Below are 72,089 nucleotides of genomic sequence, written 5' to 3'. Positions count from 1 at the left end.
TTTGTTTAGAAACATAACTATATAGAAGAAATGGTTAATAGGTACAAACATATAGTTAGAATAAATAAAATATAATGTTTGATAGCACAATAGGCTGTTTTCTCTTTCTGAAACCATCCCATGGTTGGTTGATATATCTTCAGACACATCTTTGGCCATCTTATTTAAATTAATCTTGTATCCTTTTAATATCACACCCTTATCTGCTATTTTTAAAAAAGTTTATGTTGTAATAATTTGAGATTCACAAATTGCAATTCAGAAATGCAGAACAATGGGTTTATTTCATTTACATAATGGATGTTATAATACTCTTTAACACATTTACTTGACCATGAGGGTAGGTATAGGTAAAACTCTTTTCAATTAAAAAAAGCTAATTTATTTGCAAGGACATGAAAATGAGTCCACTTATATATAATATTTAAAGTAATCCTAGAATAGAGGTATTTTAGTGTAAATTAAATGTGGCAGACTAAAGACATTTTTTATTTCACCTCCTTTATTTAATACCTATGCAAAACAACACAAAGAATAAAAAACAGAAAAAAGATTCTACTTTTAAATCAAGACAACAGCTTTGCTCAAAAAGTATTGACAATATTTATTAAATATTAGGAAATATGGAAGAAAAATAGGATAGTTAAGAGCTGATATCTGACTCATTAGAGCTTGAAGAAAATTGATTATTATCCTAGAAGTAAATATCCCAATCCTGAAGTGCGTATCACTGACCCATTGATAAGAGTTACAAGGTTTAGGGGTATCTCAGGCTATGAGGGTTGTGAAGGATATAGCCATATAGAACTACATCTTCCATATAGCAGAATAAGCAGTAGATTTGAGCTGAAAGAAGAATCAAGTGAAAGTCACATTTGGTGCAATAAGACAATAAACATAAAAGGCAGACAGCTTGTAAAGAAAGAAACAAGACTCTCTATATACAGACCACATGAATGTCTATGTAGAAAACCCCAAGGAATCAACAGAAATAAATCTTCCCAGAAATAATGTCTTCAGCAAAATTACAGTATATAAGATCAATAATCCATAGTCAATTGTTTTTCTATATACTGGCAATAAACAATTAAAAATTGAATATTTTAAGTACAATTTACAATAGCTCTCAAAATATGAGTTACTTAAATAAAAGTTTAACACAATATGAGTTTCAATGTAATTCTTCTTTCAGAAAGATCAGCAAATTATGTCATTTTGCTTCTTATCATTTTTCAATAAATTATTGTGCTTTCATAAGAGTGTTCTTCTTGTAGCATCACTATCATCATAGTTATTCTCTGCTATGAAATAAATTTGCCTCAACATGGATAATCCATGAGTATTTCCACTTACAATCTCTTCCCAATATAGAATGGCACACATGCTTTTAGCCATCTTATGCTTTCTGCTTGGAATCCTATTATTCTCACTTACTTGGATTAATGTACATCTTTAAAGGCAGAAGTAATATATCCAAAGCATCCAACAAATGCTGCTTCAAAGGTATGTGCTAATACAAATAGACAAAGGCCAGAGCACTGGAGCAGAGTCCTAGAATATATGCTTTCCAGGCATTGATCATTTTGTTTATAAATGCTGGGAAATTTTCGAGTCTCAGAGGTTAACCTAGGGTATCTGGGTGGCAGGAGAAGGATGTTATATGAAGGCTTGGGGCAGTGGCTATTTGGAAAATATAACAATTCACTATGTTGACATTGGGTAGGGACTTGTGGGCATGTCCTGGCTGAAGAGGAGCCCTACTTGAAGGAGAAGCTGGCATTTTACCAACTCTGTAAAATCTACCCTCATCACCAAAGAAGAAAATGTTCTATCTTCCTTTCTCATGCACATAGCATTTGATTTTTCACATCTGCAGCATTTTATATACTGGCTCATATTAAAGCTCTTTTTTGTAATGAGACCTAATGCCACACCTAGGGTACATAATGACATAGGGGAAAAGAAACCCGTTGAGTGCAGGAATGAAGCTTCATGCATTTTTAAAACTTCCTGTGTTGTCAGAATGAATGGAATAGGTGAAAAATAAATGTTTTTTGACATTGCTATGATATTTATATATTGACTTAGTTTGTGAGAAACTTGATTTTCTCCTCTTAAATTTTATGTCTTGTTTCTTCAATAATTGAAACGGCGTTATTTATCCACCTTGAGTGTTATCCTCAGGTGGCTCATGGAATTATATCCTAGTGTCTAATACCTGAAAAACGTTGATATGCCTGTTACTCTTCCTATCAGATAAAATCAAGCAATCTGCTAGTTAACTCACCATGACATGAAGTATGAAGTCAAAATTCAAAGTACTGATAATATCAGTAACCTAGGAGGTCTGCCAACCACACTAATAGAAAGTGCTCTTCTCAAACTCACCTCCTTTTTGACAAAAAGAGACTTACCGTAATAATCATTTAAAATATGACAATCTATAAGTAATATATTAGAATGAGACAAAATAGCTCTTTCACTCAACACTACCTATGGAATACAACACAGTATGGGAGACTGCTGTTGTCATAAATGTACACTATGTTTGTATCCTCACTTCTTTAAAATTGTATTCCCAGAAAAGTAAACAGGCAAATATTTTTTGTTCTCTAATTCCACTCTTTATGTTTGTTCCCTTTACTACAAACTTTATGGATCTCTTCATCTAATTTAAATTATTACATGTAAAATGTTAGCATATGAAAATTTATATTCAGATCACCATAGGTGTTCAATGGACACTGGGGGAAATTTTCACAAATTTTGTATAACAGCAAGCAATATTATATTTAATTGTATTGTATGGTATATGTAAGTAAGGTATATATAGTGATATACACAGATCTTAATTGTACATTTTGATAGTTTGATAAATATGTACTTCTGTACTTCTCATTAACTAATACCAGTAATATGATGTACTACTTTTCCATCACCAATGAAAAAAATCCATATGTCCCATTTCAGTATATCCCCCCCATGCAGGCAATCATCTCTAATTTCTATCACAATATATTAGGGGTATCTGTTCTAGAATTCTCATATATATGTTATAATATTGTGTGCACTCTTGTGTATGGCTTTCCTTGTTCAACACAATGTTTTTGAAGCTAATTTATACAGTTAAATGAATCAGATATAGTTTTTAATTTTTATAGCTGAGCAGTATTTCATTGTATGAATATATCAAAACTTATTGTACACCTTTCTGGTGATAGACATTTGTACTGTTTTCAGGTTTTGGCATATAAATAAAGTTACTATGATATTTCTTGTACAAACTTTTTGGAACGTATGTATTCATATGTTGTATAGGTTTTCATTTTAATATGTATAAAAACACTTCAACAGTACCATGAAACAACTTAAAAATTGATATTTATAAAACATTCCATCTAGCAATAGAATAATGTATGCTCTTTTCTGTACAGCTTTATTGAGGTACAATTGATATACAAAGAGCTGTACATATTTAATGTGTACATTTGGTGAGTTTGGACATGTACAAACACCTGTGATATCATCACCACAATCGAGATAATAGATATTGGATTTGTTTGTATTTTGTGTGTTTGTGTTTAGATATGTGTAGGTTTAACACGGCACATGGATACATATGTAACAAACCTGCACATTGTGCACATGTACCCTAAAACCTAAAGTATAATAATAAAATAAAATAAAAATAAAAAATAAAAATAAAAAAAAAAAAGATATGTTTAGGTTTAAAATGTTAATATGAAATCTACTCTCTTAACTTTGAAGTATACAATATTATTAACTATACATAACATATTGTACAGCATACCTCTAGAACTCGATCATCTAGTGTAACTGAAGCATACACATTGAACAACTTCCTGTTTCTTTAATACCTAGCCCCTGGCAATCACCATTTTATTCTGTTTCTGTTAGTAGGAGCATTACAAATATATAAGTAGAATCACATAACATTTTTCTTTCTGTGATTGGCTTATTTCACTTAGCATAATGTCCTCCAGTTTCAACCATGTTGTAGCAAATGGCAGAACTTCCTATTCTTTCAAGGCCAAGTAATATTGCATTACATATATGTATATATATATATACCATATTTTATTTATCTATTTATTTGCCAGTGGACACTGGGCTGTTTCCAATTTTGGCTATTGGAAATAATGCTGCAATGAACATGAGAGTGCAGATATTGCTTCAAATTTCTGATCTTAATTATCTTGGATATACACACAGAAGTAATATCCCTTGATTATGTGATAGTTTTATTTTTTATTTTTAAAGCAACTTCCATACTGTTTTCCAGAAAGTTTGCATCAATTTACATTCCCACCAATGGGGAACAAGGGTTTCAGTTTCTCTGCATTCTCACCAACACCTGCTATCTTTTGATTTTTTAATAATAGACAGCTTGAGATGTGAAGTGTTCTCTTATTGTAGTTCTTATTTGCATTTCCTATATAATTAATAATGTTGAACATCTTTTCATACAGTTGTTCATGCTTTATATGTCTTCTTTAGTGTTCCCTTAGAACATTCATGAGGATGAAACATAGGCCACAGAATAATTCTCAATAACTTTAAAAAGACTGAAATCAGTGAAGTGGGTATCAAATGGATATAAATGAAAATAGTATATGATCTGAATGATTTTGTTCACTCAAAATATATACACTGAAATCCTAACTCCCTACTGGGAGGTAGGGCCTTTGCGAGGTAACTAGGTCATGTGGGCAGAGCTCTCATGAACGGAATTACTGTTCTTGAAGAGACTTCAGAAATCTTGTTTGCCCCTTCCACCATGCAAGGACACATGCAAGGAGGCACCATCTGTGAACCAGGAAGTAGTTTTTCATCAAACTCTGAATCTGCAGGTGCCTTGATCTTGCACTTCTCAATTTCAAGAAATATGAGAAATAAATTTCTGTTATTTATGAACCACTCAATGTATAACATTTTGTTATAACAATCTGAACGTACTAAGGCAAACAGCAAATAAAAATTCATGCTCTCGCCAATATTTAAATATTACAGCGACTACTTTTAAATATATATCATTTACAGAGAAATCACAATGGAAATAGAAAACATTTTAACTGAATGAACACAATATAACAAAATGTATTGGATTCCGCTAAACACATACATAAAGGGAAATTTTTAGCTTAAAATGTATATATCAGAAAAACACATATATTTAAACAAGAAAAATTTTCAATAAGTAATGTAAATGTCTCTACAAAAAAATAGAAAAGAGCAAACGAAACAAAGCAAACGGAAAGAAGAAAATAAGTTTGAGAACAGAAATCAACTAAATATAAAACAAAAACATAGATAAAAATCAACAAAATCAAATTTTTAAAAAGAACAAGAGATTTTATAAATTTTTAGCTACATTTATCAAGAAGAAAATATGCGAATTACCAAAGCCTAAAGTTGAAGAGAGGGACATCACAAGCACACCTACAGAAGTTTAAAGGATCATGAGGTAATATTATGAAGAACATTTTGTCAGCAAATTATACAACTAAAATAAAATGAATAAAGTCCAGGAAAGACACAAACCAGCGAAAATGATTCAAGAAATAAAGAATATGAGTAGATTTGGCCTGGTGCGGTGGCTCACGCCTGTAATCCCAGCACTTTGGGAGGCCGAGGCAGGTGGATCACTAGGTCAGGAGATGGAGACCATCCTGGCTAACAAGGTGAAACCCCATCTCTACTAAAAATACAAAAAAATTAGCCAGGCGTGGTGGCGGGCACCTGTGGTCCCAGCTACTCCGGACGCTGAGGCAGGAGAATGGCGTGAACCCAGAAGGCGGAGCTTGCAGTGAACCAAGATGGCGCTGGGAGGTGACAGCGTGCTGGCAGTCCTCACAGGCCTCGCCCTCAGCGCCTCCTCTGCCTGGGCTCCCACTTTGGCAGCACTTGAGGAGCCCTTCAGCCCACCGCTGCACTGTTGGAGCCCCTTTCTGGGCTGGCCAAGGCGGGAGCTGGCTCCCTCAGCTTGCAGAGAGGTGTGGAGGGAGAGGCGCCAGCGGGAACCGGGCTGCGCGCGGCGCTTGCGGGCCGGCTGGAGTTCCGGGTGGGCGTGGGCTTGGCGCCCCCCGCCCCCCACTCGGAGCAGCCGGCCGTCCCTGCCGGCCCCGGGCAATAAGGGGCTTAGCACCCAGGCCAGCGGCTGCGGAGAGTCTACTGGGTTCCCCAGCAGTGCCAGCCCACGGGCACTGGGCTCAATTTCTCACCGGACCTTAGCTGCCTTCCTTCCCGCGGGGCAGGCCTCGGGACCTGCAGCCTGCCAAGCCTGAGCAGCCCACCGCTGCACTGTGGGAGCCCCTTTCTCGGCTGGCCAAGGCGGGAGCCGGCTCCCTCAGCTTGCAGAGAGGTGTGGAGGGAGAGGAGCCAGCGGGAACCCGGCTGCGCGCGGCGCTTGCGGGCCGGCTGGAGTTCCGGGTGGGCGTGGGCTTGGCGGCCCCCCACTCGGAGCAGCCGGCCGTCCCTGCCGGCCCCGGGCAATGAGGGGCTTAGCACCCAGGCCAGCGGCTGCGGAGAGTCTACTGGGTTCCCTAGCAGTGCCAGCCCACTGGCACTGGGCTCGATTTCTCACTGGACCTTAGCTGCCTTCCTTCCCACAGGGCAGGCCTCGGGACCTGCAGCCCGCCAATCCTGAGCCTCCCACGCCCTCCATGGGCTCCTGTGTGGCAGAGCCTCCCGGACGAGCGCCACCCCCTGCTCCACGGTGCCCAGTCCCATCAACCACCCAAGGGCTGAGGAGTGTGAGCGCACGGCGCAGGACTGGCGGGCAGCTCCACCTGCAGCCCCGGTGCGGGATCCACTGGGTGAAGCCAGCTGGGCTTCTGAGTCTGGTGGAGATGTGGAGAACCTTTATGTCTAGCTCAGGGATTGTAAACACACCAATCAGCACCCTGTGTCTAGCTCGAGGTTTGTGGATGCACCAATCGACACTCTGTCTGGCTGCTCTGGTTGGGCCTTGGAGAACCATTGTGTCCATACTCTGTATCTAACTGATCTGATGGGGACGTGGAGGACTTTTATGTCTAGCTCAGGGATGGTAAACGCACCAATCAGTGCCCTGTCAAAACAGACCACTCAGCTCTACCAATCAGCAGGACGTGGGTGGGGCCAGATAAGAGAATAAAAGCAGGCTGCCCGAGCGAGCAGTGGCAACCTGCTCGGGTCCCCCTTGGATGCTGTGGAAGCTTTGTTCTTTTGCTCTTTGCAATAAATCTTGCTACTGCTCACTCTTTGGGCACACACTGCTTTTACGAGCTGTAACACTCACCGCGAAGGTCTGCAGCTTCACTCCCGAAGCCAGCGAGACAATGAGCCCACCGGGAGGAACGAACAACTCCAGATGTGCCGCCTTAAGAGCTGTAACACTCACTGCGAAGGTCTGCAGCTTCACTCCTGAGCCAGCGAGACCACGAACCCGCCAGAAGGAAGAAACTCCGAACACATGCGAACATCAGAAGGAGGAAACTCTGGACACACCGCCTTTAGAACTGTAACACTCAGGCCGGGCATGGTGGCTCACGCTTGTAATCCCAGCACTTTGGGAGGCTGAGGCGGGCGGATCACGAGGTCAGGAGATCGAGACCACGGTGAAACCCTGGCTCTACTAAAAATACAAAAAATTAGCCGGACGTGGTGGCTGGAGCCTGTAGTGCCAGCTACTCGCAGAGGCTGAGGCAGGAGAACGGCGTGAACCTGGGAGGCGGAGCTTGCAGTGAGCGGAGATTGCGCTGCTGCACTCCAGCCTGGGCGACAGAGCAAGACTCCGCCTCAAAAAAAATAACTGTAACACTCACCGCGAGGGTCCGCAGCTTCATTCTTGAAGTCATTGAGACCAAGAACCCACCAATTCCGGACACAGCGCCACTGCACTTCAGCCTGGGTGACAGAGCGAGACTCTGTCTCAAAAAAAAATGTGAGTAGACTTCTGTAAAGCAAGTTCATTGAATTTGTACTTAAAATAAATCCCCCTCATAGAAAAGCCAGTCCAAGATTATGTCACTGGTGAGCTCTATGAAATATTTAAAGAATGATAAATAACAATCGTACACAAACCCTTTCAGAAAAAAAAGGATGAGGGGACACTTCTCAATTTACAATAGAGGGTCAATATTAACTTGATAACAACGCCAATGAAATTATAGACTGATATTCTCATGAACATAGATGCATAATCCTTAACAAAGTACTAGCAAATGCAATCAAAAACACAAATATAAAAAATACATAGTCACAAGTAAGTGGGATATATTGCAGAAAAGCCAGATAGGATAACCATCCCCAAATCAGTTTATGTAATACATCACATTAATAGAATAAAGGACAAAAAAAATCATGATCTTAGTAAATGCAGAAAAAGCATCAAAGCAAATCTGACATCCACTCAGAATTTAAATTAGGAATTCAGATAAATGTCCTTAATATTATAAAGAACTGGTATGAAAACTCTGCCACTTATATTATGCTTATTGGTGAGAGACTGAATTATTTTTCTCTAAGCTCGTAACACAGCGAATATTTCCACAGTCACTAGTTATCTTCAAAATTATTTGGAATCAATGCAACTGCAGAAAAAGAAATGAGAGGCGTCTTGGATAATAAAGAATAAAGCAAAACTGTTGTTAATTTTAGATGGCATGTTCCTTTATGTAAAAAGTCCTGAAGAGTCTAAAAGAGCTACTAGAACTAATACATAAATTAAGCAGGGTCCAATAATTTGTGATCTATATAGAAATCAATTGTATTTTTAAGAACAATCCAAAAATAAAATTAAGAAAATAATTCAATTAAAACAACACCACAAAGAATAAAATACCTAGAAATATATTTGACAAAAGAAACACAAACTTGTACACTAAAATCCAAACATTACTGGGAAAAATTAAATAATACCTAGATATATAAAAAAGTTTTTATTAATGTGTAGGAAAATTCTATAATGTTAAGATGACAATTCTCCCAAAATTGATCTAATAGAATCAGTGAAATTCTTAACCAAAACTTAAAGGATTTTTAAAATAAAAATTAATAGCCATCACAAAAGTTTAGAAAAAGAACCAAGCTGGAGAAATTTCACTACTTGGCTTAAGATATACTTCAAAGCCTACTATAAAGTAACCATAATCCAGAGAATGTGACATTGTTGTAATGACAGACATATATAAATCAATGGAATAGAATAAAAAATCCAGAGATAAACCTTTATATTTTTCTTCAATTGATTTTTGACAAAGATATCCAAAAATTCAGTGATGAAAAAAATCAATTAAAAAGGTTTTGGAATAGTTGATAATCATGTGCAAAAACATAAACTTAGATCCTACCTTATAATATTTACAAAAATTTACTGGAAATGAATCATAACTCGAATATAGGAGCTAAAATTATAAAACTTACAAAAAATAAAGAAGAAGAACTTTGTGATCACAGGTTAGTTCAGGTTTGCATTATGATCTCTGAATACATTTAAACAACTGACAGTACTATGTAAATTTTTAGAGAATGATTAGTAGATCTAGCTAAATAACAAATGTTAGATATTAACATTTTTGAAAAATAACTAAACACAGAACACATAAATGACTATAGTTTTACGTTTATTTTTTCGCATAGGATTAATACTTGCTTTAACTGCTGGAGTACTGAGAAAGCTAAATTGGCAGAAGGAGAATCGCAGACAAGGTAGTTGAATATGCCATTCTAGTCAGTAACGATGAGCTTAATTGGACTGTAAAATTATTTGGCAGATGAAATGTTTTTATCCTTGTTGAAGTGTGGACAAAGGCTATATTTTATTCAACTGAATGAGATATGTGGTACTATATTTTAGTAATGTAGGCTTGTCTGCTATAAATTTAGCTTATTCTGTCTTTACCAAAGCACATTCTATTTTTTCTCCTGTACTATTATAAATTAGGATGTAATCAATTGATTAAAATAGAATAGTTTAAGTGGTATATTGTTTTCCTTTGTCAGGCTTTCTTTCTAGATTTATCTAGATTTTCTGTTTTCATCTGTGATGATAGTCACAGTTTAGGAAGTGAAAGTCATTTCAGCTAAGAGATATATGAAGGAAGTTAACATATATTTTAATTAAATAGTTTACATTGTGAAGTGCTTCATCAAAAATTTACTGTTGTAATTCTGGAGGCTACATTTTTGTCTCAAATGGTGACTGTCCCTGTTTAATCTCTGGAGTCCAATTAGAACCTACCTGTGTTGGCACTGCCTATTTTAACTAACAGAAGTCCAGCTCTAGAATTAGTACAAACACTGCTCTTTTGACTTAAATTTCTACAGTCTTATTATGCTCGAGGCACATGGTCCTCTTATCAACCATGATGTATATGTTATAATTGAAGTTTTACAGGTTAAAAAACTGAGGTTCAGACAAAGTACCATACAAGAACTAAATTTAATAGCCAGATAAGTGACCCAGCTGGGCCTATATCAAAGTCTTTCCACATCAAAATTTGAAACAATATGTAAGACTATCTTTTATGAATGGTTATTAAATCCAGATGCATTAGTATGTATAAAATAAACATTATTAAATTTCACCATAGAAATCCACATGCAGAGAAACATAGAGAGGCTACTTGATTCTGTCTCTATTCTTGCAGTTATTCCTAATATTCTAATATAGTCAGATTCCAATTCCCAAACCCGTCTCCAGATATTGGAGCTGCTTCTCAATTATTTTTCCCATCCCATTGGTTAATAAAAAACGCTGATATTTCCAATATTCATCTGTTAATTTTTCTAAAATTGTCCATTTTTTATTGGACAACTCATTCTTAATGCTTTCCAGAGTTTCTCTGAAGTTGCTCTGTTGCCTTAAAAGGAAAAGAATTGTAGATTACTTTATATCATGATGAAAGTTAATATTGATCAGAATGTTGCTTAAATCAACCTGTTCAGAAAGAACAGAAAGAGGTGACATTTGTTAAATTTGATCCTAAACATTACCTTAAATAGAAGAACAGAAAAAATAAATTAGCTTAATTTCCACATCTTATAAGCAATCTTAGAGAAAGAAAAAAGTTCTCTTTGTAGAACATTAAAATACAGTATACAGAATTATAATCTGACAATATTTATGAGTCACCTGATTCCTCTTCTGGCTCAGGGAAACCCTGAAATAAGTTGGATAAAAAGTTATAAATTATTTTAATAACAATTGCAGATGTCACCAAAAATTAAAGTCCAATATACACTGTAGTCATTATGCATTTTATTCTAACTTAGAATTATTTTACTGGCAGGATGTGCACTAGATTGCTTCAAAAGCCTTACATGCTTGAACCCAAAAGAATGGTTTAACAAATAACTTAAACTTGGAAACTAATTCAAACTTGATGTTTTAAAAATATCACTGATGGTTCTTTTGCTACTATGAAATTATGTTAGTTATGAGATATAATTCTCTAGCAGCCCAAATTTGGTTTTGGAATTAAAACTTGTGTGTTACGTGATTTACGATCCTAAATAATGAAAACTTCGCAACAACTTTGGAAAAAGGAGATGTTGGTGAGGGAAGGAATCTATGTGTCAGCATTTACGAATGGTACAAATGGCAACCAGAGATTTGGCAATTTTTACTTGCCAGAATAAGTGGTGGCAGTTAACCATCTGCTATTGATGGTTAAAAATTGGGCTTTAACCATTTTTAAAAAGAGTTATAAAGCATAGAAGATAAGATTTTTTGTCTGTATTTAATGGAAACATTTCATATTTTATTTAATCTACAGAAGAAATCATAAACTTAAAATGTAGTTAAGACAAAAATTAAAACATTAGATGAATGGTTTACTAACTTAGTTCAGAACACACTAAATGTGTAAGAAATTGCAAATGATCTAGATTCACTGTAACACAGGAAAGGAAATATAGCACATTATTTGTTGGAGACTAAATCTTTGCCTTCCTTCATCTTCCTTCTCTTCTAAAAAGGTATCATAAGTCATAAATATTTAAAATTATATATATATATAGCCAAATTCTCACGAATAAATTTTAACAAGTTTACAATGCCACCATACCACCTCCATATCCCCACCAATACTTGCTATAACTAATACCTAATTTGTGCCAATATCATAAATAAAATGTGATGTTGTTATATTGTTTTAGTTAATATTGCCTTCACATTTGTGTTGCAGGAATATAATTTATATTTTAACTTATGATCAAAAGCTTTAATTTATTACAAAACATGGAGTTTATACTTTCGATGTATTTGGAATATTTACTCATAATATCCATTATAGTCATAAAGCTCTAGTGATGCATTGTCAGTATGAAAATAGATCACAAGAATAATCTATTTGTATTCTTATGTTTAGTGAAATTTGGAAAAATTTTGGAGACTCGGATCTCAAGTTGAGATTCAAAGAAAAAAGAAAAAAGTTGTCTTTATTATGTTGAGGTTCAAAAACATGTCAAACATTTACTGGCCAATTGTATTTCTTCTTTTGGACACTGCATGTCCATCTCATTAGGAGATTTCTTAATGGTCATGTGCAGTTTAAATTTAAAAAATTTATTTTTAGTGTTTTATTTCACTTTATCAATATTAGCAATGCATTAAAGAAGAAAAAATGACAGAGAGCACAACTTACCTATATCAGAAATAGGTTTTGTTGGCTGGGCGCGGTGGCTCATGCCTGTAATCCCAGCACTTTGGGAGGCTGAGGTGGGCAGATCACGAGGTCAGGAAATTGAGACCATCCTGGCTAACACGGGGAAACCCCGTCTCTACTAAAAATACAAAATATTAGCCGGGCGTGGTGGCAGGCGCCTGTAGTCCCAGCTACTCGGAAGGCTGAGGCAGGAGAATGATTTGAATCCAGGAGGCGGAGCTTGCAGTGAGCCGAGATCAAGCCACTACACTCCAACCTGGGCGACACAGCGAGACTCCATCTCAAAAAAAAAAAAAAAAAAAAAAAATAGGTTTTGTTTGACAATAAATAAAATTTTTGTCCTGTAGTCACTGAAAATGTGTTTACTGACTATCAAATGCAAGAGCTTAACCCAAATGGACAAAGTTCTTCAAAACACAAATTTACCAAACTGTAACAAGATAAAATAGAAAATCTAAATAGTCAATAGCCTTTGGGATATAAACAGAGATGCATTGCCCAGGTCCACTTTCAAGAAATAATTTTTTATATTTTTTGCGACTGTTTAAAGTGCTGTCATCAGAGAACCTTTAGCTGTCAGCCCTCTAATTGTTTAACTTCACAGTCATCTCATTCAAGGTAGAGCCCATGCCTGGAAGGACCTCATTTAGAGATTAATTGTTGAGAGAGCGGAGATAGTGTGATATGGCTCTGCCATTCTGGCCAAACATGGGGCAATTCTAATAAAGTATTTTAATTCCAGCACTTTCTTTGAGTAGGCTGTAATCGAGGTCAGGCTTGCATCAATACTTGATTTATTCTTTACGCAACCCTGTTTTGTGTTTTTTTTTCCTGCTCCCTCCCAGAGGGATCGCTTCAAGAAACCTCACAAGCAAGCATCTTTCATACACATTAAGTCTTTTTCAAATGCTGCTTTCCAGAGAAGCCAAGTCATCACACCCCGTGTCTATTGAGAAAATTGCATTTATTATTGTTAATAAAAAACCTTTTCTATGATAAAAATTTCAGGTGCTATTGGTTTTACTTGCAAATTCTGTCATACAATTAAAAAAGAATTAACACCAATCTGATGTAAACTCTTTGAGAAACTAGAAGAAAATACTTCCTAACTTGTTTTATGAGGCCTTCATAATATCAAAAACTGACAAATTCTACCAAAAGATGAAAATTAGGCTAATATTCTTAATGAAAATAGATTCTGTAATAAAATATATATAAATCAAATCCATAAGATATTACATTATAACCAAGTTGTGTTTATGCTAGTAATGTGAGATATATTTGCCATTTGAAAATCAATAACATTCACTGTATTAATCAATGGAAAAAAATATGATTATCAAAATAGATGCCATAAAATCATTTCAGAAAATTTAACAACTATGAGGGACTTCTACTGCATAACTTCAAGAGTTATTATAGAACTACAATTTTCAAAACTGCGTAGCAGTAGCATAACAATAGACAATTACAAGAATGAAAGAGAAGAGCCCACACATAGGGTTACACTTCTACCGTGTTTGATATTTTAGCAATGAATTCAAAATAATCCTATGAGCAAAAAACTGTCTTTTCAAGTATAATATTGGAAAAATTGGACATTCATATGGGTTAAAAAATGAAATGTCCTACATCTCACACCACACAAAAAGTAATCAGAGATACATTATTGGTCTAGATTATTAAAGTTGAAGCTACAAAGCTTTTAGAAAAAAATGTTATATGTCTTTGTAACTTTAGTGAAGGCAATATTTTCTCAGATGAGTCAGAAAGCAATAACTGTAAAATTAAAAATGTTAGATTATACATAACCAAAGCTTAAAAATTCTTTATCAAAAGGCAGCATTAATAGTATTAATAGAGAAGCCAACATATTAGGAGAAATATTAGCAATATATAGATCTCCCAAGAGAATAGTATCTTGAATATAAATGTAATCACAACTCAGTAATAAAAGGCAAATCATCCAATAAATAAAGAAGTAAAGGAATTGAACAAATGCTGACAGGAAGTTATATAGATTGCCTATAAGCACATGAAAAGATGTTCGATAATATTATTCACCATGGAAATGCAGATTAAAACCACAGTGAAATTCCATTACACAAGACCTAGAATAGTTGATACTAAAAAGTAACAACATCAAATGTTGACAACTATGTGGAATAGTCCTGCCTAATAGTAGTTTCTATAATAATGAAAAGGTCTATATCTGTGGTGTCTAATAAAGTAGCCACTGGCTACCTGTGGCTATTGAGCACTTGCAATGTGTCTAGTGTGACTGCAGAACTACACTTTTAATATTATTTGATTAAAAGCAATTTAAATTTAAATAGCTTATATGTAAATAGTTGAACAACTAGAATTATACCTTATATATGAAAATCAGAAATTATTTAAATTAAATGACTCTACTGAGTTTCTGATCTTTTTAAATAAAATACCCCTAGATATGTATTCAATGTTAATACAAATGTAAGTTTACAAAAAGACCAAGACTTGAAACAGAATGCTTGTGACAACTTTATGCATAATAATCTCAAAGAACCAGAAAGAACTCAAATCCCTGCCAAATGGTAAATGGCTAAATGATTTTCATATATTTATACAATAAAGTAATATTCAGTAAGTAAAAGGAATGAGAAATGACCTACATGAATTTTAGAAACATTATGCTAGGTAAAGGAAGGCTTAAAGAAAATATTATATTTTGTATGATTGTATTTATATGAATTTCTAGAATAGACAAAACTAATCTATGATTGAAATATCAAAACAGCTATCTTTGGGAGTTTGCGGCAGAGATTTACTGAAAAAGGGTATAAGGGAATTCTCTGAGGTGAGAGTAAGTTTCTATATTCAGGTAGATTTTAGAGTTGCACAGATGTATGCACTTTACAGAATTTATCAAATTATACACTTAAGATTGATGCATTTTATTACACTTAAACTTTATCACGACACAAAAAAAATGATGCTAAACAATTATACACCACTAGTTAATATGTGCTAGAAGTTTACTGCTAACTGTAGTTTACTAGAAAAGCATATACAAAATTGACAAATGAATAAAAGAATAGACAGATGGATAGATATGTGACAAAATGAGAATAATGTAATGTTATAGATCTATGTGTAGGTACATGGGCATTTAATGTAAGAATTCTTAAATTTTTATGTAAATTTGAATATTTTCATAAAGAAAAAGTTATCTACATTACATACATATTATTTCACAATTGTATCCTGATAATATCACAATTCTTATTATTCCAAAAGCAAAAGAATCTTCTAATCTGTAAGATTATTTTTGAATTGAATTTTCTTTAAATATCATCCTAAAAAGTTATTTGAAGATATCAAGAACTTAGACTGTGATGTCTTCCACTTATCTTTAGTTGCATCTCTGGCAAGAAATACAAAATAAAAGGATACTTCTCACAATAGGCTAATGTGCTAACTAAATTGAAGCTGCAGGTGGTCCGTCAGACACTAAGACAAACATTATGGATTGTCAAAGAAAATGAAATTCTGGTGATCGTTTGACTACCCTGACTATTTCAATTTATGAAATATAAATTTATGCACTACCATAAATTTCAGCCATTTAACACATCTAAAGCAGGAAATTTTAAGAAAATAAATTCTAGATTTTTCTTGCTTGAAAGTTGTAGATTCCAACCATCAGTAGCTAAAAATATTATCCTTAGGGATAAAGGAGAATAGACTTTCAATCTTAGTTAATTTATATTAAAGTTTCTTTATGATAAAATAATGTATTGGGGAAAATAAGATCTATTGACAACCCAAACTAGCCAGGAATATTATTTTCAACAAATTATATTAAGATATTGAGTAGCATATAAATAAAAAGCAAATTGACAAAAACTTGGGACTCATTAAGAAAACAAATTGATCAAACTAAATTCACTTTATTCAAACAACTAAATTACCACTTCCAATGGATATTTTAACAGCTTTGATACTGTAGTGACTTGCATAGAAAATATAACTATAGTATATCATGTTAAGTGGGCTAGTGTGTCCTTCTGCAATACAGATAAAAGCACCATAAATCAGATACAGCATGCTTAATTTGTGAAAGGTCTCACAGAATCCCTACAATAAAATATTGCTATGTCATATTCTCAAAGTTCCCTAACTATTCATTTATGTGGCTGGAGTTTAAAAACTAAAAGCTTTTATCTTTTTTTTTCTCTCTTAGAGTGAAATCATTGGGTCATGATGCATAATGTAATGCAAGACATTTCCAAGCACAATAGGTTTAGACAGTAAATGCCAGAATCATGTTATACTAATTCTGCACAAAGCATAAATTATTAGTGGTGCAGCTCTAATTACACTAATTGAACATATATGAATGTACAGTGAATTATTTGCTAGAAAGACATATTTTCTAGATAAGAATAAACATAAATACAAATTGAAAGTTCAATTATGTTAATAATGTTGAAGCTCTGATGTAAAAATAAACTTATAAACAGACTGTAATTTTACTGGTTATGAATTCCTGGAAACTACATCACAAATTTGAGATGAACCATTAATCATTTTTCCTATGCATTTTAGAAACACTATGTAATAAACTTTATAAAAATTACACCAAATGTTTTATTATTTCCAGATAATTATCTACTTAAAAAGAATGATAATAAACAGATAATCTATTTGATTAAGAAATAAAAGAGATCTTCTGTGTAGTCAGTTATAAAATAAATGAATGTAAGATGTCAGAAAGAGACTCAGTTTTCTTCTTCCCTGAAAATTACTTCCTGTAAAGCTAAATTATAAGTTTTGCCAAATGCAATAAATACCATATCTCAAAATGGGATGACCTAAAGAATAAACACTTTGGACTACTGTAAACTCAAAAGGCATTGGCAGATTAGATTTTTTTTAAAAAAGGTGGTGCAACCTATTATGTAAATCCAATAGTTCTTTTGAAGGCACAGTAGAAACAGCACTTCCAGCTGGTGATAGAGCCTCCTCAGACCTCACTTGGTACCATGGGATAATATATGAAAGGAATAAAGATAAAAGAATCAGGAAAACATAAATAAGATGAAGAATGTTCAACCCTGTATCCCCCAAAAAGTTGCAACTAAGCAAATAAAAAGTTGTCTAAACATATTGTTATGAAATAAGTAACCCAATACGGAGAAACATTTCACTACTGATGAAAAGAGCTCAAAGTAACATAAGGAGTTGAAACAATAACTGACAGTGTTCACGCAAAGAAGTTAGAGAAAGGTAAATTATCACTAAAATGTTCCACACTGTAAGCAGCCTAGAGGGACTAAATAATGCTGAAAAAAATGACAGAGACAGAAAAGTTGATGAGTATTAAATTTAACATTAGAGCATCAATATTAAGTGTCTGATAAAGAGAATAAAAAAAGAAAAAGAAAAATTACAAAAAAAAATTTTAAAGAAACTTCCATTAAAAATGGATCAAAAAATTGAAAAGTTGCATGGTGTCTATGGATAAGTTGATAGAGATTTCTCAACAATAAGATCTGGCCCAGTTAAAATCCTGAAGACCAAAAAAATACAGAGTTCTTGGTCATCTAGGCAAAAGGTAAATAATTAAATCATCAGGCTGACCAAAAGCTTTTGTACAATTTTTCGCTAAGAGATCATAGAATCATGCCTGCAATGTCTTCAGGGGAAGGAAAGTGTGATCCAAGATGTTGTAACCTGCAAATATGCATTGGAGTATAAGGACCACAAAAAACATTTCAAATCAGCAAACATCCTTCTCAAAGTGGCATTTATATAAGTAAGAAATTAATAGAAAAATGGCGAGAGTATGACTATTTAAATATGGAACACTGTGTTAAGCTGTTGTCGAATTTTATAAACCATAGCAAATAAAAAATTCTGTAACAAAAATTATGGAATGAAAAGAGGTTTAAAAAAAGGTGGTAGGTAAAGTGTATCAATTTCTTTATTTTGAATGTTAAGAACAAATTTTTCTTAAAGCTGATAATTCAATTAATAAAGATGTTAGTATATTTAAAGGTTTAAAGGCATATCTTTTAATTGACAAATAATTGTATGTAATTTTGGGATACACTGCAATGGTTTGACACATATGTCATTGTGCAAAGAATAAATCAAGCTAATGATCATATCCATCACGTCACATATTTATCACATTTTTGTGGTGAGAATATTTAATGTTTATTCTTGTAGCAATTTTAAAATATACATTTTTTAACTATAGAGACCATGACATGCAATAGATTTTTACAACTTACTTCTTCAGTCTAACTACAAACTTGTACTCTTTCACCAGTACCTCCTGATTCCACATTGCCTTTCCCATTCCATCTTATCTCCACCAGTCTCTAGTCACTACGATTCTACTCTCTATTTCTACGCGTTTGACTTTTTTAGATTCCACATATAAGAGGGATAATGCAGTATTTGTCTTTCCATGTCTGGCTTATTTCACTTAGTGTAATGCCCTTTAGGTTTATCTACGTTGTCTCATACAACGGAATATTCTTCTTTTATAAGGCTAAGAAGTATTTCACTGTGTATATCTACCACATTTTCTTTATCAATTCATCCATTTATGGGCACATAGGTTGTTACCACATTTTGGCTGTTGTAAATAATGCTTCAATGAACATGGGAGGGTAAATATCTCTTTGACATAATGTGATGAAAAAGTAGACAAAGAATCTAAATAGATATTTCACAAATGAAAACATGCAAATGAACAACAGATACATAAAAAATGCTCAACATGGCTGGGCACAGTGGCTCACACCTGTAATCCCAGCAATTTGGGAGGCTAAGGCAGGCAGATCACTTGAGGTCAAAAGTTTGAGACCAGCCTGGTCAACATGATGAAACCCCATCTCTACTAAAAATACAAAAATTAGCCGTGATGGTGCATGTCTGTAATCCCAGATACTTGAGAGGCTGAGGCCTACGCTCCAGCCTGGGCAACAGAGCAAGACCCTTTGTCAAAAAAAAAAGAAAAGAAAAGAAAAAAATAAAGCTCAACATGATTAATCATCAGAGAAATGCAAATCAAAATCACAATGAGATATCATCTCACCTCATACCTGTTAGAATAGCTATTATCAAAAACATGGAAGATAACAAGTATCAACAAGGATGTGGAGAAAAGGGAACTCTCATACCCTGTTGGTGGGAAGATAAATCAGTACAATCACTATGTGAAGACTAAGAGATTCAATACAACTGAATTAATGTAAAATACAAATATAAGATTGGTCAATACATGCCTGTCATGTCAATTTATGTAAGATGATAAATATGCCTCTGCTAAGGTTTGAATATTTGTTCCTTCCCAAACTCATGTTAAAATTTAGCTGTCATTGTAATAGCATTAGAAGGCAGGAGCTTAAAGTAATTAGGCCATGAGCATTCAGCCCTCATGAATGAATTAACTTAACATTTGTACAGCATGAGGACTATAGTTAATAATATTGTATTATATACTGTAAATTTGCTAAGAGGGTTGATTACTGGCAATCTTATAAAACACAAAAAAGAAACGTAACTATGTAAGATAATAAATATGTTAATTTGCTTGACTGTAGTACTCCCATTACTATGTATCTGCATATCAAAACATGTTATATACCTTAAATATATACAATAAAAATTGTCAATTGATATCATTTACATTATTATTAACGCATATAAATTTCATAGTACCTTGTTGGTGTTTCTTAAATTGTATTTGTTATTTTAAAATTATTGTTATTGAGGCCGGGCGCATTGGCTCACACCTGTAATCCCAGCACTTTGGGAGGCCGAGGTGGGTGGATCACCTGAGGTTGGGAGTTCGAGAGCAGCCTGACCAGCATGGAGAAACCCTGTTTCTACTAAAAATACAAAATTAGCTGGGCATGGTGGTGCATGCCTATAATCCCAGCTACTCGGGAGGCTGAGGCAGGAGAATCGCTTGAACCTGGGAGGTGGAGGTTGTGGTGAGCCGAGATCGTGCCACTGCACTCCCGCCTGGGCAACAAGAGAGAAACTCCATCTCAAAATAAATAAATAAGTAAATAAATAAATAAATAAAATAAAATAATTGTTACTGAAGTAAATACCCAGACCATAAAATTTCAGCTGTTTCAAAGTTCTCAATGTCTGTAAGTGTATGTACACATGCATAGACAAAATAAAGCAAAACAAGCAAGGACAAAAACAGCCAAAATGCTACATTGCCTCTGACGGTACAGTTTTGAGTCATGTGTTATTTATGTTTACATATTTTCAGTTTTTCAAATTTTCTTCAGTGAACATATGGATACGTATTATCTTTTAATCAGAAAATGAAATTTTCAAAAATACAGTCAGGTAGTGTAATGGTCCAAAATTTTATACTTTTGGTAAGCAAATAAGTCAGCTTTTCACAAGCTATGTATGTATGTATATAACTGGAGCCCTCTGAGTCAGAAAGACAGTTTATCACTTAGAGCAAATGCAGCAACCAGAGTAGCATTGTAATGCTAGTTCCCTGAGGCCCAATTCCTGCAGTGTGAATGGATAATGAAAAACTAGTGGTAAACGCACACACTGTGGGGGTAGGTCACACAAATGGAACCCCATGTTTACTAGACTCTGATCTTATATAGGGACTACTGACAAATTTATCCAAACCTGTCAAACCTCCTTTCCAGAGAAAGAGCAATTGCTGAAATACAAGCAAATGTCTCTATGAGTGATATCTCTAAATGTCACTAGAAAAAGCTACCATATTTATCTGAAGTTACCTAGGAATGTAAATATATTTTCTCCAGAAGGACTCCCTGTCCCTATCATTCTAGGGCTATTCCAGAAAACATAGTTCCAGAGCCCATTGTCTTTTAATACTTGGACATGTACAAATGCCACATATTTTTGAAGAATTATTTTGCAATAATAGTCCAGTTTTTGAAATCTGTTGTTCCTTCCATTCTCATTGCTTTTAAAGAGACATTATTCTCTTGAAAATAGAGACATTATTTTCTTTTAAAAATGAATGGACAGATTTATAAATATAATTTTACTACTTTTGTTAGTTGTTTAACTGAAAGAAACTAATGGCAGAACAGCCCCTGAAAACTCTGCTCATGTCACATTGCCTATAATTGAGAGTGGATAATCACTCTGAGCATCCAAATATTTGGAAGAGGCTTAAGGTGATCCTCAGGCTTGGAAGTCTGCCCATCTCCATTATATTCCCAATTGCTAATCAATCTCAAGTAAGTGCTAGAGGCAAACACCACTAGTATTTCATTCTTCAGGTAATTGATATTACATTTCAGAATCTGTGCTGTGGCTGCCAAGTCTCTGTGAAATTATTAGAAATGACAAGAATCAAGAAGCAGGATCTTGGACTTTCTGTGTAACCAGAAATAGGCTTATATTTTGCTCTTGCCCCCACTTTTAGTCAACATTATTCAAATTTACTACTTGTTCACAATTTCTAACATTAGGCAAAGAGAAGCACTATATTTTTTTGTGGTGTAGTGCTTTAAATGGTAATATCCAACTGTAAAAGTAGGAAGAATTCTGAGAAAATATTGATACATACAATTTACAGATACGAGGTAATTTTGTAGCTATAGAAACACATATTATGCTTGTTATTTGTGAGACTGATATTTGCAATACGCACTAATTCTTAAATTTGCTTTCGATGCTTTCCATATCTAACACAACATGGATTATTCTTCCTAAGCCTTTGAGCATCTCATGGGCTTCTTGGACAGCCAGATCCAAAGGATAAGTCATTATGCCAAATTCTAAATCAGGGGTTTGAATATATTTTTTTTTCAGAAACGGAATAGAAATAAATATTTTAGCCTTTGTAGGCCAGACTGTTCCCATCACAATTAGTTAAATCTGCCATTGCAGTCTGTCAGCAGCCATATAAAATATTTAAATAAGTGATGGCTGTATTTATTTATATTATTTTCTAGGACTGCCTGGACAAATTTTGACATCTGGTAGCTATAAATAACAGAAATTTATTCTCTCAGAGTTTTGAAGGCCAGGAGGAGTCTGAAATCAAGGGGCTGGCAGGTCCCGCTGCCTTTGAAGGCTCTGGAGAAGGATTCTTCTCTGCTTCTTTCCTACCTTTTGGTGGTTTCCTGTGATTCTTGGCATTCTTTTGGCTTGTAGCCATGTCACCTCAGTCTCTGCCTCTATCTTCGCATTGCTTTTTTCCCTCTGTGTGTGTCTTCAAGTGTCTCTTCTTAAAACTACAGGAGTCATTTAATGTAAGACCCACTGTAATCCACTGTGACCTCATCTTATCTAATAACATCTGTAAAGACTTTGTTTCCAACTAAGGTCTCATTCATAGATATCAAGGACTGGGACTTCAACATATCATTTTTAGGGACAAAATTCAAGCCACATCACATAAACAAATTTGAATTCCTATAATTTCCGTATGTCATAAAATATGCTACATTTTGAAATTATTTTGAATGCTTAAAATGTAAAAACCATTCTTAATTTGCAGGCCATGGAAAAACAGACAGCAGCTCAGGATTGGCTTATGAGTCATAGTTTGCCAACCTCTGCTCCAGATCAAAGATGGTTATTACATTTCCTTCCTAGTATTTACTTTAAAAAGGAGAAACTGGAATAATTGTGGTCAGCGACCTAAAAGCCTAGACCCTATAAGGGTCTGAATAAGTCAGTCTAGTGTGAGGCCAAGAGTTATGGATGAGTTGAAAGTGCTCCAGGTGATTCTAATTATCAGATAAGTTTGGAATTCAATATCTCCATCTCAAACTTTATTGTGCATACAAATCTCCTGGGTTGGGTTTTAAATTCTCACATGCTCCTAAGTGATGCTAACTCATAAGGTCTGCACACCACATTTGGAATGACAAAGACTAGAAAAAAGGTCTTTAAATATTAAGGACCTGGTATCTAAAATGATGTATTCTACTCCACTGTATTATAAATATCTATTACAGCCAAGTAGATCAACCAACTTCCTATTTGTTTCTTACTATTTCTGTTCTATTTATCTGGTTATTAACAAAAAAATTGCTTCATCAATTCCACATGAACCTCTTGATGTTAGTATTCCTCAAAAGCGTGACATTTTCAGTCTGAGATCTGGACACTGCTTCAAATCTTAACAAACCCTTATGACATTTGTAGCCTTTGCCCTTTCTTTCATAACCTAGAAAATACTTTTGTAGAACTATATTGCTCTAATGTATTAGTTGATACTAAAAAATTATCACAAGTTTCTATGCTTGTAAAGGATATTATTTCTGAGCAATTCCAAATGGTGATGCTTTTAAATAAAATTGTTACATTCTTCTTTTAAATGTATCCAATAAAATAAATCTACCATGATTCGAGGTGTATAACAATTAAAATGAATTAACAAACTCTTACTTAACAATTGAAAAATTTTAAATGTTCATCTCTCTCATTGAAATGACTTCAATTTCTCATCTGTGGAATTGAATTTTATCTCAATTGTATGTTACCCATTAATGTCTTTAACTGATAGCTCAGCATTCTTCACTCCAAATAAAAGTGTATTAAACTATACTTTTAAAATTTCTTATAACTGAACTAAATAAAAGTGAGACCCCAAAAATCATACAAGGAATCAACAAAGTGTAAGTTTTTTTCTGTTAAAAGGATAAACAAGATTAATAGACCATTAGCCAGATTAATCAAGGAAACAGAGAAGATCCAAATAAGCACAATCAGAAATGACAAAGATGACATTATAACTGATATCACAGAAATACAAAAGAGTCTCAGAGATGTTCATACTATGAACATTTCTAGCCACACAAACTAGAAAATTTAGAGAAAATGGATAAATTCTTGGAAATACACAGTCTCCTAAGATTGAAACAGAAAGAAATTGAAATCCTAAACAGATAAATAATGAATTACAAAACTGAGTGAGGAATAAAAAAATCTACCAACCAAAAATAAGCCCTGGACCAGAAAGATTTACAGCTGAATTCTATCAGACATATACAACGAAAGCAGGTACCGATCTTACTAAAACTATTACAAAAAATTGAGCAGGAGGGATTCCACCATAACTCATTCTATGAAACTAGTTTCATCCTGGTACAAGATTGAGCAAGGACACAACAATAAAAGAAAACTACAGGCCAATATCCCAGATGAACGTAGATGCAAAAGTGTCAACCAAATACTATCAAATTGAAGCTATCAGCACGTCAAAAAGATAATTCATCATGATCAAGTGCACTATATTCTTAGGATGCAAGGATAGTTCAACATATGAAAATCAGTAAATGTGATTCATCACAAATAGAATTAAAAACAAAAACAGTATGACCTTCTCAATACATGTGGAAACAGAATTTAATAAAATTCAGCATCATTTCATGATAAAAAGAACCCTTAACAAACTAGGCATAGAACAAATATAGATAAAAATAATAAGAGCCATTTATGACAAATACACAGTAAACAACATACTGACTGGAAAAACGAAGCATTCCCACTAAACACAGGAACATGATAAAGATGTCCACTCTCACCACATGTACTGAACATAGTACTTGGTGTCCTAGGCAGAGCAGTCAGGCAACAGAAAGAAATAAAAAACATCCAAATAGGATAAGAAGAAGTTGAATTGTCTCTATTCACCGAAGACATAATTCTGTACTTAGAAAACCCTAAAGATTCCTCCAAAAGATAAGTAGACCTGATTAAAAACTTTGGTATTTTTAGGATATAAAATCAAGATACTAAAATCAACAGCATTTGTATAAATCAATAACATTCAAGCTGAAATGCAAATCAAGAATGCAATTCTATTTACTATACCCACAAAATATAAAATACATAGGAATACATTTAACCAAGAAATTGAAAGATCTCTATAAGGAGAAGTACAAAACACACTGATGAAAGAAAACATAGTAAACATAGATGACATGAACAAATGTAAAAACATCGCATGCTCATTAATTGAAAAGATCAATATTGTTAAAATGACCACAATGCCAAAAGCAACCTACAGATTCAACGATATTCCTATCAACATACCAAAGTCATTTTTCTGATGAGAAAAAACAATTCTAAAATTCATATAACACTGAAAAGTGCCCAAATAGCTAAAGCAATCCTAAATAAAAAGAACAAAACCAGAGTTATCCCATTACCTGACTTCAAACTATGCTATAAGGCTACAGTAACAAAACAGCATGGTACTTGTACAAAAACAGACACTTAGACCAATGGAACAGAACAGAGAATCAAGAAATAAAACCACACACTCCAACAACTGACGTTTTTTAAAGTCAACAAAGATACACGGGCAAAAGACATCCTATTTAATAATCAGTGGTGGGAAAACTGAATAGCCTTCTGCAGAAGAATAAAACTGTACCCCTACCTCTCACTGTATACAAAAAGTAACTCAAAATAGTTTAAGGACTTAAATGTAAGACCTCAAACGATAACAAACCTAAAAGAAAATCTAAGAAAAACTCTTCTGGGCATCAGCCTAGGAAAATAATATATGACTAAGACTTCATATGCAAATGTAAGAAAAACAAAAATTGAAAAATGGGAAAAATTAAACTAAAGAACTTCTGAACAGCAAAAGAAACAATCAACAGAATAAATAGACAACCTACAAAATGAGAGAAAATATTTGCAAATGATGCATGCGCTAAAGGACGAATATCAAGAATCTATAAGGAACTTAAACAAATCAACAAGAAAAAACAAATAACACCATTAAAAAGTGAGCAAAGGACAGACAGTTCTCAATAAAGACATACAAGTGGCCCACAAACATATAAAAAGATGCTCAACATCACTAATCAGAGAAATGCAAATTAAAACCACAATGAGACGCCATCTTACACCATCAGAATGGCTATGATTAAAATGTCAAAAAAAAAGATGTTGGTGAGGATGAGAAAAAAAGGGAAGACTTATACATTGTTGATGGAAATGTAAATTAGTTCAACCCTTATGAAAAACAGAATGGAAATTGCTTAAAGAACTAAAAATAGGGCCGGGCGCGGTGGCTCATGCTTGTAATCCCAGCACTTTGGGAGGCCGAGGTGGGCGGATCACGAGGTCAGGAGATGGAGACCACGATGAAACCCTGTCTCTACTAAAAATGCAAAAAATTAGCCGGGCGTGGTGACGGGCGCCTGTAGTCCCAGCTACTCGGAGAGACTGAGGCAGGAGAACGCCGTGAACCCGGGAGGCGGAGCTTGCAGTGAGTCGAGGTCGCACCACTGCACTCCAGCCTGGGCGACAGAGCGAGACTCCGTCTCAAAAAAAAAAAAAAAAAAAAAGAACTAAAAATAGGACTACCATTCAACCCAGTAATCCCAGTACTGGATATCACCTCGAAGGGAAATAAATTGTTTTATCATAAAGACATATGCATTCACATTTTATTACAGAACTACTCACATAGGAAAGTCATGGAATTAACTGAAATGTAGTAGTCAGGGTTCTCAAGAGGGACAGAACTAATAGAATATGTGTATATATGAAAGGGAGTTTGTTAAGGAGAATTGACTCACGTAATCATAAGATGAAGTCCCACTGCATAGGCCATCTGCAAGCTGAGGAGCAAGGAAGGCAGTAGTGGCTCAGTCTGAGTCCCAAAACAAAGTTAGGGAAGCCGACAGTGCAGCCTGTGGCCAAAGGCCTGAGAGGTCTGGCAAACCACTGGCGTAAGTCCAAGAGTCCAAAAGCCAAAGAACCTGGAGTCTGATGTTCAAGGGCAGGAAGCATCCAGAACGGAAGAAAAATGAAGGCCAGAAGACAGCCGGTCAGTTTCTTCTGCCTTCTTATGCCTGCTTTTTCAAGCTGTGCTGGCAGCCAATTAGATGGTGCCCACCCACACTGAAGGTGGGTCTTCCTCTCCCAGTCCAGTGACTCAAATGTTAATCTCCTCTGGCAACACCCAGAAACACCCAGATACACCCAGAAACGTACTTTGCATCCTTAAATCCAATCAATTGACGCTTAATATTAACCATCACACTAAGTGTCAATCAGTTGTGGATTGGATAAAGAAAATGTGGTACATGTGTACCATGGAATACTGTGCAGCCATGAAAGAGTGAAATCATGTCCTTTGCAGAAACATAGATGCAGCTGGAGGCCATTAGCCCAAGTTAATTAACATAAAAACAGAAAATCAAATACTGTGTGCTCTCACTTACAAGTGGAAATAAACAATAGGTACACATGGACATAAAGGTGGAAATAATAGACACTGGGGTCTCCCAAATGGGAAAGGTAAGGAGGGGGGAAAGATTGAGAACTACCTATTGAGTACTATGTTCACAATTTGAGTGATAGGTTCAATAGAAGCCCCAAATCCTGGTATTATGCAATATACCTGTGTAATAAACCTGCACATTAACTCCTTGAATCTAAAATGTAAAGAAAGAAAGAAAAAAAAATTTAACTATACAATTCTAAACCTTAAATTAGTTTCGAATTAGTTATATCCACTGAGCAACAGAGGTTTTACAAATATTCAAAAATTCTGTTTAAACACACAAATATAATATGTTGTAAATGTACCTCTTCAAGGTATGGAATAAGGTAGAAGGAAAGTATTACGAGGCCTGATGAAAGTAAACTTTGCTGACATTGATATTTGATGTATCCTTTTGTTTTCAGTACCTGAATTTGCGTTCATATCTGGAGAAATGTTTTTTTCAGAAACATTTCAAAAAAATCTGAATTTTTTTCATATCTGGAGAAATTATAGGAAACCAGGATTGATAAGTATGGTATTATATTTTAGGTGAGGAAATGTAATTGATGAAAGAAGAAATAAGAAAAGGAACATATTGATTTTTTGACATTAAGTACTTTTTTAAAAATGTGTACTACATCTAGTTTCAGCAACAACATGTAAAGAGCTGAAAAAGCATAATTCACAACTTTACAACAAGAAAAAGGTGAGAAAACTACAAATCAATTACTTTCCTTTGATCCGTCAAAGAACAGAGATTGCAGGACAAACCACCATCCCCAAATTTGGAAAGATAGACAAACCCAGAGGCACAAAAGGAGAAAATACAGGTGCTGTAAACTGGTAGGGACACTTAAATGGCAATTCTGATGTTTGCTGGAGGCTAAATGTGGACTAGTGTGAAACAGAGATGCTCCTGGGGACTGTAGATGTAGGGGAACACCCATGCATTCATGGACTCATCTCCAGGAATCTGACTTAACCGTGTTCTCACAGTAAAGATCGGAGATAGATGTCTTTGGGGGTCTTCCAGAGGAAGGGGAAGAGTACTCATTGTGAAACACACACATAGCCTTCTCCATAATGAAGGCCTATTATCTAGGGGCAAAGACAAGTGCCAGAACCTTCTTCTGGTTGAGAGAAGGGCATTTCTCTCTTATTCTGCTTCATTTAGTTTTCCTATCTTGTCTAAGGGGGATTAAATGTAGTCACCAGAAGTAAGGGCTTCAAGAAAATAACTGGGGTACATTATAGGAAAACATTAGACTGCTAGAGTAACAATTAATGAAGGTTATAAGTCCAAATCATAGGCCCACAAAAAGACTGAAATTAAATTGGGAAATCAAAGAACTCTCCCTTTATCCACACACCTTAGCATACCATTAACAGGGCTCGAAAATAATCCCAGTGAATTATAGCTGAAAGAGATGCAATATACAGACTTTTTCTGAAGAGGAATACTTAGAAAAGGCCAAAGGCAACAGGGAAGACACAAACAAGACACTAGAAAAAGTTGAAGCCTTTGATACCTTTAGGTACTGAAAACATTCACATAATTCAACTCCTAATCACGTTAACATAAATACACTAAATATCTATTTGTCTAGGTTCCTATTACCAAATACAAACATTTCAACAAAAAAATTACAAGCTATGCCAAAGGCAAGAAAAAAAACACAGCCTGGAGGGACAAAGCAAGTATTAGAATCAGACTGAGATAAAAGAAAGATGCTAGAATTGACAGGAAATTTTCTTTAAAAACTAAAATTAATATTTTAATTGCTTATTAAAAATGGATAATGTGCAAGAACAGATGGGTAAAGTGTAGAGAGGTTGAAATTCTAAGAAAAAATCAAAAGAAAGTGCTAGAAATAAAAAACAGCAATACAGAAATGAAGGATGCTTTATCTGGGCTCATGGGTAGACTCAATACAAATAAAGAAGGAACCAGTGAGGTAGAAGATAGTAAATAGAATATTCCCAAATTGAAATGCAAAGCAAAAAAGAAATAAAATAGCAGAAGTGAGAATCCAAGAACTGTAGAACAATATGAAAAGGTACAATAAGTGAAATTGTAAAAACAGAAAAAGAAAAGAAAAAACGAAGCACAATAAATAGTATTAATTGCTGAGCACTTTCCTAAAATAATGACAGACCACTAGCCTCAGAGCCAGGAGTTAGGAGAACAAACATCAGCAGGATAAATAATAGTAACGAAAAGAAAACACACCAATGAATATTATATCCAGACTATACAAAACCAAATAAAAAGTAAGTTTTGAGAGAAGAAAAGGAAAAGAAAGTCTTGCTTATGGGAAACAAGAATAAGAATTACAGTGAATATAATTCTTGTCAGAACACTTGCTAACATAGAGTGAAATATTTAAAGTATTAAAAGTAAAAAAAAAAAATACAATTCTATATCCAGTAAAAGTATACCTTAAAAGTAAAGGAGAAATACATATTATAGCATACATATGAAAATTGAGGAAATTCATTTCCAGCTGACCTGCCATGCAAGAAATGTTGAGAAGTTCTTTAGGAGGAAAGATCATAATGTAAGCCACAAACTTGAGTTTACATCAAGCAAGGAAGTGTATTGGAGAAAAATAAATAAAAGTAAAATAAAATTTTATTTTTTTAAATATATGCAAAATAAATGCTCAAAGCAATAATGGTAATTATGAATTAGTGATTGCAGCCCATGGAAAAGTGAAATTAATAACAGTAGTGTCACAAGCAAAAGGGGGGAGAAACTGAGAATACTGTTATGAACTACCTGCATTACACATGGAGATTTAAACTATTGTTTAAAGCTGTATTTAAATTGGTCAAAAATTCATGTTGCAACCTCTAGGGTAACCAATAAACTTTTTTTTTTTGAAATGCAGTCTCGCTCTGTCACCCACGCTGGAGTGCAGTGGCACCATCTGGGCTCAATGCAAGCTCCACCTCCCAGGTTCACACCATTCTCCTGCCTCAGCCTCCCAAGTAGCTGGGACTACAGGCGCCCACCACCACGCCTGGCTAATTTTTTGTATTTTTAGTAGAGACAGGGTTTCACCATTTTAGCCAGGATGGTCTCGATCTCCTGACCTCTTGATGTGCCCGCCTCGGCCTCCCAAAGTGCTGGGATTACAGGCGTGAGCCACCGCGCCTGGCCCTATTTTTAGTTCTTTAAGCAATTTCCATTCTGTTTTTCATAAGGGTTGAACTAATTTATATTTCCATCAACGATGTATAAGTCTTCCCTTTTTTTCTCATCCTCACCAACTTTTTTTTTTTAAGTACAATTAATATGCTAACACAAAATAAAATGCACTTATGTAAGTGCTCAATTATAATCAGAGAAACTAGAAAAATAGAGGAGTAGAAAAAAATAACAAATACAGCATCCCATAAATAGATAATAGTTACAACGTGGTAGATATTTATCCAAATATATCAATGAATATTTTAATTGTGAATGTCCTAAATGTACATATTAAAAGAAAGAGTTGTCCAAGTAGATTAAAGAACAAGACCCATTTTTGTGTTGTCCACAAGAAATCCACTTTAAATATTAAGACTCAGTTTAAAAGTATAAGGATGGAGATAGATATTCCATCCTAACTATAATAAAGAGGGGCATGACATAATAAGAAGTTAATTTTTAAGAATACATAATAATCCTAAATATGAATGCAAGTAATAAAGTATCAAAACCTATGAATCAAAAACTCATAGAACTGAGAGGAGAATTGGATAAATCTACTATTATGCTCGTAAACATTTACAATATCTTCAAGTGATTGAAACAAAGTCAGTAAGGATATAACGGATGTAAAGAGTTCCATTAAGCAAATTTATCTAATTGATGTTTATACTCTATCCAATGACAGCAGCATATATATTCTTCTCAGGATAGTATGGAACATTTGCCATTCTGTTTTCTGAAAGAGAAAATAGAAGCAAAAGAAACACTTCCTAACTCATTCCATGTGACCAGACTTACCCTAATAACAAAACCAGATAAAGACATTACATAAAAACTATGAATGTCTTTTATGAACATAGGTGCAAAAATTTTCAACACAGTATTAACATATCACAATCATTTCTGTTGGGAAGGCAAAATGTTATCTCTACTTCAAAGACAATTGGATGTTTTTACAAAACTATAGTCTCAGATACAACTCATCAGTAACACTCCTAGCTATTAATTCAGCTCATTTCCAAATGTAAGTCCATAAAAACCTGCAGAATGAATGGTTTCACTGGCTTTATTTGTAATCACCAAACCTAGAAGCGACAATGTGTCTTTTTTATTGTTGTTGTTATGGAAAATTTTAATCATATACAAAAGTCCAGTGAATCATACAATATGTCTCTGTATAGTCATCACTTCGCTGCAACAATCATTTCAACCTGCAACCAGCCACGTTTCACCCATACTTTTCCCACTCCACTCACACCCCCAACCCCACTCTCCACTCTTGCTTTCCCTAAACCTGGATTATTTGGAAGGAAATTTCAGTCGTCAGATCATTTTATCCCACAAGTATTTTAGTATGACATCTAAGTACTCTTAAAACAACAACAAAAAACCCTTAATAACTTTTATCATATCTAAAATATTACACCTTAAAATCCTTAATATCAAATTTCTAGTCCATGTTTGTTTCCAAAATTGTCTTAAAATCTTTGAAAATTTAGTTTGTTTCAGTCAGAATTCAAACAACATCCACACATTTCATTTGGTTGCTGTCTCCTAAGTCTCTTTTTTTTTTTTTTTTTTTTTTTTTTTTGAGACGGAGTCTCGCTCTGTCACCCAGGCTGGAGTGCAGTGGCGCAATCTCGGCTCACTGCAAGCTCCGCCTCCTGAGTTCACGCCATTCTCCTGCCTCAGCCTCTCCGAGTAGCTGGGACTACAGGCGCCCGCCACCACGCCCGGCTAATTTTTTTTTGTATTTTTAGTAGAGACGGGGTTTCACCGTGGTCTCGATCTCCTGACCTCGTGATCCGCCCGCCTCGGACTCCCAAAGTGCTGGGATTACAAGCGTGAGCCACCGCGCCCGGCCTCCTAAGTCTCTTTTAGTTCATAGATTTCTCGCCATTTTTTATTACTTGTAATTTGTTTACTGCAGAAACCAGAATGTTTATCCTACAGCATTTACAACATTCTAGACTCTGCTAAACCATTCTAAGAATTTTACATTCACTATCTCATTTAATATTCTCAGTAACTCTATGAGTAGGCACTACTATGATTCTCATCTTATAAATTAGAAAATTGAGGTTCAGAGAAATTAACTTTTGAACCAAGGACTGAAATCTAGATGTCAGACTCTGAAGCCCATGCTGTGCACAGCTTCTCATTTATATTGCCTTTTCTATATTGCCCCTCAAACCGAAGTGAGAGTGGGTTGGGAATTCTTAAATAGATTTGGATGTGTCTGTAAACGAGTTTTTCTTTAGGTCGTGGGAACTGAATAAGTACTCTTGGCCCTGTTAGAAGAACACTGTAAATACTGGCCCTGTTTAGTCTGGGCAAAAGAACTCAGCCTTATCCACTGATACTTTTCTCCCACAGCCAAGCCAAAATCAAAACCAAACAAAGAACAGTCATAGACCCTAAGCTAAAAGGAATGTGTGGATTTACTGAAGTGCAGCCCTAATCATGCCATTTCCATGCTCAAAATCCGGAATATGTCCCTACTGCCAATAGCAATAAACTGAATGTTTCAACCTGGCACTTAAGATCCACAGTTTGACTTTTCCAACCTTTTCTTCCACTATGTGCAGGCATACCACCCACACTGTAACACATTTAGACTGTGTGCTGTTTCCTAGCCTGTGGACACTTGATTCCCTCGTGCGGTTGCTCATGCACCTTTTCCTAGAGTCCCTTTCCCTTCCCAGCCTGAAGTAGTCTCTCGCTTTTTCAGTTCTTAAAGCCCTTTGTGTTCCTCTTAGGGACTACATAACTTTGCATTATTCTCTAGCTATTTGAAGTGGTGACTTCTGTTCCCCCTTTAAAGGCAAGGCCCATGGCTTACCCATCTTTCCACCCTTTCCTCATAATGTCTTCTTTGTTTGTAGTGAGTGCTTCCTATGGGTTGGTTGTATTAATTTCTACTACCAGTCCATGTTGTTTTAAGTTGTAGGAGAAAGAAGCATGGGAGCAAAAGCAGTTTGAAGGCCTTGGCAGGTTACAGCCTTTGGGGGAAGGTGGAGAATCTGGTGGCAGGGGCAGGGAGATGTTAGATGGAGCTCCTTCAACAACTCTCCCCACACATTTCCCCATCCCCATCTCTTCCGTAGTCATGCATAGTTTCCCGAACTTTAGTCCAGAACTAGCACACCAAAGGCTGCAACTGAATCTCTTCTGATTCACTGACAAGGCAACACAGGGTCTCAGCTGCATGTTTGAGAGCTGTGTTGGCAAGACCTCAGGACAGAGAGCCCTCTGTGTCTGGTGGTGGTTCTCAGATATCATCACATTCTGATCCACCTCTGCTAAAGGAATCACCATTCATACTGGTCTCATTAATTCTGATTCCGTTGATGAGATTAAATTAATCGTGTCTGCCAAGGTTCCTGTTTCCAATCTGGCTGGTGAGTCAATTGCTCAATTGCTTTTACTACCTAATATCATTTTAAACAAAGGAGATAAGACACGTGGCCGTGGGATGGGCTCCGGCGGTGAAAAGGCCGCTTGTTGGATTAATGTAATTTCTAAACAATGGCCCACCCACACCATACACATTCAAGGAAAAAAGTTTGCAGGCCTAGTAGATACTGGGGCTAAAGTTTCTGTTATTTCCTCTAGTTTATGGCCTTCCTCCTGGTTTAAACATCCCACTAACATGGGACTAGTAGGTGTTGGAAAAGCTGAGGAAGATTATGAGAGCACATTTATCTTGCCTTGCACTGGCCCTGATGGTCAAAAGGGTACAATTCAGCCCTATATCACCCTATATTAGTAAATATCAGCCCTATATCAGTAAATCTGGGAGAGATTTACTGGCACAATGGGAGGCTGAAATTAATATTCCACATAACTCTTATAGTGCTCCCAGTCAGCATATGATGGAAAACATTGGGGTTTGTTCCTGGGCTTGGTCTCGGTCCAAAACATGAAGGGATTACTAAACCCCTCCCAGTTACTGTAAAAGAAAACAGGGCTGGTTTGGGTTATCCTTTTTAGTGTAGGCCACTGCCACGCCTCCTGATCCTATCCCTTTACAATGGAAATCTGACACACCCATTAGGATTCAGCAGTGGCCGCTTTCTAAAGAAAAACTGGAGGCTTTAACTCAATTGGGTTCTGAACAGTTACAACTTGGAAATGTGGAACCTTCTCTTTCTCCCTGGAATTCTTCTGTGTTTCTAGTAAAAAAGAAATCAGGCAAGTGGCGGATGGTAACAGATTTAAGGGCCGTTAACGCTGTAATTAAACCTATGGAGGCCGTCCAACCTGGCATGCATGCCCCTGCTTTAATACCTAAAAATTGGCCTCTCACAATTATTGATCTTAAAGATTTTTTTTTCATATTGCTTTACATAAATCAGATTGGAAAAAATTTGCTTTTACTGTACCGTCTATCAATAATCAGGAGTCGGGCCGGGCGCCGTGGCTCACACCTGTAATCCCAGCACTTTGGGAGGCCGAGGCGGGCAGATCACAAGGTCAGGAGATCGGCCATCCTGGCTAACACGGTGAAACCCTGTCTCTACTAAAAATACAAAAAATTAGCTGGGCGTGGTGGCGGGCGCCTGTAGTCCCAGCTACTGGGGAGGCTGAGGCAGGAGAATGGCGTGAACCCAGGAGGTGGAGCTTGCAGTGAGCCGAGATCGGGCCACTGCACTCCAGCTTGGGTGACAGAGCGAGACTCTGTCTCAAAAAAAAAAAAAAAAAAAAAAAAATCAGGAGCCTGCAGCTCATTATCAATGGAAAGTACTTCCTCAGGGAATGCCAAATAGCCCTACAATCTGCCAGCTTTATGTTGGACGAGTGCTTTCACCAGTTCAAGCCCAATTTCCCCAGGCCTATATTCTTCATTATATTGATGATATTTTAATTGCTGCCCCCACTGATAAAGAATTAATTAACTTATCAAATTTTGAACCACCGTGTTACAGAGGCTGGATTACACATCGCTCAGGAAAAAATTCAACAGACCACTCCTGTTCAATATTTAGGAATGGTGGTCGATAAACAACGTATTCAACCTCAAAATGTTTAAATTAGGAGAGATTCTTTGAAAACTTTAATGACTTCCAAAAACTTTTGGGTAACATTAATTATTTAAGACCTACTTTAGGCATTCCAACCTATGCGCTATCTAATTTGTTTTCTACGCTGCGGGGAGATTCCAATCTCTGCAGTTCCAGGACTTTGACCCCTGAGGCTTCACTAGAACTGGAATTCATAGAGGAAATAATCCAGACCACCCAATTATCTAGAGTACAGCCATTTCAGCCTTTTCAGCTTCTGGTTTTCACTTCATTACACTCCCCTACTGGACTAATAGTTCAACCTAATGATTTAGTGGAGTGGTGTTTTCTTCCTCATTCTGTGCCAAAAACTTTGTCTGTTTATCTGGACCAAATAGCCATCTTAATTGGGTAGGCTTGGTGTAGAATACTTCAAATTTCCAGATTTGATCTGAATTTAATTGTAGTTCCTTTAAATCAGCTCCATGTTCAAGCCGCCTTTCAACATTCCATATTGGCTGATTTCATTGATGAAATTGGCTGATTTCATTGGCGTTATTGACAATCATTATCCAAAGAACAAATTGATTTTATAAAAATGACATCTTGGGTGGTCCCTCGATTAACCAAAGTTCAGCCCATTCCTGAGTGTTCACTTACAGTGTTCACTGATGGCTCCAGTAATGGCAATGCTGGTTATGTAGGTCCCACAGACAAGCTGATTTCTACCTCTTTTACCTCTGCTCAAAAGGCGGAGTTAATTGCTATGATTACTGCCTTACAGGGTTTCCCCAAACCTTTAAATATTTTCTCTGATTCTGCTTAGGTTGTACATGCCACTAAAAATACAGAAACTGCTACGATCAAGCATATTGATAATTCTGAATTGCCTTCTTTATTTTCAAGGTTACAACAGGCGGTTCACCAATGTAGACACCCTTTCTATATTACACATATTAAATCTTATACCACTTTACCAGAACCCACGTCTGTCGGTAACCATAAAGGTGACTCTTTGGTCTCTTTTGCAACCCAAGAAGCTCAGGAGTTCCATAATTTCACTCATGTCAGTGCTGCTGGATTAAAAGATAAATTTGCTCTTACCTAGAAACAGGCTAAGTTTATTGTTCACAGCTGCCCTCAGTGTCAGGTCTTCGTACTTCCAAATCAGGAACCTGACGTTAATCCCAGAGGCCTAACTCCCAATGCTTTATGGCAAATTGATGTGACTTATGTTAGCTCCTTTGGCAGACTGTCATATGTGCATGTTTCTGTAGATAACTTCTCAGGTTTTATCTGGGCTACTTGCCAAACAGGGGAAGGCGTGGCCCATGTTAAAAAAACAACTGTATTCCTGCTTTGCAGTTACAGGGCTTCCATATCAAATAAAGACAGAAAACGCCCCCGGATATGTTAGTAAGGCTTTTGATTTATTTACGCAACAGTGGGGAATTTCCCATATTACTGGAATCCCTTATAATCCTCAGGGACAGGCTGTGGTGGAACGGGCCAATCACACTTTAAAAACCCAATTGTCCAAACAGTCTGAACAACAAAACATAATTTAACTACCCCCCACTCCCAATTACAGTTGGCATGGTTTACTTTAAATTTTTTAAATGTTCCTAAAGATAATAATCTAACTGCAGCCGAATGCCATTATACAGGCAAAAAATTCTCCCTAAATGAAGGCAAGCCAGTGTTATGGAAAAACACCCAAACTAATACCTGGGAACCTGGCACAATTATAACATGGGGAAGAGATTCGGATCTTTGTTTCTAATACCATTATCCAATAACATCAGAGCTCTTTGGAGAAATGACTAAATCTAGGTTGGGGCGAGAAATCTACAATATGAATATGGAGCATCTTGTGGTACCAAGAAGTAAGGATATAGTCAAACAAATATTGATGAGGTTATGTCAACGGGGCATAAGAATCAAGTGAAAATGTTCCCAATGGCCAAAGCTGGGGAAAAATAAACAACAAAATAAATTGTCATTGGACAATAACCCAAAGTAAAAACAAATATACACAAGTTCATACTTAAGTAAATAAATTATTGAATAAATAAATACCTGTAAGGGGGATAGGCAAATTTTATCCTGCAAAATAATTCTGAATAAACTCTATAGATACTTTGTTGTCAAGGAGGCGGAGATAACTCCCACTCCTTAGGTGTTGGCTGAAAATAGTGACTTTTTTCTAAAGAATACATCATAAAAAATAGGAGAAAAGGAGTAACATTAAAGTAGTGAAACCTGACAAACACTACCTCAGCCAGGTTATCAAGGTCAACAGCAATCTTTGATATGATTTGATAAGGATGGTACTTAACCTCAGTTGTTTCCCTCCCCAAAACCCGTAACTACTCTCTAATCATGAGAAAACTATTAGGTAAATCTGGATAGATTTTTACAATATAGCTGAATAGTGCTTTTCAACACTCTCAAGATCATGAAAAACAAGACAATCCTGAGAAACTCTCAGCCAAGGAGTCTAAAAAGACATGAGGAGTAAATGTAATGTGATATCCCGCATGACATCTTGGAAAAGGATGTTTTTTTTAAAAAGACACTTTGCAAAGATGGTTATAACAAGGAGGATTTTAATTTTTAAGAAATTACCTTGCAAACATTTCCTTTCTACTTGGAAACCTTACTCAAACCTTTGTCTTCCACTGAAATATAGCTCAGTGTTCAGCTTTGTATATTGGCAGGGGCACACAAATTGAAGCCAAAAAATATAGTAATTATAATGTTTTCCCCTCTTGAATAGTGCATTCCCTGAAAATCAGCTTCCTCATTGTTATCAGAAAAATTGTCCAAATCCTAGAAATAGAGCAAATAGGTGAGCAGCATATTCTTTCAATATCACATGTGGTATGGAGCAAGATTTTCTAGGATTCTTGGTGTTTTTTTTTTTAGTAAAATTTATTAACTCTTGATTCAAAGTCCTAGATTTGGTAATGTTCTATGCTAATGTAGATTTTGTCCATTAGAGATGTAAATAGTTGCTTTTTGGTGGACATATAAATTTATGGTCCAAATGGGCATCAACCGGTTTTTGTTTTTTATCAAAGCTGGCAGTGGTATCACCTTATATATACCCAAGTTTCTAAAATGGTCTTTGAGTTGGTCATCACAACTTACTGCTTTCCTTATTAATTAATAAATTAAATAAAATATTTGACATGTTTATTTCCTATTACTATGAGACTCATGATGTTGTTTCTTGTTTATACTTTTGCACCTGTAAGAAGAGATGATAGAAAGAAACCTCAAAATTTAGTTTGAAGAACCAAGGGGATTGTATAGGGTCACTGAGCCAAATACTTGTAGAGATTAGGCAAATAATTTAAGTGAGTTCGTTTCTAAATGAGAAGTCTTCTCATATGGAATGAGTAGGAAATGATGGGCCCATAGATGTTTGGAGAGCAGATGGGAGTATTTATGGAAAATTCTCCAGAGAAAGTGATGTCAACAGTCTTCACATAACATGTAAACTTTTGTTTTTCTTTGCAATGTTGTCAATTCTTTCTACTTACATTTGGATTATATCCCTATCTTAAGGTTTAAAAACATGAAAAACTAATAAAATTTGAAAGTCTGAAACCGGAATGATTCTCAGGTCATCAAGTTAAAGTGTATTTTAGTGTTAAGGTTTTTAAAATATGTTGGGATAATCTTGCTTGTATAATACTTAAATTTGTCCAAATACAATGTTTCATTTCAGAAAAGACAATTTTACTATTCTAAGCAAAATCCATCACATAAGAAATGGTATTCCAAACATGCTCCATTAACATTTTATTCACCAAAGGTACACTGACCAGAATGCTACATAAACATATGCAACAGCGTTGGACAATTTAGTTTTGAAATGTGCTGATTTCCCTTTCCAGGTTTCTGAGCAGCTGACAGAAGTGGAATACAGTTTACAGTTTAAAGCCCCTTGGTAATTGGAAATGAGCGCTTTGTTGCTCTTGTCATTGGAGCAAGCAGTTTTGGAGTCATTTGGGGCCTCACATCCATGCGTTTGACAACAAATTGCTGGATGGAAATTCCCAACAGTGTTACTCCTGAACTTCTTCCTTGTTGCCCTAGGCTGTAGTCAAGTTTCTCGGCATGCGACAGGTAGAAACTTTCCCAGTATTGACATTTGCGATGGCATCATTTATTTATATGAAATGAGAACCAATTTCTTACTTTGAATTGTTTAGATAAAATGAGCAAGTCAAATGTTAAATCCTTCCTTTATGAAATGATGCCAGCAGCATTAGATGCTCTGTATTTATGTAATGCACAGAAAAATTTTCCACAATTACATCTCTGTTTACCTGTTCTACATGACATAACTCTAAGACTTTCAACATGAACTGTGTTGTAGAACAGTGACTTAGAGAAAAGTTGGTCTAGAAACTCTTTGACTAGCAGAAAGAAATATGGTTTTCAAAAATATTTATATTTCTTCCTTTTTAAATCCTCCAACACTCTTGCAGAAACACTTAGAAAGTCATTCAATCAGGTTAGTGGAATAAAGTTTAGTTAAGTTGTTTTAAGTTAATGTGCTATGGTACTGATTGGAGAAAAATCTCTTTAGGTGTGTTATCCTTATTCTTACCTATTGCAGCATCCTCATAAATGGAATTGCTGCAGATTTCATCAAATCTGCATGTTTTACAAAGGTGGAAGGAGAAGTAATTGGTTAAATCACTGATATAGGCAGTAAACTATCTTTTCAGCTAGAGTGATAACCTGAATTTAACAAGACAACATGTAAATGAGATATAAATATGTATATATTTATTGAAATAAATATATTTATTTCAATATAAATATATTTATATTTATTTCAATATAAATATATTTATATTGAAATATATATAAATATAAATTCCATAAATACATATATACACACATTTCATAATTCATATTTCATATATACATATAAGTAAATATAGAATATTTATATATCATTTACATATGTATATATGGGATATTCTAAGGTAGCACAAGTAGATATTAGTAATAACGGATGGTGTTTCTTGATAAGTATGAATAAGGCACAATGTAAATACATTTACGTTAATTTTAAAATTTATTTTATCAAATTTCTTGTGAGACAGGCCACTTATATTAATAAATCTAATTTGAGGGTCTTTATGCTATGGAGAACTTAAATATAAATAAACTGAAATTACTATTCTGTAAGTTAAAATGTTCCCCTCAAATTAGTTTTGACCATATGCCAACTTTTAAGTTTCAATATTCTATGAAAGAAATTTCTAGCATGCCACTTATGTAATTTATTTTTATAGTTTTTTAATGTGAAAAGATCATTGATGTATAATCACTTATAGACTAAGTGCAAACAGAAAGGATACTGGCTAAAAATTATTAGAATTTTAACTATCATTAAGTTAAGTAGGTGAGTAGTTAGTTTCCCAGAGAAGGTCTTAATTTCTTTAAAGATGATATAAAAATCGCTTAAGCATTTTATCATGAATGACAATTTCTTCCTAAAAGAAGGTTATGAACTGCATCACTAAGAATCTGTTCCTGACCATGTTTGTAATAATACTGGAATAATATTTATTGACCATTTGGTAATTTGATATTTGGGATTCTTATTTCCTGATATATTTGTTTCTGTTTTCACTTTTCTAAAAATTTTTTAAATTTTTTTTACATAGGAATTTTTCATTTTATTTGTTCAACCTTCACCTTTCCTGCCTAGTGGGTAACAAAAATTTTCTTCTGCTAATTTGAATATCAAGTATTATATATACGATTTGAATATTAAGTATTATATATGTGTGTATATGCATACACTCATACATATATTTATGAGGTCAATATGAATTTAAACACATATTTCTGTTGCAGTTATATTGTCTTTCTGAAAAAAAATTAATTAGAATCTTCTGTGACCCCTCCTCTACTACCCACGACTTTGCTAGTGTTCTGTAAGACTGTCTGTATGGGCATAATAAACCCAAATTGTTTAGTGAGTAGTTGTGACTTCAAGTTTAGAAAACCTTCACTGTGGCCCCTGGTGGAAGTACATTTCTGAGGACTTTTTCTTTTTTTATAAGTGTCTTTTGTAACCAGTGGACAATTAAATGGTGGCAATTTGTAGATCAAACTGGAAATAGGAAACATGGGCCATTACGCCCATGCATAGCCTCTACCTGTACCACCATGACCATGCTAATAATGGTGTGGATAGAGAGGCTGTTTGACAACTGTAGGGAGAACAGCTGGACTGTTAATTGTTGAGTGCTTCTTCTGATTTCTGTAGGCTTTGTGATAATATCCATTAGCTCATCTACATATCTGTTTCCCAGACTCTTTGTTCCCAACTTTAAATTGGGTTCTTTACAGATTCCCTAATAGTTATCCAAACAATCTGTGGCCTCAAGTTTGTGGATATCTATAACTCAGGTAATTACTGCCTCTATACAAAATAAATAATCAACTGTACTACTCAAACTTCTGATTCCTGGTAAAATATCTCTTTGACTCCTGGGATAATTTATAGGCCCGTTGCTGAATGTGACAATAGCATGGTAACAATTTATTTGTAGATAACTACCAACATACTGTGTAATACATTTGTAAACTAGAGCTGACATATTTTTCTTTGTTCATCAATGCTACCATAGATGCAGGAAGACAGTTTTCAGTGCAAATGTCGTAGGTGCCAAAAGAGGCTGAAGTTTTTTCACCATATAAGAAAGTACTGCAGTATTGTTTGAATGTCTGGCTCTAGTTATCGCTGAACGTGAAGACCCTTGCTTGCACAGTGTTCTCATGGTCAGGGTCTCAGACTCTACTTGATCCTATAACAGCAATTTTTCTTATTGTTGTTTTATAATCAAGTAGTTTTCTGCTGTAGAAGACCTTGATCCAGAACTCAATGTGTGAGCTCTGGGATTTTCCAGTTGGGACTTACCAGATATATTACATAGGATTCTTATTCATCATGAATACCTATAGCACTATGATATTTACTGGGTCACATGACCAAAGTGGCAATTTGCTACAGCATTCCTGCTTGCTCTGGACCCCAGTTAAAACAGGAATTTTTCTGAATCACCAATGAATATGTTTAAAAAAATTGTTTCCCTATACAGAATATGGTGTTATAAATTCCGAAGAGATACACTGTGTATTGTATCTCTTTCTAAGTTGTAGGAGGTGAAAACTGTATGCCCCAATGGTGGTAGACATTCCAGAATGCTCCATGCTGCTGGACTCCTAAATACTCTACCCAGAAGGAAAACCCTGAAACTTCATTGAGGTCTATGTCCCATCATCAGACCTGCATCCATCTTACTTGACCATCTAGGGCACCGATTTTTTTTTTGACAAGTTGAATTAGCATAATATTGTTAGTATAATTGAAATTTGGCTGACCTATTTCATTCTTTGTGGGGTGAGGGGAGGTTAAAACAGGTAATAAAGACCAACAATCTCTATACGGCTTCTATTAAGCATTGTGTCTTTACTATTTAAGTGCTACAGCACTCTTCCGTCAGAGCTCATAGTGATGCTTTTTCATATCGGGGTTATCACGACCCTCATTTATTAATGGCATAGGGGACATTGTTGCCCTCTGTATATTATACATTTCCTAAATTCCATTCTGTAGGTCAGTTTTTTAGTGACATTTATGGTCTAACAGAACCTTCCTGGAAGCAGCACCTGAGACAAAGATCTGCAAGCAGGCCATTTATTTGGGAAGTGATTCCAGGGAGTAAAAGCCACAGCAGTGGAACAGGAATGGAGAAAAAAAAGCAATACAAGAATGCATTCTCCCTATGCTCTGTGCTATGGACAACTAAAGTTGGAACTCCAAAAACATTCTGAAAAGCCTTATGGAATGTGTTTCAGAACTATGTATCTGGGGAATCAAAGGGCTTAACATTGCTTTCTTGGCTCCCATTCTCCACTAGTTGAGCATAACACAACGAGCATTAACCTCTCCACATTTCAAGGTTGCATATGGCTGAGTGCCCTGTGAGTTTCCTCCAGGCATTCCATGCTATAGAATCTGAGAAGTCCTGGAAAGAAGTAAAACATTTGCGGTGCAGGTCAGGGGGAAACATTGTTTGACCCTGCACCGAGCTGGTTGAAACCTAATCAGAACTTCTGTCTGAGTTTGGTACAGAGCTTGGTACAGTTTGGGTGTTATTTCAGAAATAAAAAAGATACACTACTTAAAAAGAACTTTCAGTCTACTGATATTTTGTGTTTTCTACTTTTATTATAAATTTTATCTTCCTTTTTTTATTTTTTTTGAGATGGAGTTTCGCTATTGTTGCCCAGGCTGGAGTGCAATGGCACGATCTCAGCTCACCGCAACCTCCGCCTCCTGGGTTCAAGTGATTCTCATGCCTCAACCTCCCGAGTAGCTGGGATTACAGGCATGCACCACCACGCCCTTTTAGCTAAGTTTTTGAGGATTTCTTAAGTTTACTTCTTCACAAATGTATTTTTGAGGATAGTATGTAAACTGCTTTTAACTGCCTCCATCATGGCTTTTATTTCCTTAGCCTTGTGTTACCCTCCATTTGGTCTGAGATGATTTCATTTTTTTTAATTTTGTTATTATTATACTTTAAGTTTTAGGGTACATGTGCACAATGTGCAGGTTTGTTACATATGTATACACGTGCCATGTTAGTGTGCTGCATCCATTAACTCGTCATTTAGCATTAGGTATATCTCCTAATGCTATCCCTCCCCCATCCCCCCACCCCACAACAGTCCCCGGTGTGTGATGTTCCCCTTCCTGTGTCCATGTGTTCTTACTGTTCAATTCCCACCTGTGAGTGAGAACATGCACTGTTTCTTTTTTTGACCTTGTGATAGTTTGCTGAGAATGATGGTTTTCAGCTTCATCCATGTCCCTACAAAGACATGAACTCATCATTTTTTATGGCTGCATAGTATTCCATGGTGTATATGTGCCACATTTTCTTAATCCAGTCTATCATTGTTGGACATTTGGGTTGGTTCCAAGTCTTTGCCATTGTGAATAGTGCCACTATAAACATACATGTGCATGTGTCTTTATAGCAGCATGATTTATAATCCTTTGGGTATATACTCAGTAATGGGATGGCTGGGTCAAATGGTATTTCTAGTTCTAGATCCCTGAGGAATCGCCACACTGACTTCCACAATGGTTGAACTAGTTTACAGTCCCACCAACAGTGTAAAAGTGTTCCTATTTCTCCACATCCTCTCCAGCACCTGTTGTCTCCTGACTTTTTAATGCTTGTGATTATCTCTGCATGCTTAGATACAAAAGTAAATAGCTTCTATTTTATTAGGCTATAAGTGAGAAATTTTCTAGAATATTCTGCACTGTATTCTTTATTTGAGTTATATGAGAATTTTCCGTCTTTTGCATTGTAGCATCTTTTATTTTTAATTTTTGTGGGTACATAATATGTGTAGGTATTTATGGGGTAAATGAGATGTTTTAACACAGGCATGCAATGTGAAATAATCACATCATGGAGAATGGGGTATACATCCCCTCAAGCATTTCTTTTTGGATTATGAACAATCCAGTTCCACTCTTTGGGTTATTTAAAAATGTACCATTAAATTATTATTGACTATAGTCACCCTGTTGTGCTATCAACTATTAGGTCTTATTCATTCTTTCTTTTTTTTTTTTTGTACATGTTAGCCATCCTACCTTCCCCTTACCTCCCTGCCTACTACCCTTCCAACCTCTGGTAACCATCCTTCTACTCTTTTATGTCCATGAGTTTATTATAGCGTATTTTAAAATTCTTACAATGTTTGCAGAAATAATTTCTCATATTTACTTATTTTTATAAGGACAATATTATAGGCAGTAAACTATTTTAACTACTATTGGCTTGTAGGTTGTAAAAGTTTGTGTTTGAGTTTGTTGCCTGGCACCTCATGAGTTCTGTTTTCCCAGATAAAAGGGGAATGGAAGAAGACAAAAATGTGTGTACATCTTGTTGACATGAATGGATATCCTGATTCAGCTCCTTAACAGAGATGGTTAGAAAATGTGGAAGCACGGGAAGGCACAACAGAAGAATCTTATCTGCTATTTTTAAGTGGTGTGGGTGAAATTAACATCGAAAAAAGCACATATTAAAGTATCATCTTTAGTTTTGTGAATTATGATTTTTTTCTCCTGCCCTAAGCTGTAGAAGGTGTTAGTGGGAATCTGTCTAGAAAATATCTATTTGTTTATAGTGTTGTTTTTTTTCTATAGAATTGAAGGAGTCTCCCCTTTGAGACTATCTACAAAATGTCCCACATCTGTACTGTGTGTTATATAAATGTCTTGATATTTTGGGAGTGTAGATGATATGCTTCCCTAGCTTTCTGTTACTAACAAGGGTTCTTGCCTGTTTTATATTTCATTAGTTACAACAGCAATCTTCCTAGAGTTAGCAGTTGATTGTCCTCTCAATCAATTTTTTTTCAAGAAACTGTGATTCTTTTGGCAATCAATCAAATAAATAATAGCTAAGTTCACACTTGCCAAAATGACACACATGATTGTTGGTACTTACATATATTTTTAATCATTCAATTCTGATCTGTAATCAAACTGAAAAAAATTCTCGAAGTTTAGAATTTTCTTATATGAATATGACATTTTTTATTATTTTTATTGTTAGTTTTTTTTCAGACGGAGTTTCACTCTGTCGCCCAGGCTGGAGTGCAGTGGAGTGATCTCAGCTCACTGCAACTTCCACCTCCTGGGTTCAAGGGATTCTCCTGCCTCAGCCTCCCTAGTAGCTGGGACTAAAGACACCAGCCATCACACCTGGCTAATTTTTTGTATTTTTTAGTGGAGACGAGGTTTCACCGTGTTAGCCAGGATGGTCTTGATATCCTGACCTCGTGATCCACCCACCTCGGCCCCCCAAAGTGTTGGGATGAGCCACTGTGCCTGTCCAAATATGACATTTTTTAAAAAGGACTCAAGAAGTCCTGGTGTGGTGGCTCACACCTGTAATCCCTTCACTTTGGGAGAAAGAGACAGGTGGATCATGAGGTCAAGAGATGGAGACCATCCTGGCCAACATGGTGAAACCCTGTCTCTACTAAAAATACAAAAATTAGCTGGGCATGGTGGCACACCTGTAGTCCCAGCTGCTCAGGAGGCTGAGACAGGAGAATCACTTGAACCCGGGAGGCAGAGGTTGCAGTGAGCCGAGTTTGCGCCACTGCCCTACAGCCTGGTGGCAGAATGAGACTCTGTCTCAAAAAAAAAAAAAAAAACAGCAACAACAACAAAAAAACGACCCAAGAAAATGGTGGTCACGCTAAGCTAACCAAATGACTGGGAAAAACTGCAAAAATACGTTCATACTCATAGATGCTTCTCTTAGGTTAAGATAATTTGACTTCATGAAGAGTTCCATTTATTGCCTCTTCTTCAAGTTTAGGAGATTTTTTTTCATCTATATAATGACATATTTAAATTTCATGCACTTTTCATAAAACCAAGCCCTGCAGGAGAAAAGCTACCATTTGTTCTTCTTTACAAATAAATTATTTTTGCACTTTTCTTTAGTGTATTTAGAGTCATGAGTCTAAATATTTGAAAATTAGGCCAGGCACGGTGGCTCACGCCTATAATCCCAGCACTTTCGGAGGCCAAGGTGGGTGGATCACTTGAGTCTAGGAGTTTGAGGCCAGCCTGGGCAACATAGTGAGACCACATCTCTGAAAATAAAAAAATTTATAAATTTTAAACAAAGCAAAAGTAACTAACTAAATATTTGAAAATTATAAACCAACCAACGAAATATTAAACAATGTGTATTTTCAATCCCACATAGACAAATATATCTTCATAACAACCTGGAAGGCCAGGATTAAATCTAAAATTCTCAAACTCCTCAGAATTTCATGGGAGGACATGGTTTAACAGAGATTTAGCCACTGCTTTAGTCCTTTAGCCAGATCTTGTCTGTGAGTTCTCAATTATGATTTCATCATACACTAGAAGTGTCTTGTGCATGTCAATACCTCAGGATACTATTTGACCAACTTTTACTCAAACTCCCTCCATACACTTACATTTTTTTTTTTTTTTTTTGAGACGGAGCCTCCGTCTGTTGGCAGGCTGGAGTGCAGTGACACAATCTCGGCTCACTCCAACCTCCACCACCCCAGTTCAAGAGATTCTGCTGCCTCAGCCTCCTGAGTAGCTGGGATTACATGCCCAGCTACTTTTTGTATTTTTAGCAGAGACGGGGTTTCACCATGTTGGCCGGGATGGTCTTGATCTCTTGACCTTGTGATCCGCCCACCTTGGCCTCCCAAAGTGCTGGGATTACAGGCTTGAGCCACCGCGCCCAGCCTACACTTACTCTTTGTTCACCTCTCAGAACTAGGAATACAGGCACCAGTATTATAATCTGTCATGGAAAAACAGATCCAGGAAGAAGGCTACACCAGAATTAGAAAATTTAGGGGCCTTAAAGAAATCCCTACATCTTGTGGACTTGGGCTTTGGTCTAGTAAAGGGAGCATAAACTCTTGGTTAACCCACCACCTTGTGAGCTCATCTTATATAGAGGTTTTTGGCTATGTGAGAGCCAAATAGAGGCTCTAATGTAGGGGCCCCAAGTCAGACACTAAGGTGTTATTGTATATAACAGATAACTGTATTTTAATCATTGCACCACAATGTTCCCTTATTTGTTAATAGCCACCATGATGTTATTACATTGCTTTCATTAAGTGTTTTGTGTGTCTTCTGTTGGGCTGTTTCACACAAAAGTTGAATTGGGTATAAACATTGACTCTAGTTTATAGTTTGTGATCATACTTTTAGGTGTAATGTTATTAAAGAGTTTATGGTTGAAGAATATAACAACAAAATCAACCTTATATTATACAATAATTAATAAAGCAATATTACATTTTTAATACTTAATATTACATTTAAGAAGATATTTTTATCATAAGAGTATATAAGCTTTACGAGGGCAAAGATTTCTGTCTCCTTTATTTCACTGATAGATAGTAGCATAGAATAAGATCTGGTACAAGGTGGTTGCTGTGTCAATATTTGTGTAATGAAGTTTCAAGTTCAGAAATGCTGAAAATGTTTTCTCATTGAGACTTCCAGTTTTTCAGAAATGAATGAACATCATAATGAAGAAATTACCTGAAATTCCCTTAGAAAAATTTTAAAACGATTTTAGTAGAAAGCACCTTTAAAAGGGTAAAGATGTGCTTTCATCTCTAGATGAACACATTATTAAACTTGAATGACTTGAAAATTTGGGGTTGCCTGAAAATAACGTTTTCAATGGAGTTTGATATTTTTTTCTAATTTGCTAAGGGTTTTCTTGTCTAGATAGTATGTTGTTTAAGGAAACTTTGATTTTTTCTTGAATAATTTAATTCTGAAAGCCACTGCTAATACAAAATGATGAGAGAAAATTTTATTTCTGTCAAATCACTTTCTAAAATAGTGGAGGGATCTATAGCATTTGAAGAAGAGGTGCAATACATAAAGTATTAGGAAAGTAAAACATGATAAGGAGAAATAAGAAACTAATCTCCTTATTTTCCAATTTTTGCTTAATGTTAGATTTCCCAGGATCAGTGAAACTCTTGGAGTAAGAGGGAAGAATTTGACTCGAAGGAGCAGAAATAATCTCTATCCCCAAATAATGCTGATGAGCATATTGTCTAAAGAGATGCTAAAATACTTGATATGGAAGGAAATTGTTGCTTTCCTTGACATAAAGCCCAGTCATAAGGGAATTGCCTTTATTTCTATTCGCCTTGATCAATACCACACAAAAATTTGTCTAAGATATATAAGTTGTTTTTGTTAAAGAATATATCACTTAACTTATAAAAGGAAACAAAGTAGATTGATTTTTATAATGTTATTTAAGATTATATTCTATCTCGTTAAATTGTGTACATTCCATATGAAATATATGTCTAAATATTATTTTGCTTAGTCTTGATGACTTGAGCTTATGGTTACTAACTTAAACATTTTATGTGCCCTTCCTAACTTATATCTTCCTTGAAAGTATATATATATACACACATATATATATAATATATACGTATATATAAAATATATACATATATAAAATATACATATATAATATATACATATATAAAATATATACATATATAATATATACATATATAAAATATATACATATAAAATATATACATAACTACATTTAAAAATAAGCATATGGTGCATGTTGCCCATATTGAAGTTACTCTCCTATAACCTTAAAAATTGTCTGGATCCTTTTTAATTTGGGGATTTTGGTCACTTTGGGGGATGTCTATTATTGTGCTGTTGCTTAATAGATTTTTTCTTCCTTCTGTAATTAACAAAAATCTGAGTAATAATGTTTTTGAGACTCCTGATAAGTTTTGAATTGAAATTTACACTAAAATATGGATAGATATTATGCTCAAAATAGCTGTTTTATATATGTAAAAGTTGAATATTTTAGAATCAATAAAGAAGCATTTTTCTACTGGTATGGTCACACATCATTATGATGAAGAAATATTATTTCCTTATTAATCTTTGAGAAAATACATCAAATAAAATTTTTCAAGACTCCTTAATTTAGGGTCAATATTCATGCCAAATTAATGTCTATCCCTGGAGATGTTTAAACATAACTAGGCATATTCAATGATGTTAGGATAAAACAATCTGGTTTTAATTATAATAAATTACTATTTATTATAATAATATAAAGTATATTATAATAAATAATATTAATAAAATTAACAGACCATTTTCTTATTGTATTAAGTAAAAAATCCCACAGATATGGCAAATCATATTTTTTTAATTTTTACTTTTTATTTCAATAGGTTTTTGGGGAAGAGGTGGTGTTTGGTCACATGAGTAAGTTCTTTAGTCATGATTTCTGTGATTTTGGTGCACTCTTCACATGAGCAGTGTACACTGTACCCAATGTGTAGTCTTTTATCCCTCATCCCCCTTCATCCTTTCCCCTGAGCCCCAAAGTCCATTGTATTATTTTTCTGCATTTGTGTTCTCATAGCTGCTTAGTTCTCAGTTACGACTGAGAACATACGATGTTTGGTTTTTCCATTCCTGAATTACTTCACTTATAATAATAATCTCCAATTCCATCCAGGTTGTTGTGAATGCCATTATTTCACTCCTTTTTATGGCTGAATAGCAGTCCATGGTGTGTGTGTAAATATATATATATAAAATATATATATATAAAATATATATATATTTATATAAATTCTTTGGTTTGGTAGTTTAAGATAATCCCAAAATTTTTGGAGACCTTGTTCTTTTTTAAAATTCTATTTCTTTGTCTTTGTTGGATTAGATTAATTTGAAAGCCTTGTCTTCAAGGTCTGAAGTTCTTTCTTCTACTTGTTGTGTCCTATTGCTGAAACATTCCAATTAATTTTTCATTTCTCTAAGTACATCCTTCATTTCCAGAGGTTGTTATTGTTTTTTATCTATGCTATCTATGGTTTTTTTGTTTTTGGTTTTTAATTTTTTTTGAGATGGAGTCTCACTGTTTGTTGCCTGGGCTGGAGTGCAATGGTGCAATCCTGGCTCACTGCAATCTCCGCCTCCTGGGTTCCAGCAATCCTCTTGCCTCGGCCTCTCGAGTAGCTGGGATTACAGGCGTGCACTACCACGCCTGGCTAATTTTTGCATTTTTAGTAGAGATGGGGTTTCACCATGTTGGCCAGGCTGGTCTCAAACTCCTGACCTCAGGTGATCCACCTGCCTCGGCCTCCCAAAGTGCTGGGATTACAGGTGTGAGCCACTGCGCCTGTCCCCTATGCTATCTATTTTACTGGAGATTTTTCTGTCGATAGCTTGTAACTTTTTTTTTTAATTTCTTTAAGTTGGTATTCACCTTTCTCTAGTACCTCCTTGAGTAGTTCAATAATTGCCCTTCTGAATTCTTTTTCTGGCATCCCTGAGATTTTTTTCTTAGTTTGAATCCATTGCTAGAGAGATAGTGTGATCTTTTAAGGGTGTTATAGATCTTTGTTTTTTCATATTACCAGAATTGTTTTTCTGGTTCCTTCTCATTTGGGTAGATTATGACAGAGGGAAGATCTGGGACTCCAGGGCTGTTGTTCAAATTCTTTTTTCCCACAGGGTGCTCCCTTGATGTGGTGCTCTCCTCCTTATCCTGGGGATGGGGCTTCCTGAGAGCCAAACTGCAGTGATTTTTATTTCTCTTCTAGCTACTGAGTGGGGCTACTGGGCTCTGGGATGGTACTAGGGGTGTCTGTCATTATCCATCTTCAGGTCTCTCACCTGTGGATACCAACACCTATCCAGTGGAGGTAGCAGGGGAGTGAAGTGTACTCTTTGAAGGTCCTTGTGATGGTGGCAGCCACCCATCTGGAGAAGTTCTGCAAGGACATCAGCTGAAGCAGGGGAGGCGCAGCTGGGGCTGTGTGCTCCATGGAGCTGGTGAGGGCTGGGAATAGGTGATTCCAGCAGGGGCCCCACACCCTACCACGTTGGCAGGGGAGAGCCCACACTCCTGGGCATAGCTACAGCTTCCCAACCATGGATTGGACCCAGGCATACCTGTGCTTTCAGGGGGCAGGGAAGCTCCCTGCCGCTGCAGGCTCAGAAGTGCGTGCTCTCATTCCCTGGACCCTCCCACTTCCAGCCTCTACTCAGTGGTGGAGCAAAGCTGTGGACATGTCCTGGTAGCCGAGCTCAGGCACTGTTGTGACTGGGTGTGCACACACTTGGGGCAGCACTGACATGTCAGCCCTTCAACTGTCTCAGCCCCCTCCAGAATCTGCTTCTGAGGCTGAAACTTTGGGTGCTGACAAGTACAGAAGGCAGGCTGGGGGAGCTGAGGGTGGCTCGGTGTGGGCCTGTTGGTATCCATCTGTGTGGAGAACCTGGGCACCACAGATGGCATGTTGACGGCAGCAGGAGGCAGACAGATTCCTAGGAACCTGCAGGAAGGGGCAGGTCCCTGGTGAAACACCATCTACAAGCCAGGGATGGCCTGCAGCCTGGTGGCCAGCCTGCCAGTTCCAGGTTAAGTCTGTGACCCAGAGTGAGAACTTCCTTGATGCCTCTTGGTCAATCAAGTGGTGCTTTTTCCAGCCCCCACCCCCCACCCCAAGGCTGCCTACAAACCAATCATGCCCTCCTCCATTCTGAGCCCATAAAATCCCTGAACTCAGCCAGACTCAGACACTCATCGGGACTACCTGCCTGTGAATAGGAGCTACCCACTTTATGTCTCTGTTCCACTGACAGCTGTTTGGTCATCCAGTAAAGTTCTTCTCTGCCTTGTTCACCGTCCAGTAGTCCACATAATCTTTCTTCCTGGATGTGGGACAAGAACTCAGGACCCACCCAACAGTGGGAACAAAAGAAGGTGTAACACTTTTCTGTCTGGCTTGCCGTGCTGAGGGCAGTGACATGCTCCTGGACTGTGGGAATGAAGAGAGGCAACCCTTTGGGTTGCCCAGACCTTGGGATTCCCTGAGGCAGAGCTGTAACACTACAACCCTACCACCCTCTGCCAGTGCTGGATGGCCATCTCACATGACAGGGCGAAGTGACAAGTCTGGGCCAGCCTAGGAGCCATGGGCCAGACTGGGGTCGTAAGACTGAAGGAGCTGTAACACAAACAGGCTAAAACACACACATCCTCCTGCCTCCCCTGCTCACTCTGCTACAGCCCTTCTGAGAGCCCAAACTTCAGGGTTCCTTGATCCAGGGCTGTGACACACTGTAACACCCTCTTTAGGGCTCTGTGATTCCTAGAGTCTCTGAGCTTTTGGGTACCATTGTGTTACCCTTGTCCAGATGCTGGTGCCTACAGTGGAATTTGCTTGCAGCACATCTGGTTCAGCCACAGTTTCACATGGAGCCAACACCTGTGCTTGTGCCTGGAGCTGCTTGCTCTGCTGCAGCAATTGGTGTGCCTTGCTGTGTGCAGTGGCAGGACCCCATACTCCCTGGCTCACACACCCCTTGCCGCTTGGTACCTGGCTCACCCTTGGCAGGCATGGGATCTGGGCCGGTAGTGTGAGCCAAGCACAGCCTTCCAGGCCTAATGGACAGAATGAGCCTACTGGGTGTGAGCAAAACTCAAGGAGAGGCACTGATGACCACAGAAGTTTCTGGCTGGTGAAGGACAACTGAAGGATTCTATGATATCTTGTTATAATTTTGTTATGTGTGCTGGTTTTGTATTGTTTCGCCTCCAGCCAGGAGGTGGTGCTTTCAAGAGAGCACCATCTGTGGTAGTATTGGGAGAATAGAAGCTTACTCTAGGGTCACCTGGATAAGTATTTAGGTTTCTTAGGCAGTGGTTGGGGCCCTAGAGCTCCCAAGAGGTTATGTCCTTTGTTTTTAGCTCCCAGGGTGGGTGGAGAGAAACCATCAGGTGGGGGCAGGGTTAGGCATGTCTGAGCTCAGACTCTCCTTGGACAGGGCTTGTTACAGCTGAATTTTTCAGCTGTCTCACTGAACCTGCAGAGGTAAACCACTTTCTTCAAAGTATCTGTTGATTCTCTGTGCTTTCCTGGTGTGTTCCTGTGGTACTTCTTGAAACAAAAGTTCATGATGTGAGTTAAAAATCATATTTTTAAAGACAGTGAATCAATGTAGAGGAAGACAGGATTACTTGAACCAAAATCTCACAGAAAGAAAAGGCTTTTTGATGTGAACAACCTGTCAACAGCTATTTTATTTCCTGGGGTCATTTGCTAATTCTAAATGTGAGCTGCATATTGGGCCTGGTCCCACAGACATGAACATGTGACTTGGCACAGCTTGGAAACTTGAAAAGCTTTAAATATGTGGTCTATCTCTCCATAGTGTGTTTATTGTTTTGAAATTTCCTGAGGTTGATATAATAAGACCACCTCTTCAAGAACTTTATGAAATTGAAAGTGGAGTATAAGTGACAGACCAGTAAGTAAAGGTCCAAATCTCTGAGGGGATAACAAGGCTAAGGAGAGAGAGTTGCTACTCTCTCACCACCAGGCACAAGTGACACATGCTTGACAAACAAGGAGTAAATAGAGGCAGCTGGAGTCTCATCAAACCTTTAACACAGTCCCAAGCCAGCCTAGTCCCTCACTGAATGGAGGTTATCAGCCTCTTGCTTTAGCTGCTTATCCAAATAAAAAGGAGGCCTTATCTACTAGAAGATAAAATTGTCCAGGGTCGTCCTTATAGTTTTCTTATATACAAAGTATGACATGCAATTAAAAATTATTAGTAGGCATTTAAATAAGAAAAAATATGACCATTAAAATAGCTGTCATCAATGTGTTAAAGAGGATAGAGGAAAAGAATTTTAACAAATATTTGAGATTTATAAAATTGATTATAGTTATAACTCATTGGAATAATTTAACAGCAAACTAGACATGCACACAAAAACTTGAGCTAACTCTCAAAGATAGTGGACTAAAATACATCCAGGTAGAAAATTCATATTGTCATTGGAATATACACAAAATTTAATTTCAAATATTTAAGAAGTTGTTCATTTTAAAACTTTCAGATAAAATTAGAAGAATAAGTAAACTTTCTTAAATTGATTTAAAAGCATCTATGAAGAAATCTCAAGTTAACATGAAAAATAATGTTGATGTTTTAAACATGGACATTTTCCACCAAGAAAAATAATAAAACAAAAGTTTTAATATTTCTCCCTTCAATTTAACATTATGCTGCAGATTCTAACCAGTGCAATAAAGCAGAAAAAATAAAGGCATGCAGAGTTGAAAGGAAGAATTAAAAACTGACAGTATTAATCAGTATTAATTGATGACGTGATTGCACAACTTGAAAATCCATCTGCAAACTCCTAAAATTAAACATATGAATTTAACAAGGTTGCTGTTTACAACACTATTATTTAAAATATATTTCTATGCATTAGCAGCAAACAATTAGGGCATGAAAATTTAAAGTTATTCCTTACTATAGCAGCAAACAGCCTCTATTATCTAGAATTTAAACTAATGAAGAATATGTAAGACTTCTACAATGAAAAGGATAAAACTTCACTAAGAAAAATTAAAGAAGACTTAAATTAATGGAAGGGCATATCACGCTTGTAGTTCACAAGACTCACTATTATTAAAATGTCAAGTCTCCCAAAATTGTTCTATAGATTTAATGAAATTCTAATCAAAATCCCATCAGGAACTTTTATTGAAATTAACAACCTCTTTCGAGAATTTACATAGAAGTGAAAGGCAATCTTAAAGTGGGTTGCAAAGGAAATACTGCAACAGAGAAGAGCAATAGAATTTATACTACCTTATGTCAAGACTTTTCAAAAAAGTAGTTTATATAAAAGTTACTATTGGTGCATGGATAGCTATCATAGATCAATAAATACATTCTCAGAGAGGCCAGAAACAGATCTGTCCACCACATTGCCAACTCACATTACTTAGAACAAAAGCACCAGTGTGATTTAGTGGGGAAAAAGATATTTTCAGTAAAGGGTGCTGGAGCAATTAAGTATGCTTTACAAAACAATGTGTCTAGATCTCTCAAAATTTACATAAAAATAATTTGAGATGACAAGTAAATCTAACTGCAGAATGTAAAATTTTTAAAGCTTTTAGAAGAAAAGAGAAGAGGAATATCTTTATGCACTTGGGGTAAACAAAGATTTCATAAAGAGGACACAACATTTCACAAACCATTTTTTTGATTTTCATTCATATTAAAATGTATGCTCATCAAAAAACAATATTAAGAACTGTATTAGTCAGTAATCACACTGCCAGGAAGAAACACCTGAGACTGGATAATTTATAAAGGAAAGATGTTTAATTGACTCACAGTTCCGCATTGCTGAGGAGGCCTCAGGAAACTTACAATCATGGCAGAAGACAAAGGAGAAGTAGGTACCTTCTTCACGGGGCTGCAGGATGGAGTGAGTGCATGCAGGGGAAATGCCAGACACTTATAAAGCCATCAGATCTCATGATAACTCACTCACTGTCATGAGAACAGCATGGAGGAAACCACCCCCATGATCCAATTACCTCCACCTGGTCCTGCCCTTGACACATGGAGATTATGGGGATTAAAATTGAAGGTGAGATTTGTGTGGGGACACAAAGCCAAATCATATTATTCAGCCCCTGGCCCATCCTAAATCTCATGTCATTTCACATTTCAAAATCAGTCATGCCTTCCCAACAGTCCCCCAGAGTCTTAATTCATTTCGGCATTAAATCAAAAGTCCACAGTCCAAAGTGACATCTGAGACAAGGCAAGTCTCTCCCACCTATGAGCCTGTAAAATCAAATGTAAGTTAGTTACTTCCTAGATACAATGGGGGTACAAGCATTGAGTAAATACACCCATTCTAAATGGGAGAAATTGGCCAAAACAAAGGGGCTACAGGCCCCATGCAAGTCCAAAATCCAATAGGGCAGTCATTAAACCTTAAATTTTCAAAATTACCTGCTTTGACTCCATATCCCAAACCCAAGTCATGCTGATGCAAAAGGTGGGCTCCCACAGCCTTGGGCAGTTCCACCCCTGTGGCTTTGGAGGGTATAGCCCCCACCCCAGCTGCTTTCATGGGCTGGTGTTAAGTCTCTGCAGCTTTTCCATGTGCACAGTGCAAGCTGTGGTAGGATACACCATTCTGGGGTCTGTAAGATGGTGGCCCTCTTCTCAAAACTCTGCTAGGCAGTGCCCCAGTGGGGACTATGTGTGGAGTCTTCAACCCCACATTTCCCTTCTGCACTGCCCTAGCAGAGGTTCTCTGTGAGGGCCCCACCCCTGCAGCAAACTTCTGCCTGGACATCCAGACATTTCCATACATCCTCTAAAATCTAGGCGGAGGTTCCCAAGACTCAATTCTTGGCTTCTGTGCACCTTCAGGCTCAACATCATGTGGAAGCTGCCAAGGCTTGGGGCTTGCACCCTCTGAAGCAACAACTTGAGTTGTACTTTGGCCCCTTTTAGCCATGACTGGAACAGCTGGGACACAGGGCACCAAATCTTGAGGTTGCAAACAGCAATGGAGCCTTAGGCCCAGCCCATGAGTCCATATTTCCCTCCTAGGTCTCTGGGCCTGTGATGAGAAGGGCTGCTGTGAAGGTCTATGACATTCCCTGGAGACATTTTCCTTATTGTCTGTGTGATTAACATTTGGCTCCTCATTAGTTATGCAAACTTCTGCAGCCAGCTTGAATTTCTCTTCCCAAAATGGGTTTTTCTTTTCTACTGCATCATCAGGCTGCAAATTTTACAAACTTTTATGCTCTGTCACCTCTTGAATGCTTTGCTGCTTAGAAATTTATCCCACCAGATACCTTAAATAATTTCTCTCAAGTTCAAAGTTTCACAGATCTCTAGAGCAGAGGCAAAATGCTGCCAGTCTCTTTGTTAAAACACAGCAAGAGTGACCTTTACTTGCATTCCCAGTCAGTCCTCATCTCCATTTGACACCATCTCAACCTGGACTTCATTGTCCATATCACTATCAGCATTTTGGTCAAAGCCATTCAGCAAGTCTCTAGGAAGTTCCAAACTTTCCCACATCTTTCTGTCTTCTTCTGAGCCTTTGAAACTGTTCCAACCTCTGCTCATTACCCAGTTCCTAAGTCAATTTCACATTCTCAGTTATCTTACAGCAGTACCCTACACCTGGTACCAACTTTATTAGTCTATGCTCACAATGCTATGAAGAAACACCCAAGACTTGGTAGTTTATAAAGGAAAGAGGTTTAATTGACTCGCAGTTTTTCATTGCTGGGGAGGCCTCAGGAAACTTAAAATCATGGCAGTAACCAAAGGAGAAGCAGGCACCTTCTTCACAGGGTGGCAGGATGGAGTGAGTGGATTCAGGGGAAATGCCAGATGGTTATAAAACCATCAAGTCTCGTGAAAACACTCACTATCATGAGAATAGTATGAGGGAAACCATCCCCATGACCCAATTACCTCAACCCAGTCCCACCCTTGGCACATGGGTATTATGAAGATTTGGGTGGGAACACAGCCAAACCATACCAAGGACAAAAAAGACAAGTAGCAGTTTGAGGAGATTGCTCATGCAAGTATAAGAAAGATAACTCAATTATAATATTAAGAATCCTATAAAATTCATAAAACAAGAGACAGCACAACAAAATGATGGACAAAAATTCTGGATAGGCACTTTGCAATAAACATACAAAATAATATGGAAGATAATTAGTCATAAAAGAAATACAAGTTGAAATCATACTATCCCTCCACTATACACCCATCAGAATATTTAAAATTAATCTTAGGATATAACAATATTCTGATTAGAACTTGGGCAATTGGAATTCTCCTGCATTGCTGGTAGGAATTTACATGGACACGTATCCTGAAAATCATTTGGTAACATCTGCTGATCTATGTTTAAACCTCCCCAATAATGCAAAAATTTAATTCCTGGACATATACCCTACAAAAATGAAAGCATGTATTCAACAAAGACTTATACAAAAACATTTGTATCAACACTGTTTATAATAGTCTTACATTGGAAAAAGTTCAAATAATTTTCAAAACTAGATTGGACCAAAAACTATGATATATCCTCCTGGTAGAGTACTGCACAGCAATAAGAAAGAACTGCTGACACATTCAGCAACATGAATGGATTTCACAGTTATCATGCTATGTAAAAGAGGGCAGATACATAAAAGTATATTCTATATCATTATATTAATTTTAAAATTCCAAAGGCAGCTCATTTGAGAAAAAATTGTAAAAGTTATGAGAATAGTTTTACCTGGAGGAGCCCAAGAGTTTTTGGAATGTTAGGTATATTCTATAACTTCATATGGTTGATACATATACACATATATACATCGCTGTATATATGTGTAAAAAAACTCATTGAAATGTAATGAAAGCGATTGTATATTAACTATATGTAAATCAAATGAGTTTTTTCTCATGATTATTACTCATAGGTTTAATTCCCACAAACAAAAACAACATTTGTTGAGGAAGTTTCCTAGAGTTGTGTTTTCTGTTTCAACATTAAAATTTTTTGTCTTTCTTAGGTGATAATGCCGCAGATGAATCTTTTTCAGTGACTTTGCAATGCAATCTGCCATGATTATCATTTAAGTAAAGACCAAGGAGTAAAAATCCATCTTCAAGCACCAAGTCAACAAAATTAAAGATCTTAGTACATGTGCTTAAGCAAAAGTGGATTTTGGAAAGAATTCACAGTTGAAAATCTCTGAGACTGCTATCAAGCAACATACACAAAGTTCAAAGTCCCTAGCACCATTGCAAAAGTCCCACTCTTCATATGAAGACACTCTGGAGCAAGATATATTTGAAAAAGATAGTATTTGCAATTCTTAATGGCCAAATATATAAGATGATTAAGATAGTATTAAGGGGTATCTATAATGTATAAAGGTACATTTCACATTTTTCAAAAGTTATACAAAATATTATTCAGATTAATACGCATTTTTCAAGATTATAATGTCATGCAATTTTCGTTCTTGAAAAACAGATTCTTCTACTTTTCTTCTCTTTGGAAAGGACTTCTGGAAGAGACAGTTTGAATTCTTCAGTCATATCCAAGGCAGACATGCCTTTGGATCTCGCAGCTAGCAATGGAGTTAGTGTCATTACATCTAGTTTCAACAATGTCACTAATGCATTTAAGTAGTAGAAATAGTCCTTCTTATTGTGGAGAGAAATAAAATATATAGCCAAACACAATATTCTTGAATTAAAGACATTAAGTTCGGTTACTTAAATTATGTAAAAAATAATTGTCAGTTTTCTGAAATCTAGGTTCTGAAAAAATATTAATGAAAATTAAGGATGTCAGATGAACGAGCAACTTTTTAGAAAAATGTAAATTTTTACTAATTTGTAGCCTTATCAATAAAACTTAGGAAGAAAAGAAACACATTAACGTACTTATGCTTGCTACTTAAAAAAATTTTTGACACATTACAGACAAAAACTACCCCAAAATCTAAACATCACACCCACAAAGACAAAAATAATCATAACAAAAATTGAAGCAGTTACTTTTCTTTATAAGTTTTAGCCTAATATTTTGTGAACAAATCAGACTCATTAGAGCAAAACATGAGGGATCCTCAGATAAATTATAGATATTTGAAAAAATAGACTAAATTTTCTGTATTTTTTCCAGAACATTTATCATAAACACATAGTGAAGAAACAGCATTTGTCTAGAAGGCATTAAGTAATTCACTCTCACTGATTTAATACTAAAGCCCTATTGTATTAGGGACCTTGCTGGCTAAAAATTTGTTATCTAAGGGAAAAAAAAAGAATGTTAGTTAAACTGGATCATGTGGAGATGCAATATTATCCAAAGTACTATTCATTTGCTTTCTTTTAGAAATTCTCTCTATAGTTGTATATTAGATATATAATATGTTTAGGTGTACAATTTGTATTGTAAAATACATTCAAATGTATGTGCATGCACACACACACCTATGTCCCTTTGGGCATTTTCAATTTTTTTTTCCCATTGGTAAATGGGGACTCAGTCACTTATTCAAATGTTATTTATTGAGCATATACTACATGCCAAAGACCATAGGCCCTTAGGATACAGCAGTGAGCAAAAGACAAAATGCCCTTTCTAAGCTGTGTCTTAACCTAAGAAAACTCTTTGAGAAGTAATACAGGGAGGTAAGTATCCAAATTTCCATAATTTATATCCAGGATCTCACCATTCATCCTGGGGCTTCTGTTTATATACTTCATATCCAATCTTAAATTGATGTACACAGAAAGTTAATTAACTAAAAATAGCAAGATTAATAGGATATATTATATTACACATACTGTATCCACATGAGGCAAACCGTGAAACCGTGTATAAAATATTTCATCCTGAGTATAAAAATTGTCAGTGATGTCTTTCATAAATACATCCCTGGTAGTAATTTATAATTAAGGAATAATATACAATTTTTGCTTAACTCATATCTTGTTTAAGTGATTTTAGATGTTCAAATTCCATAACTATTTTCTTTGCCTTTTGGCGTAAACTCAGATTTCAAATAATTTTCTTGTTGGTTATCTTCTGTGATACTCTAGTAGAAACACATATTCTAATTAAACTTACATATTTCTATTAGCCAAATATATTCTTAAATCTTCACAAATACTCAGTTTAATCTTTTCAATGTTCCTATCTCTGGTATGATTATCTAATATTTTAGTATATGTAAAGAATAGTCCAAAATGTCTGGCTTCTTAACATAATCTTCCTGGAGTCATATTTAGTTTACAAACTGTACCTAAGAAGTATGTACTTTTGGTGATTATCTTAGGATAAAATATTAAAACTATTAAAACAGCCTAATTGTTAACTTTCATTTTAACATCTCTATTATAAAATAATGTGTATTTCTCTGTATTTTTTATTCTTAGTTTAATATGTGAGTTAATATTCTTGTGAACAGACAATAATGTTCATTTTGAAAACCAACTTTATTGTATTATAGTAATATATAATTTGTATTAGATATAGTGTCATGGGAATCAGCAATGATTTCATGGAAAGATCAGTGTTCTTGGAATCACAAATCCCAAACTTGAATCCCAGTCCTATCATGTTACCTTATTTAATCTACTAAACCTTATGAAACCTCTGCTTTTCACCTTTCAAAAATAACTTTATAAAGAAAAAAGAGAAGGGAGAGAGGGAGATAGTAGTTATCTGTAATATATAATATATTTCATGCAAATTATAGGTGACAAATAAGATACGTTAACATTGTATTTGAATTAATGGCAACTCATTGAGTATCTCCATGAAAAAACTATGATCTCAATGGAATATTTCTTCATTCAGAATGACCTCTTTAATTAGTAATATGTTGTCAGGAAAAAAAAGCATTAGATTAAAAAATTGCATTCTGGGTGCTTTGATAATTTTGTAGGAAATCTTTTTAATTTTATTGAAATAACCCTAAAATTCACATCATCTTTTGATGGTTCACTCAAGTTGAATGTGTTACTTTATGAAATAATAAACACAAAGTAGTAAATGAGACCCTCACATTTTTAATCAAAGTAATAAATATTTCATTAATCTATACCAAAAATTATTATTTTAAATAGTGAGGAAAGGTATATAGCATAAATCATACAAAAACTGAAGAAAATTATTTCTTATTTTACTTTATGAAATTCAGCAAATTCACATAGACTGGTTTTTCTGATTACTTGCTAAGGTATATTTAAAAACAAAAAGAATCAAATTGGATTATGTTTGAATTTCTAATAATAAATAAAATATATGTGATGAACTACTATGTTCTAGGCACTATGGTGCTCTGGGTGTAATAGCATGAGACATGGGGGCCTTTGTATGGGCTGAGAGTATTTTTATGTGGGAAAGATATGAGCCATTAGATGCCAAAGGGAGAACTGTGGTAGACACTCCCCAGGTAGGACCCCAATAATCCTGTCTCTTGGTATTGATGGCCTTGTGTAGGTCCCTTTCACACTGTATCACAGTTGCTTTCCTATTTGATCAATAGACTGTTAAAGTGATAGTGTGTCACTTCTGAGATTAGATTCTGACAGATACTGCAGTTTCTGTCTTGTTTAATTTCATTCTTGGATTTTTCTCATACTGGCGGAAGCCAACTACCAGGCCTTGAGCAAAGCCATATAATTGCAAACTGAAATCCGCTGTCAATAGCCGTATGAGTGGAGCTTTCAAAGGGCAGGAATGCTAGCCAACAGCTTGACTACAACCTCTTGAAAGACCCTGAGCCAGAACCATTAAACTAATCTGTTTTAGGATTTCTGACCCTCAGAAACTACATGAGATAATAAATGTTTGTTGTTTTAAGCTGTTAATTTTAGTTTTAAATTGTTATTTAACAGTAACAGATAGCAAATAAAATGTTATTTGGAAGCAAACAAAATAAACTGTAGCCATGGAACCATGTAATAAATAAATGATGCAATGGTATAATTCTTACTTACTAGGATATTTTTATATTCCTGTATAGATACCTCCTATATTAAGGTTCTGAAAATTCTCTCACTCTCGTTTTAAGTACGTTATAAAACTCATGTATTGCAAGGTCATTTGTCCAAGGCTAATTCTCTGCAGGCTTGTTTTTTTAGATGATAGATTAGCCTGTTGCAAAGCTCCATGGAAAATGACTAAGACCCAGTGTTTAAAGCAGTAATTTCTTAGTCAATTAGACTCCTTAAACTTCAGCCTCTTTTGATACCAGAAAAGAGATCTTGCTTTGCCAACAATAAATTCTGATCCAGTAAATTCTGCCACCAACATGAAACATTATATAATTAAATTGCAAGTCTTTCCCCCATGACTCTGACCACAGAAGGGAAGGGACAGTTGTTCCTTACAACTCAGCTGTCAGGATGAGAGTGAAGCCAAGGATTCACCATATTATATTGGTATTAACATCCTGGACTCCGATAAAGGAAAAGGAGGCCTGATACTTTCCTAATCATGTATCTTAAAAGCTCTGTTGTCTAAAGCTTGGATTCCTTTTCCTAGTGTCTGAGTCTACTTCTGATAGATTTTTGTACATCTTTCTAAAATACAAGGAGCATACTTCCATTCTAACCATGAGATAATAGTAGAAACCAATCTAGGAAAAATTATATAAACATTGTTTTCACATTTTGTACAACAGAGAATGCATAACTGTGAATCTAAGAACATGAAAACATACAAGTTGACACCATCATCCCAGATTCTAAGTCAGGCAATTTCCAGAGTGTAGCCCAGGAATGAGAAACACAAATAAAGCTTGAGTTTGGGAAGTCTAAGATAGCTAGAATATGAATGGCAGACTAACAGAGATATGGAGATATACAGAAGAAAAACTTCCAGAAACTGGCATAGGGACAACCTTAAACCATGAGCCTAGTGAGTGCATAGCTAGGGTAAAAATCTATTAAGTCCTATCAAAGATCATCTTGAAGGAAAAAAAAAAAACTAATTGGTAGCTATCAACTTTAAACATTTTCAAAGCAAATAAATGGCAAGGGTTAATTTAAATCCTCATCCTCCATAATTGAGAAACCATGATAAATTAAAGGGTTTTTTGGTAGCAACCCCAGAAATATAATATCATAGTAATGGGCATTGTGTTCTAGGATAAAAACTCCTCTAGTCCTTTTCCTTCTGCCTACCCCAAAGAAAAACACAGTAAAATAAATTATCAAATAATAAAGCCAATTCAAAAGTCACTTAACTGACTTCAGAGACAAAGACCAATACTCTTGAAAGGAGTAGAGATAATTAGAAAAAACTGAAATTTATAATTGCCAGTCTTCAATAAAAAATTAATACATATGGCTGGGCGCAGTGGCTCATGCCTGTAATCCCAGCACTTTGGGAGGCCAAGGTGGATGGATAACGAGGTCAGGAGTTCAAGACCAGCCTGGCCAGTATGGTGAAACTCCATCTCTACTAAAAAACTACAAAAATTAGCAGGGCGTGGTGGTGTGCTCCTGTAGTCCCAGCTATTCTGGAGGCTGAGGCAGGAGAATTGCTGGAAACCAGGAGGTGGAGGTTGCAATGAGCTGAGATGGTGCCACTGCACTGCAGCCTGGCAACAGAGAGAGATCGCGTCTCAAAAAGAAAAAAAAATTAATACGTATGTGACTAAGCAGAAAAATATAACCATGGAAAAATGTCAGTCAACACAAGAAGGCAAAAAAGTCGACAATTGAGGGGGCATGTGCCTGTAGTCTCAGCCACTCTGGAGACTAAGGCAGGAGAATTTGCTTGAGCCAGAAGATAGAGGTTACAATGAGCCAAGATTATGCCATTGCACCGCTCCAGCCTGGGTGACAGGAGTGAAACTGTGTCAAAAATAAAATAAAATAAAGCAGGCACATGGCACATAAATGAAAGAGATGATACAATTAACAGACAAATATAAAAGCTCTTGCTCTTTCAAATATGTTAAATGCTCCGCCGGGCGCGGTGGCTCACGCTTGTAATCCCAGCACTTTGGGAGGCCGAGGTGGGCGGATCCCGAGGTCAGGGGATCGAGACCACGGTGAAACCCCGTCTCTACTAAAAATACAAAAAATTAGCCGGGGGTGGTGGCGGGCGCCTGTAGTCCCAGCTACTCGGAGAGGCTGAGGCAGGAGAATGGCGTGAACCCGGGAGGTGGAGCTTGCAGTGAGCCAAGATTGCGCCACTGCACTCCAGCCTGGGTGACAGAGTGAGACATCGTCTCAAAAAAAAATGTTAAATCTCAATATTAAAATAAATGTGAAATAACAGGACAGGAAGAAAAAATATTAAAAATCAATACATTCTTGATTTTTTGACATTTCACTGACTTAAAAGTGCAGTGGAGACTTTTGAAAAAACATCAATGAAATTGAGTAAATAACAATATAATTTAAAAAGAAAGCACCATAGATAAAAGATTGAAGTAAAAAGAACATAAGACACAAAGATTTATGGTACTATACAAGCAATGTAGCATATGTGCAACTGGAGTCCAAAGAATAACATGTCATTAAAATGTGCTTGAGGAAAAAACATTTCTAAATATTGATAAAAACTGTAAACACACAATCCAAAATGCTAGAAAAGCAAATCTCAAACATGCTACAGCCAAATAATACTACAAATTGGCACATCAAAATAAAATTGCTCAAAACTAATTATTTAAAAGATATTACTAGTACCAACTCTAAAAAGCATATTATTTCCAGAAAAGCAAAGATAATAATGACAGAATATTTATTAAAACCTATTTCATCTAGATGACAATAAAGCAATATCTAAAAATGCTGAGGGGGGAAGAAAAGCAATATAAAATTTTAGGCTTAATGAAATGTCTACCAAAATTAAGACAAAATCAAGCCTATCGTCAGACAACAAAAGCCGAGCAGATCTATTGTCAGTAGACATCTACTAAAATAAAAAAAATAGAAAGATAAATTACTTTAGGCATTAAAAATCCTGTTGGATCCACAAAAAGGAATAAAGAACTCTTGAATAGTAAATTAGTCAATATGCAGGTAAAGATATAAAACTTTTTTCGTCAATATTATTTAAAGGCAATTATTTAAATTTATTACAATGTATTATGAGATGTATAACAACTGTAGAGTTAAAATGAAGACAACAATAACATAAAGAAATGGAGAGTTAGGTAGAAGTTCAGTGGTATAAGAATCTTACATTTTATTAAGTAATAAAATATTGTTTAAAAGTAGATTGGTACTAGTTAAGTAGTTACATTATAAATTATTTATATGACAAAAATTAACAAAATAGGATCACAAAATAATAAAACACAGAAATGGACTTAAAACAATTAAATTAATTATACCCATATACACAATTTTTACTCTAAATGATACTCCATGTCTTGACAGCTTACCATTGAATTCTTTCAAATTTGAATGGAATACTATGTATAACATTATCTATACATAAACTATTTCAGCTAACATTGGAGGGAGATACACTTCCTAACTTATTTTTTAAGGCCAGGATTACACTCATTCTAAAAACTAAACAAATATATTACAAAAGAGAAAATTATAATTGGCTATTAAATATAAACATCAATCAAATTCTTAAAAATATATTATTCAATCAAAATAAAAAACACATAAAAGAATAATACATTATCAATAAGTAGAATTTATGACAAGAACACAAGTTTGGTTTAACGTTTTCAGGACCAATCAATTTAATTTACTGTATTAACAGAATAAAAGGAAAGTGTGATTACTTCAATAGATGGTGAAAAGGTTTTTCATAAAGCTTGGCATAAATTTCATAATAAAAAATCTTCAGAAAGCTATTAAGAGAAAGGAAATTCTATAACCTAATGAGAGCATAGTTGTGATAAACCAACTGGAAACATCATAATTAATAATAAAATATTCAATGCTTTCTTTCTAAGATTTGGGATAATCACTTCCATTCTACCTTGCAGTAAAAATCCTACTTGATGTCATAATATAATTCAAAGGTAAAAAAAGTATACACATTGGGAAAAAAGAAGTGAAGGTCACTTTATTCACACAAAGCATGATTATATATGTAGAAAATCCTCCATAATGTGTGAAAATAAAGCTATGAAAACTAGTTATATACTAGCAGTATATAGTATGTAGCAATATTGCTATATACTAACAATAAATAATTTGCAGTTGAAATAAAAATATATCATTTAACATATTCAGAACTGTGATAAATTAAACAAACTACACTCAGAACTTGTGTACTGAAAACTATAAAACATTGCTGAGAAGAATTAAAGAAACCAAAATAAATGGAGCAGAATTAGGTATTTATTCATGAGAAGACATTGTGAAGATGTCAACTGTCAAAATCCTGAAAATTACATCTATAAATTTGCTGGAGTCCCAATCAACATCCCAGCAGGCATTTTGTACATGTCAAGTGATTACAAAATTTATATTGACATGCAAATGAGTTAAAATAGCTAAAATAATTATGAAAACAAAGGCAAAAGTTAGAAAAATACCATTAATTTCAAACTGTATCTTAGATATTTGTATTGACAAGTATACATTCGCATAAGTATAAACACATAGATCAATGGAAAATAATAGAGAATTCAGAAACAGACAATATACAAGGTCAAAGTGATGTACAACCTTGTGAAAAAGTTATTTAGTGAGAATCATCTAGAAAACCCTAATATCCACAAGAAAAAATACTAGACTTTACCAATATCTCATGTTGTACATGAAATTAAGTCAACAGGATCGTAGGCCTAATTTAAAAGCAAAAATATTAAAATTTCTAGACGATAGCATAGGATTAATGTTTATAATACTAAGGTAGGCAAAGATTTCTTAGGCTACTAAAATTAAAAATTAACAAATTGGAACTAATCAGTATTTAAAATCTGAGGAAAATTATGGTTAAGAAAATGAAAAACTAATCCACAGACTGAGAGAAAATTTATTATATCTGCCATAGAACATACAACCAGTTTGCATAAAAATTTCTTATAAATCAATGAGACAAAGAACCCAACAAAATGGGGAAAATATTTAAACAAGTATTTACCAAAAGAGGATAAATGACCAAAGAGCATACAAAATGATGAACATAATCAGAGAAATCTAAGTCTGCAATGAGATACCACAATGCACCATTAGAATGAGTGAATTTAAAGAATAACAATACCAAGTGTTTGTGAGGATATGACTCATCTATAACTCTCATATGTTGCTATTGAGAACATGAAATGTTATTGTAAATTTGGCAATCAGTTTATCTGTTTATTGAAAAGTTTATTATTTTTATTCACTCACCCTATAATCTACCCATTCTACTCTTAGGTATTTACTGAACAGAAGCCAACAGGCATGTCTTCTCAAAGATATACACACAAAGTTTATACCAGCTTTGTTGGTAAAAGCCAAAACCTAGAAGTAACTTGTATATCCATCACCAGATCAACAGATAAACTAAGTGTGATGTCGGGGATGGCATGTATTATATGTAATATGATCCCCAATAATAGAATCAGAGGTAAAAATAAGAAAATAATATGTATAACAACATGGATGAATCATTTAAAAAAGCAGAACACAAAGTGTCATTATCAAAAGAGCACATTGTATGACTCCATTTACAAGAAATTCTAGAAAAGTCAATCAAATCTATAGATACTTAAAGCAGAACGTGGGGCTGGAGCAAGAAATTAACTGGGAAAGAAATTGTGCCAATATTATTTTCCTTGACTATGATGATGAGTACACCAGTGGATGAATTTGACAAAACTCAAAGAACTCATGGAATGGTTGCATTTTGTTTTATGTGTAATTTATAATTCAACAAAGTTGATGCAAATAGCCAGTGGGCAACGTGGGACCTGTGCATGCTCTGAAGTAAACAGCAGGGTAAAAGGCAGAAAATAATATGATTGAAAGAAATATAAATTTTCTGGTTTATAAAGGTTAATTTTTTTGCCACAGAAACATTTCTTAATGGCCCACTACTTGTTTTGCATCTCTGATACTTCTAATTTTTGTTCTAGTTATTCCAAGGGAAGAACTCAAAGAGCCATGCATTCAAGTTTAGTTGCTCCTAATATATGCAATTAACCTAAATGTCTATCGATGCAGGAATGGATAAAGAAAATATGGGCTACATGGAAATTAAATAACTTGCTCCTGAATGATTGTTGGGTAAACAACAAAATTGAGGCAGAAATTTAAAAAATTCTTTGAAATTAATGAAAAGAGAGACACAGTACACCGAAATCTCTGGGATGCACCAATAAAGTGTTAAGAAGAAAGTGTCTAGAACTAAACACCTACATCAAGAAGTTATAAAATATTCCAAATTAACAACCTACCATTGCACTTAGGAGAACTAGAAAAATAAGAATGAGCTAACCCCAAAACTAGCAGAAGAGAAATAGCTAAAATCAGAGCAGAAATGAACAAAACTGAGATGCAGTCAACCAGATAAAAGATAAAATCAAGAGTTGGTACTTTGAAAGGATTAAAAAGATTGATAGACTCCTAGCTAGATTAACAAATTAGAAAAGAGAGAAGATTCAAATAAACACAATCAGAAAAGATGACACCAGAACTCATCCTACAGAAATACAAAAATGTTCAGAAACTGTTACAGACACTTTGTTAATACAAACTATAAAATCTAGAGGAAATGGATAAATTCCTGGAAACACACAATGTTCAAAGATTGAACTAGGAAGAATATGAGACCCTGAACAGATGAATAATAAGCTCTGATATTGAATCAGTAATTTAAAAATACTACCAAATAAAAAAAAAAGCCCCGGATCAGATGGATTCATAGGCAAATTCTACCACATGTAGAAAGAAAAGCTGATACCAACTCTAATGAAACTATTCCAAAAAAAATTAAGGAGAAGGGACATCTCTCTAAGTCGTTCTATGAAGCCAGCATCATCTTGATGCCAAAACCTGGCAGAGGCACCAAAAAAAGAAAACATCAGGCCAATATTTCTAAGGAATAGAAACATAAAAATTCTCAACAAAACACTAGCAAACTGAATTCATCAGTTCATCAAAAAGTTAACTCATCATGATCAAGTAGGCTTTACTCCCCCTGAATGCAAAGTTGCTAAACATATGCAAATTAAAACATGTGAATCACCACATAAACAGAATTAAAAATACAAAACATGATCATTTCAATACATGTGGAAATAGATTTTGACAAAATCTGACGTTCATTTATGATAAAAACTGTCAAGACACTAGACATCAAAGGAGCATACCACAAAATAATAAGAGCCATCTATGACAAACCCACAGCCAACATCATCATGAATGAGCAAAAGGTGGCAGCATTTCCTCTGAGAACTGGAACAAGACATGGATGCCCACTCTTAACAATTCTTTTCAACATAGTGTTAGAAGCCCTAGCCAGAGCCATTAGGGGAAAGAAAAATACATAAAAAGCATCCAAGTAGGGAAAGAAGTAAAACTTTCTCCACTGATGATATGTGATTCTCTACCTAGCCTAAAGGTTCCAGCAAAAGGCTCTTAGACCTGATGAACAACTTCAGCAAAATTTCAGTGTACAAAATCAATGTTTAAAAAACAGTAGCATTTTAATACACCAATAATATTCAAAGTGAAAGCCAAATGAACTCAATTCCATTTACAATAGCCACACACACCAATAAAATAAAATATCTGGGAATACATCTAACCTAAAAGGAGAAAGAGCTCTACAAAGAGAACATCAAATCAGTGATGAAAGTAATCATAGAGGATACAAACAAATGGAAAAACATTTTATGTTAATGGATTGGAAGATCAAAATCATTAAAATGACAATACCACCCAAAGCAATTTACAAATTTTGTTATTCCTATCAAAC

This window comes from Hylobates moloch, unplaced genomic scaffold (genome assembly GCF_009828535.3).
Source record: "Hylobates moloch isolate HMO894 unplaced genomic scaffold, HMol_V3 SCAFFOLD_3, whole genome shotgun sequence".
In the NCBI taxonomy this organism is placed as follows: Eukaryota; Metazoa; Chordata; class Mammalia; order Primates; family Hylobatidae; genus Hylobates; species Hylobates moloch.
This window is presented reverse-complemented; position numbering follows the sequence as displayed.